Here is a 72,089-nt window from a genome sequence, read left to right on the forward strand (position 1 = left end):
CATGCATTGTGTTCAAATTCTGATGAAAACACATGTTAAATTTCCTCATTAAAATCCTTCCATCTACTGCAAAATTGAGCCCTTCTGCAAGGATGTAAAATATGTTTAAAAAGTAAAATACAATGAGGTAACAAGATAGGCTGCAAGCTGATAATGTATGTGAGTGTAGGTGTCCGTGACGTAGTTGTGTGGGTGTGAAAAATAGTGTGCTTAGGAGGATGTGGGAGAGATGTGACTTTTGTGAAAGAATGTCAGAGCTTCAGTATCCCATCTAGGATGGGATCTCTTAAATTTAGAATAAAGTGCAAGTCTACCTTTATATATTTGACTATTTCACAGTTTCCACAGGAGGATCATCTCTACTGGCAATTCACTGATAGTGTTGAAGGACACTAGAATGTGTAAATTGCTAGCAAGATGACACTTTCTCTAAGCAAACTGGAGCTGCAACATATGAGTGTTCTGTGTGGTAGTATACTGCTAAAAGGAGCAGGAACTCATGTATAAACTAGATGAGAGGTATACTGGAAATATTACAATTGTTTTTAGCAAATTCCAAACTCGCTCTTTAGCTTTTTTTAAGCTAAACAATATTATTTTGCTCAGCATTGGAGGGGACTTATGGATCAGATGAAGTGCCTGACCAGAACAAGTCAATCCAATTCAGTGAATGACAATGGACAAAGCAGGGGTTCATTTAGTGCATGTCTCTGATCAGATGGTACAGGTTTTAGAGAACCTGAAGATTTGCTTGTCTGATAGACAGAACCCTGCATTGAGGTGGTATGAAGCATCACTATGGCCCAGGGCATTTCTAAGAGGTATTTTGACAGATGGAGCTTCAAAACCACCCCCATCTGTCAGATATGCATGGGGATCCCAAAAGTTTTGCCATTCATTATATTTGTCTCTATGCCACTAGCCAGTAAGGCTGTGCGAAATTTCAATGGGTGTTTCATTTTGAAGCTGTTTCAACGTGTTTGGAGCTTGAAACAGTGAAATTGAAATGAAAGACTCTGGAACAGCTTCAAAATGAAATGAGGGCACTCAAAATGTTTCCACATTTTTTAAACATTTCGAGTTTCAAAGCTGGGCTTGCTTGCAGCTAAACAGAAACTAAGGGAGGGGGAAGAGAGGGGAAGGACTGCTCTGATATTGACATCTAGCTTCCGGTTCAATTCCCCAGCTCTCTGATCACTTCCCCAGCTCTTCCTGGGGGACACGGGCCCCCAATCTGTGCGTGGCGTTTCAGCAGGCTGCTGCTGCAGGCTGGGACCAGCAGCAGTTGCTTGGCACAGCCTGCAGTGAGTGCCGGGAAGACTGCAGTGCTGCCGCTAGCCCCAGCCTGCAGCAGCAGCCTGCTAAAACCTGGCATGCAGATCAGGGGCTGCACCCCCTGGAAGAGCTGTGGGAATGATCAGAGAGCTGGAGAATCGAACCGGGGGCTGCAGAATCGAACAGGGATCTGGGAGAATGTTCAGGTCCCTGAACATTCCCCCAGTTCCCAGTTTGATTCCCCATCTCCCTGATTGCTTCCTCCAGCTCTTCCCAGGGGGCGCAGGCCCCCAGATGATGTGGGATGACAGCAGGCTGCCACTGCCAGCTGGGGATGGTGATGGCTCTGGGCTATTTCCCCAGCCGGCAGCAGCAGCCTGCTGAAACCCTGCATGTGGAATCGGGACCTGTGCCCCTCGGGAAGAGCTGGGGGAATGATCAGAGCTGGGGATTAACTGGGAGCTCCGGCTGAATGCTGGAGCTGCCCTAGATCCCAAGCAGTGCACAGCACCCTGCTGAGCCACACTATAACTGTGCAGTGGTCTAGCTGCCGTGCAGGTGGCAGGTGGGGGGCGGAGATCCCCGCTGCCCCATGTTGCATGGGGGGGGTTCTGCCACGAGTGCCCAAAGGCCCCAGTCACCACTGCCAGAGACAGTGAATGCGGGACTTGTTTTTTTTAAACTCCACACTCACTGGCTGTGCAGCATGCAAATGACACCATGCCACTGCTGCTGGCTGGGGCCAGCCACCTGAGTCTGCTTGGCACAGCCCACACTGAGCACCGGGAAAAACCCAGTGCTGGTGCTGGCCCCAGCTGGCAGCAGCAGCCTGCTGTCATCCCGTGTGCAGATCCAGGGGTTGTGTCCCCCAGGAGGGCTGTGGAGTTGTGCCAGACTCCTCCTATGGGGGAGCAGGCCCCTGGATCTGCAAGCAAGATGACAGCAGGCTGCCACTGCCGGCAAGTGATAGTAGTTTTGCTTTGAACAGTTTGAGGTGTAGGTTTACAAAACCCCCTGCACCTATCTCCTTGAAACCTGGTGGGCTTCATGCCCCCAGAAGGGGCTACCATATCTGTGATTTTCAACCAGATCAGGCCAGAAATGACAAACTTACAGGCATTTTCATGATTCCCTATTACAGTCTATGGGCGAAACGTCAAAACGTGTCGAAACAGTGTTAAACAGCAAAACAGTTTCGATGAAACAAAATGGAACAATGCTTTGAAACAGTGAAATGAAGCATAGCCATACTAGCCAGCTCTGTTCATCAGCATATAGGTGATGAAGTTACAAGAACCATCCCTTGTATTTTGTAGAACTGCAAATTGGCCTGGTGATGCAAAAGATGTTCGGGATTCAAGATGGAGTAAAGCTTCTTCTGCATCATCCCCCCTTTCTTAGTCAACACAGAGGTAGACATGATGGTCCTAAACAAAAAACTAAAAACATAGTGAGAGCATCTACATGTGTGATTAATGTGCATGAATAAATTCCAGAACTTATGCCCCAGAATTTTTTCTCTCAAGCAACCCGTTTCAACCTGCACCTGGGAGTAAAAAACTCCATAGCATATTGCTCTGGAGCTTATTCATATGCAGCATGTGGAGACCAGTTAGAGCAGCCCTGGCTGGGAGGGGACTCAGAGGAAGGGGTCAGCTTGCCAGCCTGGGGCTGCTCTAACTGGGCTCCATGTACTATGGAGTGGTTGGCTGAGATACAAGGATGCTTTAGTGTGGGGGCTGTCTACCAGGACCGGGACTCCCCCACCTTGATTCAAGACGGACTCGAGGGGAACGCCTCCAGACCTAAGGTTGAGGAGGACTGGGTTAGAGTGCTTCTGGAGGGGCTGGACGTGTTCAAATCAGCAGGTCCAGATGCCCTCCACCCCAGGGTGTTGAGGGAGCTAGCAGGGGTTATTGCAGGGCCCTTGGCACAGCTTTACGAGCACTCGTGGTGTTCGGGCCAGGTGCCAGATGATTGGAAGATAGCCAATGTGGTCCCCATCTTTAAAAAAGGGAGGAGGGAGGACCTGGGCAACTATAGGCCCGTCAGTCTTACCTCAATCCTGGGGAAACTCTTTGAGAAGATCATCAAGGAGCATATCTGTGATGGGCTGGCATCGGGGATGATGCTCAAGGGCAACCAGCACGGTTTCATTAGGGGCAGGTCATGTCAGACCAACCTGATTGCCTTTTACGATCAGGTCACAAAAGCATTGGATGCAGGTGTCACCATGGATGTAGTCTTTCTGGACTTGAGGAAGGCCTTTGACACTGTTGACCACCCCGTCCTCATTAGAAAACTAGGCGATTGTGGCATTGATGCCTACACAGTCAGATGGATTGCAAATTGGCTGAAGGGTTGTACTTAGAAGGGTGGTGGTGGACGGGTCATATTCGACCTGGGGGGAAGTGGGCAGCAGAGTCCCCCAGGGCTTGGTCCTTGGACCTGCGCTGTTCAATTTCTTTATCAGCGATTTGGACGATGGGGTGAAAAGCAACCTGTTCAAATTTGCTGATGATACCAAAATTTGGGGTGAGGTGGGCACGCTAGTAGGGAGGGAAAGACTGCAGCAAGACCTGGATAGGTTGCAGGAGTGGGCTAACAAAAACAGGATGCATTTCAATATGGACAAGTGCAGGGTGCTGCACTTGGGCAGTAGTAACCAGCAGCACACTTAAAGGATTGGAAACTCCGTTCTTGAGAGCACGGAGGCAGAAACAGATCTTGGAGTCATTGTTGACTCCAAGATGAACATGGGCCGATAATGCAAGGCCAACCGGACCCTGTCGTGCATCCACAGGTGCATCTCATTTAAGGCCAAGGAGGTGATCCTCCCCCTTTATATGACACCGGTCAGGCCGCAGCTGGAGTACTGTGTCCAGTTCTGGGCACCCCGCTTCAAGAGGGATGTGGACAGCATTGAGAGGGTCCAGAGGAGGGCCACCCGCATGATCCGGGGACAGCAGGGCAGACCCTACAATGAGAGGCTACGGGACCTGAACCTGTTCAGCCTTCACAAGAGAAGGCTGAGGGGGGACCTGGTGACCTTCTATAAACTCACTAGGGGGGACCAGAAGGGTTTGGGGGAGACCTTGTTTCCCCTGGCGCCCCTAGGGATAACAAGGAATAACGGCCACAAGTTGTTGGAGAGTAGGTTTAGATTAGACATCCGTAAGAACTACTTCACAGTTAGGGCGGCTAGGATCTGGAACCAACTTCCAAGGGAAGTGGTGCTGGCTCCTGCCCTGGGGGTCTTTAAGAAGAGGCTTGATGCCTACCTGGCTGGGGTCATTTGAGCCCAGTTTTCCTCCTGCCCAGGCAGGGGATCACACTTGAAGATCTACAAGGTCCTTTCCGACCCGACTTCTATGGTTCTATGGTACCAGCTAGCCCCTTACTGAAGCACCCTGTGCCCTAGCCAGCTAGGACAGTGCCTACACATGTACTGCTGTGTATGAAAAAATTCAACAGCAGTACTTGTATTTTACCCTGCTGCAGAGTTTATTCATTTTGTGCACCCTAATAGGGGTGTATGTGTAGAAGCCAAGACATTTGCTACACAGTTAATTAGTCAACTGCACAGTAAACATTGCATGTAGATGTGTCTACTGAAATACACATGAGACTGAGCAACACATGCAGATAAAAGTGCTCTATGGTATACACTAGAATACTTTACCAAGTATCGCATAATGTGGTGTATACATAAATTTAATCCCACATGTTTCCCATGAACTCCATGGTATTTCTCATGGGGATACGTTTATGGCATGCTTGTCTCTCTTCAGGAATGGGGTCAAATTAGGGAATATGAAAAGATAGGTGGTGTTGCATGGGATGGGATTAAATTCCACTGATCTAGTCTAAGATTTATTGCCTTTCTATTTCCCTTTTCTATTTTCTTTCCTGGCTCTCTCTCTCTCTGTTTGTTTTATTCTTATTTCCTATACTACTGACCTTGCTTAATAGTTTTCATTCTAAATCCCTATTTTCAGTCACATATGACAGTCTGAAATGAACACTTTTCAGATTATAGTTCTCCTCCCCCTGAAGATATTTTTTTTTAGAATGGTGGAGCACAAAAAGACTTGATTATTTTTTAGAATAAATAAAGTGTGGGGGGGGGGAGTGATGGGGGGGAGTGGAAAGAAAACAACTGCATGAAGGATTGGTGATCAAAATTGAAGTTTAGCATAGAAATAGACTGTAATATAGACATTCCACTCATGATAGAGGAGCATCAATGAATACAAATGAAAGACATTGAAGAATTAGCTCTGCACCTTTTACAGCTTGTCGTTTAACTGAATATCCTCTTTTGAATATGCACAAGTAACTCCTATTAGTGTTAATGGTAGTGACGTGTTCACATTGTGAAGAAAATATACTCCATTGTTTGAGCTCATTTTCTCTTGCCTTTCTCAACTGCTATTAGATGCCTCTATCATACATGGCTCCTAGTTTCCCTTCACTGTTGGTCTGGTAGGCAGTCATTTAAAGCACTGCAGGCCTGCCCACAGTAATGACCATCTTAAGTGACTTTGTATGGTTTAGCTGTTCACAAATCAAGGCTGTCACATTAGTTTCCTTTCTGTTAAAAGGTTATAGGTCTCATCATTAGAGTGACCTCTCATTAAGCACATTGCGATCTAGTTTGCCTGCCATAATGGCGGTGACAGGATAAAATTATAGCTCTTCAGAGCAATCATCTTCGATATGATGTTAGCTCTATATTGTGCTAAGTTAATGCACTGTTATTATTTCCTTGGACACCAGTGAGACTTTTCTCATAAGCAAAGTGAGCAGGGCTATGGCCATGAGCAAAGTGGCTTCTATGATGCATTGTAAAACTTGATTAGCTTTCAAGGAAAAGAGCAGATTTTGTGTCTGTTTTATTGTCTTTATTTCAATAAGTGATAAAGTTATTTCCTGGAGGGCTTCCAGGTATATTGGAAAGGCTTCAGTTCAAAGAACATTTGAGCATGAGTTTTAAGTCCCAGGACTTCAGTGAGAGTTTTGCACCTAGATAAAGCTTAGCAGGTGTTTAACTCCCTAGCTGAATTGTGGTCCTTGGCTGAAGCAGGACCCAAATTTGTGACAATGCTGTGCACAGAAAACAAATCACCTAAAAGTTTTTTAATATGTTATAAAACATGTATGCTTGCATACACACACATACGCACATATTCCTTACTTACAAATGAAATTAAAAATAAGAAATTTGGGGCCAGATCTAAGTCTTGCTAAAATCAATGTGAGTCTTTCCATTCTCTGTAGCATATTTCAGTTGAGACCCTTAAGGCTCATAGAATTACATATTTAAAATAAACATTTGTCCATGCTTTGGAAAGTTTTAATTTTCTATTACAATAAAAGTATTCTAGATATATAAAGTAAGTAGGAATTAAACATCAATAGATAGTAAAATCTTTCTTAGGCTTTTATACTGATATCCTACTATATGACTAATTGACGTGGTTTTGTAGTGTTATGCCCCAGTTTTACAATGAGATGAACACTGTGGCCCATATAGAGCCCACTTGCAAATTTGAATATATTTCTTGTTGCCTATTCAAAATACTTTCTTCCCTCCACTGAGTGGAAAATTGTTACTTGGTAGGCTTAAACTTTGGAAACTCAGGGAGATTGGTAAGATTTTTTTTAAATGGAAAAAGAAAGTAGTTTAAGTGTAATAATTCTGCATTTTGAAATCATTGTATATGAAGGTGAGATACTGTTGCCTGTATAACTGCTTCTAACTCCACAAATCCCTGTAAATGACTTGTGGGTCTTGAAGGGATTGTTCTGGCCAAAGATAAAGTGAAATAAGAATAATCTTAATTTATCTTTGGGCAGTTTTGGATGTACAGCATTCAGTGCTTTGAACTGTCTAAACAAGTTTAATACATTGCGGAAACAGGGCTCCAAATAGATTTTTTTTTCAGTGCAATTATAATTCCATAGGTTCAAGTTCCATTTTTCTGCAAGTTAAAACAATAAAATGGAGCATATGTAAGTTTTTTAAATGGCATCTCCTGGAAATAAGATCAGCCCTTTAAGTCAATTTTATATATTTTTCATATGTTTTGAACTTTCTATAAAGGAACATCTTCCAAAATTATATTAACTGAAGCCCTGGATAGTGAAAAATGTCCCAGTGACTGCAGGTTTCATGTTACTGCTAAACTGCTTCCAGTATATTAGATTAGTTTCTTGCATAACGCTGCATTATTCTGTTCTTGTGCTTCTTCTCACACTGCCATTTCTAGCCCTAGATCTTCTTAATCCACTCACTGGGGACAGTAGAACAATCTGTCAGATATAGCCACTTGATGGGTTAATAACTCAGGAAACCAGCCTCCAGTCAGGTAGGTTACTGATATAACAATACCCCTGGTGTAGCTGTTTATAGGGACTAACTCAGGACCTCTAGATCAAAACTGTGAGTATCTATAGCTAACAAACCAAATTCATCAACTAAGAGACAGCAGCAGAGTCCTACCCCATCCTCTTTGGCCAAGAAACTATAGAAAGGCAAACTTTCATCAGGCTCATGGATTCATATTCTCTAAAACAGGGGTGTCAAACTTGCTTGACTTCCTGAGCCAGATCTAAATTGTGGGGCTCCTTGCAGGTTGGATCTGGATGATGGGGCTCCTCATAGGGTGGATCTGTACTGTGAGGAACCTCAAAAACCAGATCCAGACATACCTGTGGCAGCGCAGTGAGTTCCATCAGAGACTAGCAGGGATTTATGCAATCGTTGTTAGCCCTGCCAATGCCAAAACAGAATCCCGGTATGGATCTCTACTTCACATTTTGTCAGTGGGCCCTGACTCTACCGGACCTACCCCTGAATTGTCAGCTCCTCCAGGAGTCCTACAGGCCATATCTTTTGACATCCCTGTTCTAAAGCTATAAGGGGATTCACTATGATCATCTAGTCCAGGGGTTCCCAAACTTTGGTATGTGTACCCCTGGGATATGCAAGACATCTCTGGGGGATACATGGGAGAAATTGTGTAATGGCAAATTTAATTTTTGTTATAATAATAATTGGCATTTCAGAGGTTAAAATATAAAACTCATGCTGGTAGGGATACATGGGCAGCTGGTAAATCTGGAAGGGGATACACAATAAGAAAAAAATTGATTTTTTTTCTTCGATCCTGACTTTCACCCCATTCCCATTAAAAAAATTGGGGACTGTGGCATCTTCACCTACACAGTCAAATGGGTCGCTAACTGGCTGGAGGGCTGCACCCAGAGAGTGGTGGTGGATGGGTCATTTTCAACCTGGAGGGATGTGGGCAGTGGGGTCCACCAGGGCTCGGTCTTCATCTTCATCAGTGACTTGGACAAGGGGGTAAAAAGCACCCTGTTCAAATTTGCTGACGACATTAAGATGTGGGGGGATGTGAGCATGCTAGAAGGGAGGAATAAGCTGCAATTGGACCTAGACAGGTTACAGGGATGGGTGGATGAGAAGAGGATGGGTTTCAACACTGACAAGTGCAAGGTGCTGCACCTGGGGAGGAAGAACCAGCAGCATACCTACAGGCTGGGGAACTCCCCTCTCGTCAGTGCAGAGGCAGAAAAAGATCTTGGAGTCATTATTGATGCCAAAATGAACATGGGCCGGCAGTGTGGAGACACAGTCAGGAAGGCCAACCGCACCTTGTCATGCATCCACAGATGCATCTCCAGCAGGTCCAAGGAGGTGATCCTCTCCCTCTATGCGACACTGGTCAGGCCACAGTTGGAGTACTGCATCCAGTTCTGGGCACCGCACTTCAGGAGGGATGTGGACAACATGGAGAGGGTCCAGAGGAGGGCCAGTCGCATGATCAGGGCCAGCAGGGCAGGCACTACGAGGAGAGGCTAAGGGACCTGAACCTGTTCAGCCTCCACAAGAGAAGGCTGAGGGGGGACCTAGTGGCCTGTTACAAACTAGTCAGAGGGGACCAGCAGGCATTGGGGGAGTCCCTGTTCCCCCGAGCACTCCCAGGAGTGACTAGAAATAACGGTCACAAGCTGGCAGAGGGTAGATTCAGACTAGACATCAGGAGGCACTACTTCACTGTCAGGGTGGCTAGGATCTGGAACCAACTTCCAAGCGAAGTGGTGCTGGCTCCTAACCTGGGGGTCTTTAAGAGGAGGTTAGACGAACACCTTGCTGGGATCATTTGACCCCAGTACTTTTTCCTGCCATGGCAGGGGGTCGGAGTTGATGATCTGCTCAGGTCCCTTCCGACCCTACCTACTATGAAACTGCTGCCCTCTTGCATATGTCTGCCAGACTATTTTTCATGGAACCTGGTTTAAAGAATGTCTTATAAGAGCTAACCTTATTTGAAAGATTCCAAGAAATAATGAGACCTCCACCCCTCTGATAAGAAGTTCCAATGTTTAATTACCCTCACTTTTAGGAAATTGCTTCTTATTTCAAGGTTGAATTTGTCTTGATACAACTTCCAGCTATTGTATTTTGTTAAGCCTTTGTCAGCAAGCTCAAAAAGCTCCTTCCTCCCTTCTGAGTATAAGTAATTCTGTGGAGTAATCGAGTCACTTCTCAACCTTCTCTTCAATAGACTGTAGTTTGGAAGACCTTGGGTGTGTCTACACAAGATGCTTTACTGTGCAGTAGACTAATCTATGGCACAGTAAGGTGTCACCATATAACTGTGTGCTGCAGCTAATACACATCAAATTAGGCTAATGTATGCTTTTTTACTACCTGTAAATACAGATAGTAGATTAACTGTGCGTTAGCTACTGTCCAGTACCATACTTGAAGACAGTCCAGGTCAGCCCAGGCAGCAGGAGGTGAGAGAACTGTACCCTCCCCAGCAGCTGTTTCCCAGCCCCCTGCCCTGATCTGTCGATTGGGACAAGGGGACAGGGAGAGCGTCTCTTCCACCACAGCTGTTTTGCAGCCCCCTGCCCCAATCTGCTCACCAGGGAAGAGGACTAGGAAACAACTTTGCAGCACCCTGCCCTGATCAGCCTGACCTCAGTGCCCCCTGAGAGCCTGGGGCTGGCACCCAGGGGAGCCTAGAGCTCCCCCTGGCCTTAAGATAACAGAGCAAAGTAGGAGTAGCTCTGCTACCATCATTGCTCCCATCAAGAGCAAATTTGCTCCCAACGGGCATGCATGTAGATCTGCTCCTAGGGAAAACTTACCGTGCAATATTTCATTGTGCAGTAAGCTTACAATGCATTAAGAGTACATGTAGACATGCCCCGTGAGCATCATGTTGTAGGTCTTGTTTTCCTGCCCTTGTATTGTATCTGTGGCACTCCTTTCTCTTCCACATCCTTAATTGAAGTGAGGACTCCAGAACTGGGCCCAGTTTTCTAGTGATGGTGTATAAGATCGCTTTCCCTCGTACTATTAATCATTTTCTACATCCAACAATCTCACTAGACCTTTTAGCCACAGCAAGGCACTGAGAGCTTTCGCTGAGACAGTGGCTTCTAGCTCTTTTTCTAAGTCATTGTTTTCTAAGCCAGGCTCTCCATTTTTACAGCTTTTGCTTGGGTACTTTGTCCCCAGGTGCTCTGTATTTGGATTTGGAAATACTAAAATTCATTTTGTTGGTCTGTGAGTTTTAAACATGTTCAGATCCCTCTGTCATATTAAACTTGTCCTCATAACTTAACACCTAATTCATCTTTTTGTCACCTGCAAACTGTCTTAGCAGAGATGTTTTTATTTTCAAGTAGATCATTAATAAAATATCAATTGTCATTGGGCAAGTAACTGATTCTTCTAGGACTATGTTAGTAATGATCCCCCTTGTTGACATCTCCTAGTTAGCAACTACATGTCTGTGAGTTTTAAATGTATGTGCCCTGTTAGTTCTACATAAAGCAAGTATCTTAGCGTTATGTTGAACTATATCATCTATTTTGGAGAAATTGAAGTACACTATATATCAGCCCTCTTACCTTTATCAACTAGACCTGTAATCTTTTCAAGAAAAGTAACAGGATAGTTTGACAGATCTACAGTCTACTTTCCCTAAAACCATTTTAACTGCTGTTAATTATATTTTTATCCTGAAATGCCTGGTTAATATACCCCTGAATTAACTATCCCAATCTTTTACCTGGAAGGGCTAACTGGTCTTTAATTCCCTGGGTTATCCCTTTTATCTTTTGTAATTACTTAAATTTCTTTGACAGTACTCTAATCCTTCACAAATTCCCCATTTTTTCAAGTTTTACTGAAGGTTAGTATTGGTTCAGAGAGTTCCTACTTTAGTTCTTTTAATAGTCTTAGGTGTAAATTATCTGGGCTTTTTATCAGAAAATATTTACTTTTATCAGCTGTTGTATCTTTGTATTAGTGGCAGATGGTAAATTTTCTAAGAAATATCTATTGATTTTTTTTCTGCTTTTTCTATATCACTATATGTGATTTTATCATCTGCAATTATCAATGGGTATATTCCTAATCTATCATTCTTTTCCATCTCAATAGGCATGGGAGAAGGCAGCCGGCAGGTGCCTGATTAGGGTGGCCATTTTAGGCCCCAGACACACAGGCCAGTGTAGCAGTCTGTTGCTGGCAGCCAAAGAGGTAACATCTGGCTGAGCTGCTCTTGGAACATCTTGGAGGTAAGGGCAGAAGCTATAGGGACAGTAGGATGCTCCTGGTCCTGGGCATGACCTGAAACTACACCCTGCCAGGGATGGGTGGCCTGGTGGGGCTGTTCATGGCAGGACAGCCCCCAAGAAATGCTAGGCCAGTTACCATCCCGGTGACAGGTGAGGAGAGGTGCATTAAAATATTAACTTAAAACCCCAGTCCCCACAACGAGGTAGGTAACCCCATAGTAGGGCCTGAGAAGATGGATCCATATCAGAGAGTGGGCTAGCTGCTCAGAAGCATGACTCAGGGCACCCTCAACTGATCAATGTTGAGGCCAGGACCAGAGGGTCAAAAGGGCCAGAGTGCCCACCATGGGGGATGCCCAGAGCCAGGGGGCCTGGGATTCTTACTGGTCTAGAGGTGAGGCCAGGGCCTGTGTGGCCAAAGGTCCCAGAGAGGGGGCCACTGCTGAAAGGGAGAAGAGTGCAGAGAGCTTGGCAGCCCAGAATGAGGGCAGATTAGGCTGTTTGATTAGGTCGGGGATCTAGTTGGGGTCCAGACTAGAATGTTATGGGGCTCAGTGTGGAGCCAGAACCATTAAGAACTTACAATGTGATCTGCGAGGCATGGGCCATGGTATAGGGGAGGTATGGAGCCATGAATAGTGCCCCCTGGCATCAGGGCAATGAATGGCCAGTCTCCCGCTTAGTACATCATGGTAACATTCTAGTCATGGCAAACAAGTCAGGGCAGACTGTCCAAGGCAGGTGTGTGGGCTAACTCAAGATCTAGTCCCAGGAAGGCGCCCTGTCACAGCATGTCTACATGTTCATTTAGACATGCCTAAATTTAATGTGCATTAGTTGACTGCACATTAAGGCAATGTAGGCTCACATCTACACATGCTAAAGTGCATTAATATCATGTGCACGGACTGATGTGGGACTAAGTTAGTCCCAAGTCAGTCCATGCAGAGCGTTAATGCACTTTAACACATCTGTATGCACATTAATGCACTTTAGCTATTTATGCCTTAATTTGGCATCTGCTTTTGCAAGTATCAAATTTAGGCACAAATAGCCTAAAATTGCCATTTTTAAGGTGCATTAAGGGCATGTACCTATAGACATGTGCCCGTAATGCGCCTTAAATTGGGATAAAGCACCTTAAATTGGCATGTGTAGACACACCCAATATGTTTAAAAATGCCTTATTATTTGTCTCCCATTGGCTATAGATATTTCACTAATCCTTTTAGCTTCCCTTCTCAGTCATCTACCATTTTAGCTTCTGACATATTCACTGCTATGCTCCTTTTTTCCATTTATCATATATTGCTTTTTATGTTTTATTACTGCCTTCGTATCTCATTTTAATTAACATGATTTTTTTACCAACATAACTTTTTCTCCAACCATTTTGTGGAATCATGTATTTTTAGACATGTCCTCAAATAGTCCATACTTTAATGATAAGGATCTCTCAGCCCCATCCCTACAATCATGGAGTGGGAGCTGGATATGCCAAGGTAGGAAACATCGTCCTCACAGCCCAGCAGCGGGCAGCTCCCAGGGGCAGGAAGAAATCTCCTGCCCCCTGCTGCCCAGATGACACATTTGCTTCTGGTCAGGGGTTTATATGTGCAGTATCGCTTCTCAGCCTCTTGAAGGCTTAGATCAAGTGTAGTTACTAATTTCGAGTAAATTTGCTATTTGCTTTTGCAGGTAGCAAATTTACTCATGATTAGAGCTAATTAATGTACAGTAAACATTTTCATGTGTAGACACGGATGCTTACTGTGTAGTAATTAGTTCTACTGCACAGTAAAGTGTCTTGTGTAGATGCACCCAGTAAATGTAATTTAATCAAACTTCTATAGCAATCCCATTTCTCCCATAAGTACAGAGTATTTGTTATGGTAGAGCAGGTGTATTATTATACCTTTTATGATCTGGTTGTATCACATCAGGTCCTCTGAACTAGATCTTAAAATGTATTTAGGTGCCTTAAAGTGTAAATAGGTACATGGTGAGAGTTTTATAAGTACCTGAGTACCTAGTCCCCATTCATTTCAATAGAAGCTAAATGCTAAGTCCCTGATCTTTGAAGGTATTAGGCAGGCAACTCCCACTAATTTCAGGACAAAAATGTACTAACCAGATTCCAGGTGGATTCCCACTAATTTCCTACTTGTATCTTAAGATATTTTAATGCCTTCTTCCTAGAAGCATAGGATAAGATTCTTCCGAAGAATCCTTGACTTTGACTGACAAACCTGTCCTAATTGCAGCAAGATTCTTCCTCCTTGGCTGCATCTACACATGTGCTTTACTGCAGAGTAGACTATTTAACTCTGGAGTAAAGCATCACTGTCTGTACGTATGATGGAATTAGGCCACACTGTACCAATTTACACTTGCATAAGATAGTACTGTCGGGTGCAATGCTATTTTTGCTGCGGTAGTTTACTGAAATTAAATGCACATGGAGACTGCTAGCCTAAATTGTGCCTAGTCAGCCTAGCCAGATGGAGGGGCCAGGCTTCTGCCTGCAACAAACACAGCTCTGCACTTTCAGCAACCTCATGACCCAGCCAGCCCCTCTGCTGCCTGACACCACCACCTGGAGCCTAGGGCTGACCCCCCTGTGTCCCTGCCAATCCAGGCCTACTCTGCCCCATCTAAAATTGCTGCTATCCCAGACACATGTGTAGATGCTGCACCCAGGATCAGGATCATAAGACCATAGGAACAAATGTCATAAACGCTAATCTTGGTAGTAGGATAAAAATCCACAGTCCATGTTTAAATCATATTTAACACAATCTAGTCTGTGGATAATTTCTTGCCCTGCAATTTCCCATTTAAGTGGTTTTTAAATGTTTGCTGCCTCAGAATAGTCACTCTGAGCTCAGATGGAATGTATAGGGAGGTTCAAGTTCTGCCACAGGCCTTTATATTTTCTGGAGCTGATATCAGGTTGGTATTCATTCATGTAGAGATCACACTCTTTGTCCAATATAGACAGCAGATGCCACAGTAAGCAGGTGATAGTGGATGTGACATTGGTAGAGGTGCAGGCGAATTAACCTGTTTAGTCAAGTGATGATGTGGTGTGTATTCATCAAGGGGCACATCTGACACCTGGTTCCATTGCAAGGTTTGGTGCATAACTGAGAATAGGAATTAGGTAGCCTGTTGCTTGAGAGCAGTTTGAGGCTGGATGGCTGTCTGTAAGGCAAGACAGGTTTGTCCCCTGTGGCTAACTTGGGATGGTCATCTCTGTCAATACCTTTCTCAGCCTAGCCAGCACAGAGCATGACACTGATGGAATCGTTACCCCCTCTTCCCCAGTGGAAGTCTGGAGTGTATTATCTCTTTAATGAAACTGCCCTGTGCCTAATACTCAGAGGACCATCCCTGACTGACCTTTGAAGCAACTGCAAACTTACATTATCTGACTTCATACAGAAGCTTATTTAAAAATGACTTATACAGAACAAACAATTTTGCTAAAGCATTCAGAAATTAAGAAATCCAGATATTGATATATACACTCAGGTCCTTTTACACTGCTATATAAAAGGTATTTATAATAAATGTAGATTAAAATTATATTTACTTTAAGATCCCTTAAAGCTACCAGAGCAGTGTAAAGTGTCCTTTGGCCTTGTCTACACATAAATATTTTATGACTTTAGTTAAATTGGTATATCTTAGTTAACCCCCTGTAGGAAAGGATGCTTTTACTGGTATAGATTCTAACCATATGGGAAGTATAAATGAGAATCAGGCTTTAGTGTTTTTTTATTTTAATACATTTTACATCTGTGAGAAAAACAAATTCTTCCAGTTTTCTGAAGATTGGTTTTGTTTTGAGCAAGAGATTTCATGTTGTGGAAGAAGGGACGGTTTGCCAAATAAGAAGTGATACTTCCCATTTTTATCAGAGAAAACATGGATTTTTCCTTTTAGAAGAGAAACCTGCGGACTTTCCCCTTTTGCAAAGAGCTCTGCAGGCTGGCAGAGTTCCAGCCTACAAGAGCTGTTTGCAAAAGGGGTGGGGAAACCCTCAACCCTGCTGGGAGGAGAAGGGAAAGGGGGAAGGGTGGGGTCTGACAGTCACACTTACCAGAGGCTATTTCAGGCTCACTCTTCTTGCTGGAGGTAAGTGGGGCTTGGGGGTTGTGAGGTAGGGCGTGGGGGGAAGCTGGCTAGCAACTGAGGGAGCGGGGAGGTTTGCAGGCAGCCAGGCAGTCCAGCTGGGACGGGGTTTGCAGCTTCCCCGCTCCTGACCGGAGTGCTCAGCCAGCTGCAAACCCCCACTACTCCCATCCAACTGCCTGGCTGGCTGCAAGCCTCTCTGCTCCCTCAGCCCCCAGCCAGTTTGGGAACTCCCCAGCCAGGCACTCCAGCCGGGAGTGGGGGTTTGCAGCTGGCTGGGTGTGGCAGGGGTTTGAAGCTGGCTGAGCACTCTGGCCGGGAGCAGGCAGGCTGCAAACCCCCTCCCGGCCGGTGTGCCTGGCCAGCTGCAAACCCTGGGTTGCAAACTCTGTGCTCCTTGCCCTGCTGCCCTCCCCCAGGCTCTCCAGATCACAGTGTATGCAACTGGCATGCCTGCCCTGCCCCCACCTCCCATACACATCTCGGGGGTGTGGGTCCCCCCCGTCCTCCAGCAGTGCACACTGCCACTGGGAGCCAGCACTGTCCAAGCCTGCAGCAGGCAGCAGCAGGGGGCTAGCCGGTTCGTGCTCCCACTGTAGCAGCTGCTGCTTTCTGTTGAGGGTAGAGGGCTGTGGACCTGGGTCCCTGACCCCATAGCCTTGACACCTGGGGGCCCCCTCAAACAGGGCTGGGTGGCAGGGACTGTGGGTGGGGGCAAGGGGCACAAGCAGGGCTGGGAGGCTGTGGGGCGGGGGAGGGACACGAACATTTTTGTGGGGGGGTTGTGGGGGACATTTAACTTTAACCACAGATTTGGGGATTTTCATCAGAGAATTTGTGATTTTTTTTATCATGGAAAACCAGGATCCCTGGTGATCAGACTCAAGTGTTCTGTAGTTTTTCCTCTTCTTCCTTGCAGAGCTTCAATCTATGAGTAAGATTCTATAACTTCATCAGTGAATAGCTACTTCCCAACTGGTAAGGCTGTTATCAATAAAAATAATTAGTACTGCCCTAGCATTTCTATAACATTTTTACACAATGCAAAATTTAGACTGTAGGACAAAATTACTCTTGTGGAGCAGAACCAAATCCCCTTACATGTATACTGACAAGTATTTATTATGTTTGAGTCAGAAATTGAATCATTGGTCCAGATAATGTAATATGATTTTGAGAAACTAACAATTCTTTTGCTTGAAATATAGCTTTCTGGCTTCCAAAAAGCATGGTCAGATATACAGGTATTTGTGCTTCAATATCACTTCACTAAAAGTGGGAAAATCTTATTCTACAAAGGAGTTATTTATATATGGCAGTCTTGCCAAAAGACATGGAGGGGCATGTGCTTGCAGCAGCAAAAATAGTAACGACACAAATTTATACCACTACTTCTTTGCTGCAGTGCATGCCCCTGCACATGTGCTTTGGTATGGGGCAAATTGCCCCGCTTCAAGCAAACTGCCCTTTCCTCGTGCCTCCTGAGTCCCGGCATGCTGGAGGAACCATGGTGCAATTAAAGGAGTGGCGGTGCTCTGGCCAGCAGCCAGAGTGTCTCCCTGGAGGACCAAGCCCCTGTGTCTGCCAGTGTATACTTCTGTGGTATGTGCTGTATGGCTTTTTTTCTTGCTGTTTTTTTTAATACAGGATTTTCCAGTAGCAAAATTTGCCTACACACTGAAAATTTGGTGTCCAGTCTATGCAGGTGCCCAGTCAATAGAGAACTGTCTAGCAATATCCGACCTACACATCCTTCAAATTCTCTCAGTGTGGTCAATATTCAAGGACAGTGGACAGAACCATGTCACTTTCTGAGGGGTTTTGGTTTCAATAGTAAATTAATTTAGATTGCATGTATTGAGGCTGATTTTTGATATATTGGCTCCTCTGGATTACTGGTTCACTTTGCAAATCATCCCATTGATAGCAGTGTGAAAGCTAATAGATCAAGGTACTTTTTCCACAAGGGTTATAGATTTTGATCATGATTAACTACATTCTTATTCAGCCTCCAAGAAAATAAGGAGGAGAAAGGCTTGTTGAAGAGAGCAAGATTGTACTCTGCTGGGAGCCTCTATAGATTGAGCGTAGGAACATAGGAATCTTTGTATCTTGTTAATTCTTGATCTCAGTGATGCCCATGTGTTGTTTGCAGAAGTATTTCCTTTTGTTAGTCTTGAATTTCACACTTGTCAATTTCATTGATTGGCAGAATTTGTGTAAGTAACCAAACTTTTGGAAGGTTATAAAAGTGGAACCACAAGTCTTTGGAGGTATCACAATCTGTAGAATTTGGATGTAGCTTGCTTTGTTAGGGCTCTACCTGCATTCTGTGCATTTTTGCCAGTAGTGCATGGAGAAAACCAAGAGAAATGAAAGCATTGTTACAAATGCTGGGGGCTAGTTTCCTGCATGCTTCTATATGTATGTTGGCAATGATGAGTAACTTACTAACTGCATAATCCCATGTATGCTTTGGCAGCTCAGAGGCTAGTTTACTCCCTGCTCCTACTGTATGTGTATTTTGGCATGTTGATTTAGGGCCTACTCCTAAACAGTATGTAGATTTGTAATGCTGAGCCTGGGGTTTGCATGTTTTTGTTCCTTTCATAGCACTAGACAGGATAAGAACAATTTAAAGGGGAAAAGAGACATTATTTTATTAGCTTAATAATATCACAAGTCAGCAGGAAAACTGGGAAAGTATAGAGTGCTCTATATCACTATACATATCATCTGGGAATCCAAAACAGGTGTTGTTCTAAGTTGTGTCACTGAAAAAACAAAACACAACGTCTAAAGTTTTGCCAAAAACAAAAGTGAAACATATCTTCCTCAGTCCACTGTCTACGATGCACTGGCAGTCTGTACTAAAGGTAGCTGGTTGGCTAATGAAGACTCTCTTAAAAGACCACCCAAAGCACTCTCACACATGCCAACCTGATTCTGCTCTCAGCTACCCTCTGATAAGTTAGGGCTCAGTCCAAGTTGGTATGAGACAGTTTCTGGCTCACTAAGTATAATTTTAATCCTGCCATCTTCACTAAGAAACTAATCTTTTTTTCTTATTTTGGAGCTCACTTAAGCTTTACTTGATATTATTGAGATGATGATAGCTCTGTTGTAAGGGTATGTTGTATTTCTGTTCTGTAACTCATGCAAGTGCATTGGCTCTGATCATAATCCTTTATATCCATATGTGCAAGACTTTCCTAGAGGTAGCTGTCCCTTTCTTCACTGGGAAGAGGATCTTGGGTGTCTGTGTACCGCTCTCACTCTTCCTTGAACCATATGGAGGGCTTTTCTATGTCATAACATCAGGAAGGAAGAGTTAGAATTGGTTTTGACCAGCAAACCATACATGCTCCCCCTGCCAGAGCCGAGCAGCAAATACTTAAAAAAAATCCTTTCTTTCCTTTTCCTTTTTCCTTTTCCTTTCCTTTTTTATCATTAGCATATGAGTGTCTACATAAAACAACCTTATGCATTTAAAAACTGTTATATCAGCAAACTCCTCCCAATGACCATAGCCTTGACATGGTGGAGAAGCTTATATGCTATCAGTGACCTTGGAAGAAGTGCTGTCTGGAGTTCTGTAGTATGGGTAGGGTCACCCATAGCAGCAAGATTGAGAGTGAGGTTTTTCCAGACTAATGGCAGTCCAAAAGTAAAAATAAAAGTTCTCAGTGGTGGAGCAGGCAGATGAAGAAAGAATACTTCACACTGGCTGCAAAGGCAGATAAAGTTTCCAGCAGAATAGAAACCTCCAGTCATCTAGGTTTTCCTTGCCATCAGATTGTTTCCTTCCCATGAGGTATCAAATGGTTGCTACTACACTAAGGCATTTCCATCTTAAAAGAAGACACACGCAGGCATCTGATGATAGCCACAACATGTGTAGTATCTTCAGTGCAGACAAAGCTATCTGTGGGCCAGCATACCAAGTTTTTCCTTTAAGGTCCAAGGGTGGAATAACAGTCTTTAAGGACAGCTCCACCATCAGTGCATGGTAGAAGAAGCACTCAAGAGCTCCTGAACTGTGATTCTAATGTCAAAGACAATAACATTGAAGCTATTCCACAATACCTCATTAAGGACTGCCTTGCAAATCCAACAACTTATCAAGAGACCTTGAAAGCCATTAAGGAGAGGAAGAATAATAAAGCATGTGGCCCTGATGGAGTATCAGCTGAAATATATTAGCAAAGTGGTAAAAAGCTCTCTCATCCGTTACACATTATCTAGAAACGTGAATTTGAGAGGACTCACTTTCATTTCTGAGGAGATTCTTCTTGAGTCCAGTGTGATTTCAGACAACTCAGAGGTACAGTAGATATGATTAGGGTACTACTGAAATCATGGTTTTGCGGAAATTGTGAAATTGGCGTTACCCATGAAATCAGGCTATGCTTGTGAAATCCATGAGGGAAAAAAAACATACTGAAAATAAAACGCTGGCTCTCCAGAGGGAGCCAGCAGTCCTCATGGCCCTTGAAGCCTGGCTGCAGTTGGATTATGATTAGATGGATGACTCTGTGGATGCAGGGAGACCAGTGAATATGGTGTACCTTGACTTCAGCAAGGCTTTTCATATGGTCTCCCACAATATTCTCACAGGCAAGCTAAACAAGTATGGGTTGGACGAATAGACAGTAAAGTAGATAGAAAGCAGGCTAGATCATTGGGCTCAGAGGGTAGTAGCGTCCATGTGTCAATGTCTAGTTGACAGCTGGTATCAAGTAGAGTGCCCCAGGGGTTGTTCCTGAGGTCAGTTTTGTTCAATATCTTTATCAATGACCTGAAAGATGGCACAGAATGCACCCTCAGCAAGTCAGCATAGGCACCAAGCTGTGGGGAGTAGTAGATATGCTGGAGGGTAGGGCTAGGATTCAGAGAGACCTAGTCAAATTAGAGGATTGGGCCAAAAGGAGTTTCTTGAGGTTCAACAAGGACAAGTTCAGAGTCCTGCACTTAGGCCAGAAGAATCCCATCTATGACTACAGGCCAGGGGATGACCAGCTAGGCAGGAGCTCTGCAGAAAAGGACCTGGGGGTTACAGTGGACAATAAGCTGAATAGGAGTCAACAGAGTGCCCTTGTTGCCAAGAAAGCTAACAGCATACTAGGATGCATTGAGAGGTGTGCTGCCAGCAGGACAAAGGAAGTGATTATACCCCTGTATACAGCATTGGTGAGGCCACATCTGGAGTATTGTCTAGTTTTGGGGGGCCCACAACAGAACAGATGTGGACAAATTGGAGAGAGTCCAGCAGAGGACAATGAGAATGGTGAGGGGCCTGGGGCACATTACTTATGAGAGAGGCTGAGAGAACTGGGCTTATTTAGTTTAGAGAAGAGAAGACTGAGAGGGGATTTAATAGCAGCCTTCAACTACCTGAAGGGGGTTTCAAAAGAGGATTGTGTTAGACTGTTCTTAGCCGTGACAGATCACAGAACATGGAGCAACGGACTGAAGTTGCAGCAAGGGAAGTTTAGGTTAGATATTAAGAATAATTTTCTCACTAGGAGGGTAGTAAAATATTGGAACAGATTACCCAAAGAGGATGTGGACTTGCCATCCTTGGAAGTTTTAAAGACCTGGCTAGACAAAGCCCTGACTGAGATGATCTAGTTGGAGGCAGTTCTGCTTTGAACAGGGGATTGGACTAGATGACCTCCTGAGCTCCCTTCCAACCCTAATTTTCTATGACTCTAGACTGACATACTTGGAGAATGTTGAGTATTTCCCCAACCTTTCTCTAAAAGTAAGCATAAATAACTATATACAACACTGGATAAAATCTGCCATTGCTGCCTTTGGATATCTCTGAAATTGTGTCTTTGGTAATCATGACATCAGGACCCAAACCAAACTTTTTGTATACCAGGCTGTTGTCATCCCTTCCCTGTTGTATGGGGGTGAAGCTTCGATGGCATGTCAGAAACACCTGAATGCTCTGGAATGTTACCATCAGAGATGTCTTCAGAAAGTCCCCCATATCAATTGAATGGACAGAAGAATGGACAGCAGTGTTGTGGCTCAATGAAACCCCACGAGCATGGTAGCCATGTTTATATGACACTGGCTCCATTGGACAGGATGGGGAAATGCATTGATTTGAGACTTGCATTACTACAAAAACAAAATGTGTCAGCAAAAATAAGAAATACTTTGGTTTTAATATTCATCCCACCAGGAGAACTAATGTGTAAAAAAGGGAAAATCAATGCATGTCAGATGACTGCAAAGCAAACACAGAGTAAGAAAGCAGACATGGAACACCAAGGATTAAATTCTGTTGGTGCAAGTCTGAATTAACATCACTGATGTCAATGATCTTGATATTGATTAACACTTGCATCAATGAAAGCAGAATTTGTCCTTAGTTTTTCAGCAAGAATGAAGGGGAAATGCCCCATAGGTCCCAGTACCTTTTTAAAAACCTGTTGCAAAACTGCTTTTAAAATATACTTCCACATCAGTACTATATTTCTGGTTATTTATATGCAGTGGGAAACCTTCTGGAAAATAGCATGCTAAAATGTTTTGAACCTTCAGGCGCCTGCTTTTCAAAACTGTTCCAGTTGTCCTCTCTCAATACTGGGTTTTGTGGCTTAAATTTGTTTGAATGCCAAAGCTTACTACAGGGATACAAAATGAGTTATTTCAGGAATGTCCCTGAACTCAGAGATGCTTGAATGGATAACAAGGATGGTCAAGCTGGTTGGGATAGACTAGAATACCTTCCGTTTTGTCTCTAACCTATCTTAACACATTTCTTAGAAAGAATAAAACTCAAGCCAAGGATGATTCTAAGATTCTCAATTTGTAGGTATAAACTTTGCACCTACAAAAAAAGTAGAACATATTTGCCTTTTTCCTTATCTCCTAGGGCTCCTTAAGAAACTAGACAAGATTTTAAAAGGTAAGTAGTAGTGATTTTGGCTGAAGGTGATTTTTAAGTACCTCAAGTGACCAGCCGGAGATACTTAAAATGTTCCTGATTTCCATGTTCAGTTTTGAGCACTTCCTAACATAAGGACTCTTTAATGTGGGCAAATCATGGTAGTCTGAAAATAGAAACCTCCATAATTTCTAGTCATATTTGAAAAAATCTTGGCTGTCTAACAGCATGTCTTAAAAGAAGCTTCTAAGCTAGCATTTTAAGTAAACTTCAGTTTTGCATGTGAACTTTTGCTGCTTGCAAATTATAACTTGTAGCCTACTCAAAACTTAGGGCACAGGTTTCTGAAATATAGCTCACAAGCCAAATGCAGCCCACAAGACCCTTTGATGCATCTTGTCACATAGGAAATAGGTACAGGACTGAAAGGGTTAACACTATCAAAATTATTCTGATTACCAAAGGAACAGTATCCATGAATAATAAGTCTTTTATCCTTGACAAAAATGTCTATGTTTATTAACTTTTTGAGAAAGCTGTTGTTACTTTCACAATCTATTAACATGTACCAAAGCAAATAAGAGTTCAAGTCATAACAAGCTATTTACAATAATATCATCTAAGGCCCAAATGAGAAGGAAGCAGGACAGCAATAGTTTATATGCTACCTGAGAGCATTTGACAAATATTGCAGGCCCATGATGAATTTAAGAAATGTATCAGAAACAGATACCTCCTCCACCTGCCCACCAGACCAGCTTAGCGACTACTTTGTACTACTTTGTACTACTGTTAGAAGCATTAGAGCTTTTTTGTCCATTACTCAATAGAAGAGACCTCTGAACCGCTCATTAAGAAAAGCAAAGTCTCTATTGGCTTTAGCAAGCATCTCATTTGCTCTACTGTTCCTTCCCACTGAAATCTTGTAAGAGAGGGGTTCCATTTAATACAGGGGTAGGCAAAATGGTGGATCTGGATCTGGCTGATGGCCAGACTCCATCTCCCAGCAGCCCCTGCCCATGCAGCTCCTGGCCAGTCTCCATAGAGACTGGCTGGGCAGGAGCTGTGTGGGTAGGACACGCATCTGGGCAGGGAGCTCTGTGGGCCTGGGATTGTGGGGTGGGGACAGCATGGGGCCACAGCAGAGCCATGATCCACCTCCTGCATGGCCCTGTTTGCAGAACCCATGCTTGTCACAAGGGTGTGTAGGCAGCAGACCGAAGCTGTTCCCTGGACTTACCCCCCACAAGATCCTGGGGTCTCTCTTGCCCCACTCGTCCAGTTAGCTCCCAGCCACGGCCCCATCCCAGACACCCAGCTGTGTGTCGTACCTGCTTCGGTCCCACCCCAGCAGTGGGTGCAGGGCAGATGGCCCTGGGTGCCCAGGCACTGGGGCTTGGTCCAGTGGTGGCAAACAGAAGGAGCTGCCACCACAGGGGCTGCTGGGAAATGGAGTGTGTTGCAGGCCCGATCTGACCTGTGGGGTTGACTGTGTCCACCCCTGTCTTAATAGGACATGGAATTGGATTCAGGATCTATGGTTTTATTCTTTCCTGGAGCATTAAGCTGCTGGATAGCATTAGGCAAATCACTTAACATATCAGTCCCTCAGATTCCTCCAAACAAGGCAATACAAAAATTTAGATGGGATAAGAAATCACCAGCTTAGACTCTTATCCAGATTATTTAAATCTCCTGAGCCTACAACCTTAGGTTAGAAATCTCACAAGTAGAAGCTTTATTATAAGATTTCAACATGCCTGCTTCCACTTGCAACATGAAATTCCATGACAATATTCTTTGGTGTGGCATTTCAGCAGTGCTGATCCCAGACATGCCTGAAAACAGGACATGAAATCCTGTTGTTTCACTGAACATTGTAAAGTTCCTTAACATTTTTGGTTGACTTCTTCTCTAAATAGGATAAAAGCTGGTATCTTATATTTTTCCTACTTTGGCCAACCTGTATGCAGCTATTAACAAGATTCACACCATCCCTTTGAGACGGATAGATAGTATCACCCTTATTTTATAGCAAACAGAAAAGAGACTTAGCGGGTATGTCTACATAAGACTGTAGAGTTGCCTGATTAGTTATCCAGTAAATGTCTCAGCATCTACACATGCAGCCCTAGTAGACTGCAGTAAACTAATAAATTCTGCAACAGGATAGTACATGTATTTAGTAGGTAGTCCCAGGTATCTACCTAAGGTACTCCCAGATAGTATTTACAAGTACTACCTTGTTGTGGAATTTTTTAATGAGCAGCAACACATATGTAGATGCTGATGGGAGCATGAGGGTGCTTCAGTGAGGAGGCTGCCTGCTGGCTAGCCCCACACTGAAGCACCCTCATGCCCCAGCTAGCTCCTCCACAGCACATTGAGCTGGGCAGGAGAGCCCCAGGCAGGCAGGCTGACCCCTGTGGTCTCCTGCCAGTCAGGACTGCTTCAACCTAGCTAAATGTACTGTGGTCCTATGTGCACCTGGGAGCAATAAACACCAGAGTTTATTGCTTCAAAGTAATTGCATGTGTAGACACACCCAATGAGTTTTAAAGACTCATGAAATTAGCTCAGAAATTAGATTTGTAGCAGAGCTGGTAAAAGAACTAAGATCCACTTCCCCATCGTTCCTATTATACTCATGGAAACAGGAAGTACAAAACAGGTAAGTTTGGTTTGTTGATTGGTAGCAGCAGTGATGGTGGCAGTAGCAGTCCAGTCCAAGCCTATCTAGGTCAGGTGATGAAACCATAAGGTAAAAAAGATTCAGAACTGATACATTACTAGGGTACTTCAGCTTTATGTTAGATTACCACTGAAAGCAACAAAATTACACTGCAAAATTACAAATTGGAGTAGTGTTCTTCAATGTCTAGCTGGAGGCTGAACATATTATAGAGGTTAGAAGCTTCATAGGTATGTATTCTGGTGCTTGCAGTGAGGGTGGGCGGGAGGAATGTGGGTAGCCAGTGGGCTTTCACTGACTCTCTGGTGGCCATTGTTCATAGAACTTCCAAATCATCTACTGCCATGAAAAAAAAAAATCCCATCACGGCAAGGTTGAAATAGCAGGTGGTAAATTAAGATAAGGCAGCAAAGCCTGCATTTCAGAAAGGTCAAAGTTTTGCCCAAGCCTGCTGTACTTATACTAGTTTCTGGAGCTAGCAGCATACAAAGGAACAATGTGATTATCATTGCTTCTGGTCACCTATGACTCCCCAACCCAGATGACCAGAAGCCCATTTATAACTCTATCAACCAAAGCAGTGAAGCCTGCAGGCAAGATCTGGCTTGTGAGACCATGTCATCTATCTTGTGGGTCTCCTCCTGGGTCTGGAAATTTGACAGTGAGGGAGTAGCGGCAGTGTTAATTTATGTGCCTCTGCTGCCAAATTTCTGGGCTCATGGGGAGCCCCATGGGCTGGATGATATGACCCTGTGAACATGTTGTGGGGCTGGTGCACTGGGTCACTCCACAGCCAGATTCATTGCGTGGGGTCGGGCCAGTGTATAACTGGATCTGGTATATATGATCAGGCCTTATGCAAGATGGGGCTGGCATGGACAGCCAGGCTGGTGAGCTGGATCACACCATTGGACCAATGGCATATGCTGACCCTGTGCTGGATCAGACCTATGAATTGACCTCACACACAGGATCCAGCTCACATACTGACACCATGCCACTTATCTGGCCTGCTGGGCCAAAAGGCTGAGCACCACGAGGCTACAGCTATCTTTTAAGAAGGATGATTTTAGCCATACCAAGACACCTGGTTACTGCCCCCTTCAAAGCATGGACTTGCTATATGAATAAGAGAGAGAGACTTTCATCAATGCATATATTTAATTAGGGTTGATATGTAACATTGAAATCCAGCATGAATGAGAGGCTGACCTAGGGCCAAGACTGAACTGTGATTTCTGAAGGTTTTGATTCAGACTTTACTTCAATTTTGCACCACGAGGAAGTGTGCTGCATTAACTCTCTCTATAGCTCAGCTTAATATTCTTTCTGGACTGCCTGGTCACTGAGGAGAGAAGAGTGCATGAAGCAAGATGAGCTCCCCAGTCTCTATTTGTGTGGCCGGGTGTAGAGATAACAAGGTTGTAGCAATATTTTATTGCAATATTGCCCAGGCAGCAGAGTAAAGAGATCCCTACATCCTCATTCTTCTGCACCTGTGAATGGCCAAGCTCACAGCTGTGTCCTTAGAAGGAAACATATCAGAAGGGTTCTAGCTTATATTAGCTTTTGCCTTCCAGGAATTAAGAATTGTTTTTTGGGGGTTGTTAATAAGAAAATGAATGTGAATTACCCAAGCTCCATCCCACCATCAAATGCCCACAACAGAACACAAGCCAAATCTGAATGTCAAGATCTGTGCACATTCCTAATAACATTTCTACTTTATAAACAGACATTAGGGACATAAATGAGTGGAAAAAAGAAATGGAAGAGCTCCAGTATTGGCACAGAGGCCTCCATTTCAAACACCCATTATTTACTCATTAAATCAAGGTGTGAGTTTGCTACTCTGAGATCTTGGGGGATTATTTTGGCTGGGTGGCTTATCTAAGAGACATTTGACAAGATTCGGGAATAGATTGGACACAAATATGGGATGCAAGAAAATTCTAAGCTATTGTAATTAATGATATATGTTACATGTGAAAATACACCTTGTGCTTTAATCTCTAAGTATGACAGACCAGGTTAAGGCCCAGTGTTGAAGACGGATTATCTCACACCTGCCTACTGCAGGTTTATTACACCTTCCTTAGAAATCTAGTGCTGGTTACTGTCAATGAAGGGATACTGGAGGAGTAGGTAGACCTTGGGTCCAAACCAATGTGGCAATTCTTTTGTTCCTTGAAGTACTCTCTAAGCTTGTACTCTGTTAGCCAGTTGTTCAATTTCAGCCATTTAAACTAGGTTAAGTCTCTAGGTTGTCCATATTGTGGAAGAATAGAAAATGCTATAGAAAAAATACTGGAAGAGTTAAGTTGTGCAAAAAATGTTCTGGTATATGAAAAATGGTTAAAACATATCTTCTAATTTATTTTGAAATATAAAATAAAAACATATATTCTTTACCAGTAAAAACTGTTCCAAGTGCTTTTTTTTCCCTTATTGAATGATTATTCTGGCTGCCCAGAGAGAAATGTTAATGAAAATGACAGCAACATGCCAAAACTGTGTGTGAAATTGTACAAAAGCGAGAGTGAGATTCTCAAAATAATGTCACATTTGCAAAATAGGATGAAATTTTGCTTCACACAAGCCTTTCTGCTGGCTATGTTATTTTAATATTTTAGCTCTACAGGAATAGAAAACTAAATTTCACCTACTCCTCATAAATCTTATCCTTCAAAGAACTGAATAGAGGGGCATAGAGCTTTGTAGAATTGGCTTCATGACTGCTTGGTATGGCATAGTATGATTGCACATATTTTTTATGCTCTGGACCAGATTTTGCTATTATTTGTATCAAATGGGCTTAACCAAGGATAGATCTGAAAGCAGAATTTAGCCCCCTGTTTGTAAGCAAGTCCCAGTGGAACGACACAGGTTGCCTTATTTGGTAGAACAAAAGGAAAGTGTACTGCTTAGCGGTCTTCACTTATTCCAGCCTCTGGAGTCTGTAGTTCTTCAACCTCCTTACGTAGGCCTGTACTTTTTCATTGTAAAACAACAAGCCCTTGAAAAGACAGTGCTGGCTTGGCAACTGACCACTGCCAGATAACAATTGACACTAGGACTAATTTGGTAATGTGCAGCATTAAAGAGTGACATTTACTGTATCTCCTGGTACAATTGATGCAAAGCATGCAGCTGAGGCAGACCTTGCATGGTATTTGCAAAGTGTCAACTTGAAAGAGTCAGGCTGCTCTTATGTCAGCTCTCAGAGGCAATTGCTGCAGCCCATCAAATCAACCTTCATGTAGTATAAACAGGGAGATACTCTCCCCTCCATTAAGTGTTACTATTCTGTGTGGTTGCTAGTTATATCATGTGTCAACACATTGTACAGATAATGAAAATGGGGAGTCTGAACTTGTACAGGAGATAAAGGTTTCCCTGGAGAAGCAAAATTACAGTGAACCTGTCAGGAAAAGATTAAGGATTTTGCAGAATAATGAAAGACAGGAAAGTTTGCCCTTTTGATATGCCTGTTAGCCTTAGAATGACTTACTGAATGGAAGAATTCTATCAAATTAGGTCATTAACATGTAAGTTATAATGGTGTCAAGGAAAGGTACTTGAGCTACAAAATGTTGGGAGCCCAGGTAGGTGATCTGTTGCTATTCTGATGATGATCTCAAAATTAGAAATCTTGCATACAAAATATTGATCTAGGTTTGTGCAGTAGATGGATGTTTCTGAGTTTTTTCTTAAAATGGTGAAGATTATCACATCTTCAAATAGGGCTACTGTTTTCATCATTTTCCCCCTCTTGTAGAAAAATGTTCTTAAGCAGTGGAAGATTTCCAAGCAGAACAATAGAAGGGTGTGTATGTGCAATTTTACTTTCATTCACTGACTTATTGCCAAAACAAACAAAGTGCTTAGCACTCAGTAACTCTCTGTTAAAACATTCAACTGGAATCATTCACCATGTTCAGAACAGAATACCTAGTTTTAGCCTTTAACCATTTCCCTAATCAATCTCTGAGACTGGCATGGGAATACCAGTCAAACCCACTGACAGCAGAGAGTTAACAGAACAACGGTTTCCACTGTACAGGCCTGCAAATGGCATGCAGACAAACAAATATCATCACACCTTCTTGGTAACTTCCCTTGCCAGGGTAATTCTACCTTTTAAGATGCTGCCTAGGCTGCAGCCTAAAGTCTTTTGGATCTTAAACTGATTGTCTTGTTTTTCATGCAGAACTTTTAGCAGTATTTTCATTACAGCTAATCACAAACTAGGAAAACTATTATGAAGAGATATTTCACAGTTATTGCTATTTTATACAGCTAGAAAAAGATCCATTTTCTATGTTTCTTTAAAATGTTTCCCACAATGTTTTAAACTTGTTTCTATCAAAATCATTATCGTTATCACTTTTGAAACTTGTCATTTATTGAAAAGTAAAAGATAACTCTTTTACACAGTGAGAAATATTTCAGTAAAAATACTGCAGCAAACTATTGTGAAAAAGGGAAAATTTGGATAATGCTGCTAAATGTTAATGAAATGCCTAGTTAATGGAATAAAAGGCAATTTGCAACAAAAAGGTTTAATCTGAAAATTTTATTCAGCTCAAATATTCGTAAAGTAAATTGCTGCCCATGCTGGATTGTCACTGTCACATTTATCAAAGGGATATTTCTGTAACACTAAAACTTGTTCTGCTGGCATAATTGTGATTCCACAGTATTTGTCCATCTCCTATAGTAACGTACGAGAGGAGTGATGAAAAGGATGACACAGTAAACACTTTAATGGCTATAACTCACTGTGGGCTTGTATATCAGTATTTGTTGTAGAAAATCTGCATGGCTCCATGTTTAGTAAGTCTTAGCTTTGTGATATCTTAGTCATATGTCTTTCTTTTCTTGTACTAGTTCCATAATATTTGTCCTAAGGCAACTTTCCACATCCAGGTGTTGAAAATTAGGCCCCTAAATCTATGTCTTGCTGCATAAATTTAAGTTGGCCTGATTTTTAGGATTGCTGAGCCTCACAGCTCACTGAAGCCAGTAGGAACTGCAGGTGCTTGGTATCCTCAATAGTGGGGGCCTAGCAACAGCTACCAGAATTTAAAAATTTTCCTATCAATATGACTGTGTGAACTCATTACAAGGATAACATGTGGGCTTTGAGGGAACAGAAGAGCCCTGCAGTGTTGTACCTGTGGAACGTTTTCCCCTCTGCCTGTTTGATTGGACTGCAGACAGTGAGTGAGCGGCCTATGAAACACAAAGAAAACATGGAAAGAGAAAACTGAACAGAACTTTGCAGGGAGCAATTCAAGATATTTGTTCTTATTTTATTTTCTGTTCCTGTTACTTATACAAACACTGTTTTATATTCCAAGACTGTGATAATGAATGAGTTTAAATAGGAGGCAATGGAGGGAACACTAGATATTTGATGGGAAAAGTACTTTAATTTCAGTGCTTCCTGCACATGACGGGACTACACTGCTCACAGTGGTATTGAAACTAACTTATTTTGGTAGCTTGTGATTTATAACTTTTTAGCTGTCAGTAGAAGTAATTTTATGTCTTCCAGATGCAAAAAAGCAACTGTATACTCTCTAAAAGTCTTACTGAAAAATGACAAAATAAGAAACAGTAAAAGAGAAGTCCCTAAGAAAGAGCCTACTGGTTGTCTCCTCTGGAAAAGGCTGCACTGAAAATGAACATGACATAGCAGCAGCATCCAACAGATGGAATTGTAAGGTCCATTTCCTATAAAACAAAATCATGCTGGTTATATGACACCATAGTTATATGACAATGCAAATTCACAGCAGTCTGGTAGAGGTTTTTGTGTAGATGATTAAAAAGATTCAGGAGTCTCTTCAAAGTTAAGGTTATGGTATAGTTCCATTATAAAAATTCATATTATCCCCACACCCCTCATCTGGACTTGGAAAATGTGTTTAATCTTACAGTAGCCAGGTTTCCTCTGCAGGAAAAGGTGAACATTTTTGCAAAGTTTGAAAGAAATTCAGCAAACTGTTCTTGTGTTACAGATAATTAAAAATGACTTTGACTTGAAATTTTGGGTAAAATCCATGTGAGTTTTTCCATTAAGATCAACAAGGCCTGGTTTCATGCTTTGATCATTTTTTCTAATCCAAAATTTTTGTTCTCTGAGCGCCAGCCAAGGCATTGATTGTTATTGGCACTGCAGACTTTCCACATAGACCAAATCTCCTTGAAAACTCAGGCACCTACTGCATTTAAGGAAAATAGGATGTTTCTGTTGTGGCTCATTTAGAACCTAATTGGGTTGTCACTGAGAGTGTGGCTGACACTCAGTGAAAACAGAATTAAGCATTAGAGGTGAAATTCCAACACCATTAAAATCAGCTTAAAAACTCCCATTGAGTTCAAAAGGACCAGAATGTCATCCTTTACATGGGAGCATATTGTCCTCTGTTGCCTTGTTGAAGCTTAGATATAACCTAATAGCATCTGATGAAGATGCCGTTGCCTACACCTTTCTAAACCAGTTATTTTCTAGGAGCCTGCCTTGACTTCTGCCTAACTTCAGACTAACATGGCTAACTGCCTTCTGTAATGACCACCTTAGAGGTGACAACTCTCCAGTCCTTCTCTACAGAGTAGGAAGGGATATGTTTTAGTATCAAAACACTGCATTTCTAATATTGATTTAAGTGGCCCAGCTGTTATAGGGGCGGGGGTAGGAAACACGCTACATAGTCAAGATTGCAAGCATATTCTCTAACTACAAGGGTGATCATAATCCCTCTTATTACTGAAAAGCAAACAATTTTCTTTTCTTTCAAACTTTTTTTATTGTCTAATTAACAACTATCTTATGCAGAATTGTTCTCAAGAAACATCCATTAACAGTCTTCCTTAAAAGGAAATATTATATACTGAAACAGAAATAATAAGTAAAACTATTTATCACCAATCCCCAGGTTTGAATCAAGTTTCTGATGAACTGTAGATTCTTTACCTTAGATGATGATGATTTATTTGCATAGTATAACATGTATAAGGCATGCAACTCTTAACATTTATAAATTATCTGAAAGGCAAATACTGTATAGTGCTATTTCTTTTCAAACTCATGTAGTGTTGGTATTTTTAAACAAGGTACTTGGAATTTTAATTTATTTTTAAGAAAATTAATAGGTTGTTTAGACATGTATTATGACTATCAGGGCTGGTCAGAAACTTTCTGTCAAAATAGCTTTTATCAGAGAATTTGTTTTTTTGACTAAGCAATTTTTAAGTGCCTGTTTTCAGTTTATCATTGAAAAGACAAATATCTCCAAACTAATTTTTTTTTCACTGTCTTTGACATTTTCTACAGAAAATATTCCCATTTACTGACAAATTCTAATGAATAGAAATGCCCTGAGATCTGTTGTTCTTTGATTCTCAGGTGTCCAGCTTGTTTTTTAGGCCTATTGTCAAAAGCATTTTGTGTGTGTGTTGGCTTTTCTCTTTTCTCAAGGTGTAGAGATAAGAATATGAAATAAATTACAATAAATAAATTCAAATAATTTACTGACAAAATGTAAGTAACTTAAAGGAGGAAATGTTGACACTAGTTAGTAATGGAGGCTCAACCATTGTATTCAATACAGACAAGTTCTCACCTTTGTTAAACTGCCCAGTGTCAGTGATGCTGCAGTCAAAATATATGGTCCTGAGGTTGGAATTTGGGTCTTATTCTGGTATCATGCCAAAGGCCTTCCCCAATTCATCCAGATGTAAATTACTTAGCATCTGGGCATTCAGGCTGAGGCATCAAAGGCAGTCAATGTGTGATGCTAGCCACATCACTTCCTTGTGTGCCTCACTCAGCTGTTTGGTTCAGGTGGACTTTTGACTTTGATACAGCTTGTTTGTGAGCTGGTTGTCATGAGTATTTGGAATTCATGTTGTTTTTATTAGACCCATATGCCCCATCATTTGTAAAGAGATGTGGTGCCCAAATATTTGTGCATTGCTATCACTTCCAACCTCTTTGTCCTACTTTATGTAATAAATACTTTTCAGCTGGAGAATGTATTTTCCAGATACTGAGACTGTATACCGGTATTTAGTGTAATGATTTGATTTTGTGGGGAATACAGGAACATACGAGACTTAAATCCGGTGGTATATTCAGGTCAACATCATAACAACATGGCAGAGCACTTAGGGCATCACAGGGCCAACAGTGACTGTGGCAAAAACGTTTTTTTTCCACCCCTGTTGTCCCACCCTAGTTATGCAACTGGTTCAATTTTTGTAAGAATCATTTTAAAAAGTGGTAGAAATTTGCTTCTAGAAGATGCAGATAAATTTAAATTTGGCATTTGACCTTTATGAAACTCTTCAGCTGGGCACCAGTCAACAGCAACAGGGTCAGGTTCTATTTTGGGATACTAAAGATATTTTGCCTTGGCTCAAGCCCCTGCCCAGACTACCAGGAAAACACTAAGGGAATTATTAGGGTGTCCCACATAAACAAAACCCTCCTTTTCGCAAGCAGTGTAAACACAAAACAGAATACAGAAAACAGAGAAAAACACCAAATGCAATTTAAAACACTACTAACTGCAAGACATAGTCTGTTGGTTACGCTGTACGGGGGGAAGCTGCAAGAGAGTATGAGTCCTTCTGCAGTGCCCCTTGTTGCTTGTGGCGGAATGGTAGTGTGCCAAACTTTGCTCCCCTGGAGAGGCTGTCTGTGTGTGGGGGGAGGGAGGGTGACTGTGACTCCATACAGCAGGCATGCACCCCCAAAACTTCTGGGCTGGGTTATATGGCCTGCTAAAACAAAACTACAGGAAAAACTCTCAAAAAAGGAGCCAGGTTGATTAATGGCTATAGCCGACCTAATCACACAGCTTGACTAGAGCAAAGGACCATGAAAAGAAAAAAGAGGAAAGACCAGACCTACCCTCTAGGCCTGGGCTGCAGGTTGTTTGGGTCTCATCTCCACTGGGAGTAGGAAACTGGAAACCTCAACCCTGGCCCAAACTGGCAGGATTAGGAACTCCCAGGTTTCAACCCTGTTTAAAACTGCCAGGCCTAACTTCTGGCCAGCAAAACCAAGAACCAATACTCTTTCCCCAGTATTAATTCCTTAAAACCTCAAAAGAAAAAAGGGGAAGAAAAAGAGGAGAGAAGAGTTTCCAACACTGGAACAATTCTTCCTCTCTCTCCCCTCTACCTGTGCTTCCCTTTTCACTATCTGCAACTCCTTCTGCCTTGGAGGAAATGTTACTCTTCAGCAGCCCCTAGCAGCTTCTCCTCCCCCAAACCAACCTAGCTCCCCTTATATCCTCCTGCATGACATTACCCTGGTCTTGTCCAGTCAAAGGGGCGCCACACTCCAGTTCTTCTCCCAACCAATTGGCCTGAAGAATCCTCTGCTTCCCCTGGCCAACAAGACCAGAGGGTTTTATATATTTTCCCAGATAAAGGCCCCAGCTTGCCATGTGCTGAGCACATGGCCAAAACACAGGGGCCATCTTACCCACATAACACCCCCCGCCACACACACACACACACTATACAACCCAAGTATATGTGAGGGTGTTATGCTTATAGCTGGGATTTAGGTGTACAGTGTGTGCTCCTTGCTTACTTCTAAATAAAATCTATGTGAGAGATCATGAGATAATAAACTAGGAATTATTTACCTTTTTGATCAAGAGTTAAATCTGTGAAAGTCTTGAAATTATCTGAAAGTTTTTAACAACTAGTTAAAATGCTCTGGCTAGAAAAGAAGTCAGTCTTTTGTTCTATTATGGGAAATTCCCAACACATTTCCATCGAATCTTAATCTGTGGATTGGGGCCTTTTCCTGTTATTTTGCTGAAATATTAGAGTTTCATATATATGGCAATACTAGCCTCATTGTTTTAATGTCATTTTAGTGTTCAGAGTGTGCTTATTTAGGAGACATGGTAGTATATGAGGCCACGTTTTCTCTTCATACCCACAGAACAAACTTTGGAATAAAATGTCACATTTTTAGCTAGTGTGTTGGCCCATCTTTAGACTTTACATCATACATGGTAGAACACATATTAATACAGAACCACAATAATATGTATTAGACAAGTCATTAATGTAAACATCTCTTGAAATAAACTTTGGCTGTAACTATCAGAATGAAAGCTTTTACGATTCTAAAAAAATCACATTACTTCCTACGTTCTGTGAAAGAATTATCCACTCTAAATATTTTCCTAATGTTTGCAGAAAGCTTAAATATGCTGCCATATGATTAAAAGCAAACAAAACCTTTTGTTTCAAGGAAGCTTTTCATACCTTAAATCACTAAAACAAAGTGGAGTGATGATCTTCTGCATGAGAACAGGACTGAGATCCAAGAAATTTGGGTTGAAATCCCAGCTCCGCCAGAAGCATTCTTTATGAACTTGGAACAGTGAACTGACCTTTCTTTGATTCACTTTTAGTTACTGAGGATAATAATTCTTGGTTTATCTTCCATAGGTAACATTTTCAAAAATGCTTTAGAGATTCATAAGCCTAAGACTCAATGGCTTCTTATATCAATTAAGGGGTGGTAAGGAGGTTTTATGGATGTCTGACTACCTGAGTTCCTATTGAATCAATCATTTTACTGCTGTTGAGATTTAATTTTACTGCTAACAATGTGTTTAAAAGTCTAAAGTTATTTAGTTATTTAAATAAAATTAAAATGCCAAATAAGGCCATATTTGAAGATGGGATTCAGGTCCCTAAGTTACTTAGGTGCCTATGAAAATGTTGCCCCTTGTCTACTTAGAGTGTAAGATTTTTGGGACAGGTACCATGTATCCTTATATGCATAGACGTTGTTTTGCAGGGAAGCTGATTTTAGCTGAGATACCTACATTTCATCATAATACAACTAACGCTGCCCAGAAAAATACATATAATGTTATGGTATTTGATATTGATTTCCCAAGCCGTTGCTGCTCATGAAAGTAATTTTAACTCACTGAGCTGTGTCAAAGGAGCTACACTCATATCAGTAAGGTTTTGCATGTCAAGTCTTTAAAGGACAATTGTTTAATGTCCAATCCTGGGCCTCATCACAGTCCAGAGAACCTTACCGGATCTAAATCTGCCAGGGGACCTTCTGGGAGGTGAAGGACAGGAAGCTGGGCAGGGCAAGTGAAGATGGCAACATCTGGGACAGACAGAGCAGCCTCCGCATCTGCTGCCTGGAGGAACAGGGTCATGGGACCCTGGAGACAGCTCCTATTGCTGGAAGGGGACGTGGCTGGAAGATAAGGCTGTGCTGGCTCTAGGAAAGTTTACCTGGAGAGGGGAACATGAGTGAGAGAGCTATTTGGAGGTGTAGAACTAATGTTAGAAGCTGGGCTGGTAGGTTGTACTGAGGTAGAAGGGCCGGAGATTTCCCACAGGAGGGATTACTATAAAGGTATGATGAAAAGGAAGGATCTCCAGAAATTGATAAGAGGAATTGTAAACGGTTCCTTTAGAGGGATATTGTGACTGGTTAGGTGGAAGGAAGCTGACAAGAAATGGGGGTTTTCCCCCAGTGCACTTAAACCAGATATTGGTTCAGCTGGGCTTAACTAATTTTAGGGGATTGAGAAGACTAAATTAATTGAATAAAGCTAGGACTGTCAATGAATTGGTCAATTTAAAAATGGATTAATTGGACCTCAATAGTCTTGGTATCTGTCCATCAAAAAAAAAAAAAAAAAAAGACATTTGATGAAGTACCTAGAGTGGATGGAATAAATGAGGGGCAGATTATTTCATGTGATGTGAGTGAGAAAATGATCACTTGGGTAATCATAAGATATATAAATTACTGAAGTAACAAAATAAGGATGAGACAGTTCAATTGATAAGGGACTTGGGACAGTTAGCTATATTGTTGAAAATTGATTGGACAGTATTAAAGGTTATCCTGGACCCACTGGCAAAAGATTGCTGATAGAGGACTCCTGAGAGGTGGTCAAAGGCCCGTGCCTATACAGGCGTGGTAAGAACAGGTTGTAGGGGAGGCAGAGTTTTGTGTAGGAAGTTTATGAACCACCTTACTCAGTCGTAGTGGTAAACATCTCACCTCTTTTTATCCTCCTCCTCAGAATCATAGAATCGTAGAAAATGAGGGTTGGAAGGTACCTGAGGAGGTCATCTAGTCCAACCCCCTGCTCAAAACAGGACCATCCCCAAATAAATCATCCCAGCCAAAGCTTTGTCTAGCTGGGTCTTAAAAATCTCCAAGGATGGAGATTCCGCCACATCTCTGGGTAACCTGTTCCAGTGTTTGACTACCCTTCTAGTGAGAAAGTTCTAACCTAAACTTCCCTTGCTGCAACTTGAGACTGGTACTCCTTTTTTGAACATCAAGGTATGCCAGGTGAGCAACAGGAGAGGTGATCTAGAGTGAGGGGGAGTGGTGGTGGATTGAGCACCATCAAGCCTGAAAGTCTTACAGTACCCATCAAAACTCCCTTGTAGAATAGTAAGTCAGCTAGTGTGTTCCTTCTCTATGTTTTCTAAACATAAAAGGAGAAAACCCACAGGAACAAATATTTGTTAAAATTTGTTTTACTTGTAACTTTGAAAAGACATCAGCAATTATTCATGGTTTGATCATATGCCTGAAATTGATAATTTGTTGATGTTGCAAGTCCAGTGTGGTTCTTTTTCAGAGATCATCCCAAAGCTAGATGTTCTGATCAAGACCCAAATCTTGTTATAGTGGCAAATGTCTCTGTGGACCAACTTTTATCACCACTTGTTTTGGGAGTGATTTACAGTAAATACTGTAGAGCCAATTTTAGCATGCAGAGGATTTTCAGAGGTTTTAAGATACATATTGATAAAGCATAAAAGCAATCTTGGTGCATGAAAATAAATTTATTCTGGCTACTTATCACTTTACAAAGGATAAATACAACATAGATATTTTAAAAGCTGTAGAGATGCTAAGAAATGGGAAAGACAGTATTTTAAATTGACTTCTTGGGCACATCTACACAAAAAGTTTAGAGTAGACTAATTATCTCCAGAGTAAACACTGAGCATCTACATGTGCACTCTTATTAGGCTGTAGTAAAACAATTAACTCTGTAAGAGGATGCTATATGTAAATACAGGTACTGTCCTGCTGCAGAGTTTTTTACTCTGCAGCAGTGCATGTATAGATGTTGCCATGGCTGGGTGAGGCATGAGGGTGCTTCAGTGTGGGGGGCTACCTGCTGCCTGGCCCCACAATGGAGCACTCTAATGCCCCGGCCAGCCCCTCTGCAGCATGCTGAGCCAGGTCAGAGCAGCCCCAGGCTGGCAGGCTAATCCCCTAGGCCCCCTCCCAGCTGGGGCTGCTCAGACCCAACTCAATGTGTTGTGGTCCTGGGCGCACATTCAAACGGTGCACCTGGGAACAATAAACTCTGGAGCAATAAGTGCTGGAGCTTATTGCTTCACATTAATTGCATGTGTAGACACCCCCCTTGTTAACTTTTTAAAAGTTACTCTGAGTATCGATTCAAGTGCTTAGGGTCTAGAACAGACTCCCCCCTAGAGGTGGTAAAATCACCTACCCTGGAGATCTTTAAAAAAGTCTTGATGATAAAAAAAAGTCTTGGGGTCATCTGGCCCCAGCAGTCTTTCCTGCCCAAGGGCAGGGCGCCTGGACTCGATGATCTTGTGAGGTCCCTTCCAGCCCCTAACATCTATGAATCATTTAGTCTACACATAGTTATTATTGGAGCAGTTATATAAGGTATCTTTAAAGGTAATATATTTCCAAACAGGAAATGTCTGTCAAATTCTGAAAGTAATTTTTTTTCTGAAAGACAAATTGTCTAAAAGATAGAATTAGCTTAGGATCCATCAGAAACTGCTCTGAAATCTTTGAATTAATAATAGAGAATGTCTTCATGACAATCAGGCCACCAGTTTCTTCCAGAGTCATTTCAGATGTGTGTCACACTTCCCCCTCTATTCTTTTCAATTTAGGGTATGTCAGCAGAAGTTAACATTTAGCCTTGAGAAATTAATTCTGTCATTGTTAAAGGCAAAAACCCCAAATATTCATGTAACTGAACTACTGCAATACTTCATTTTGGAAATACTGAAAGCTCATATTTCTTAAAGAAAAAATGAAATATGTGCCTCATGATCTTATATTGTTGCCCACCTAGCAGCTGCAGAGGAGCCTAGACCCTGGCAGCAGCGGCAGCTGCTGACTGAAATGGGCCTGATTTTTGTCAATTTAACTCCTGCCGATCTTTCTTTATAGCTCCTTATACTATGCTCATGACTGTTGTATCTGAGTGCTTTTCTATAGTGCATTAAACATTGTGACTAACTTCTATCCTATATAAAATTAACAAGCATAGTCAGTTTTACAGTTACAACAAGTCAGTGGCAGGTAACTGATAAAAACTATGTCATCTTCAGCTGCTGGGACTACAGGGTCTCAGGCTTCACTGTAGGCCAGCAGACAAGCTGCCAGCAATCCTGGGAGCCAGGAAACCCAGGAAGACCTGAATTTTTGATAGATCATTTTGCTCAACTGATGGGGAACTGGGAAACCTGGGAGTGTTGACACCTTTCTCGCCTGCCTTGCAGGGTACTGAGGAGCTGGGCACTTGGGAGCCTGAACTCTTCTCAACTCCATGATTTCTGAACCAGCTATTTCACTGAACTGGGTGACTCCCAAGAGCTAGAAGACCTTAGGAACAGTAATGCCAATTGTCACGAAACCATTGTGAGACTCAGGATTTCAAAGTCAAACTAATTCCAACTCATGATCTCCCAATTCAACCCTCAGCTCTCTGGATTTTCCCAGCTGGTAAGTGGAGGGAAAGGGGTGGGGGGAGAGGAAAGGGGCAGGGGGGAGATTGAGGCTCTGTGGTGAGGGAGGGTGTGGGGCAGGAATAGGGGCTGGGTTGAATGGGGCCCCGGGGCTAGGATGTGTCATCCAGAGGTTCAGGGTAGGGGGTAGAGGTGGGCTTCCCACTGTGGGCTGGGGCTCTGAACCCTGTTGCCTTGCCGCAGGGTAAAAAGCTCAGCAGCACGACCCCAGTGTGCCTCCTGCCACTGGGCAGGCAGTGGATGTGCTGTGCAGCTAGCACATCCCCTGCCCGCCTGGCAGACGGCAATGACATCACACTTTGGCAATCACTTACCAGCTAGGTGCTCTCTGTGTGTCTGTCAGTGTCTCCATGTGACTGTGTCTGTCTGCCCCCAACTCCGATGCCACAGCCTGCCCAAGTCTGCTGCTGTTTCTCACTCTTGACCCACAGTATCCCGCATCCTGCCAAGGTGTGTAGGGACCCCTCTCTCTGGGCTCCAAACCCCACACACACATCCATAGCCCCCAACACCTTCACAAATAATGCCCCCTCCCACACACAAACACTTCAAAAATATCATCTTATGATTTATGTGCTAATCTGATTTTTAAGAGCTTGTCTCATGATTTTTGTCACAGTGGGGTTGGCAATACTACAGGAGTCAGACAGGTAACTAGCTAACTTAGGAGTCTGGAAGCTCTGGGCAAATCTGAGGCAGTCTGACTAGCTTCTTGCCTTGGAGCTGCAGGCTGTGGAGAATCTGCAGTCCTAACAGTGGTAGAAATCTACATTCCTGGGGATGTAAGGCCTTGTTACAAGTTGTACTTTGAGCTGCTCAAATGTTGATCAGTGTTAGTGCTAGCTCAGGTTTGGAGCAGGCACATCTTAAGGCTAAAAACCTTCTCATACTGTGTCCCATCTGCACAGCTGTGATGCTGCTAGAGGGCTGGAGAGTCAGAGCCTAACTAGGATCTATAGCTGTGAGTTACCACTATAGGGCTGGTGATCCAGGACAGGCTTTTATCCCTACTTTAGGTTGGGGTGTATGAGACATGGGTTATGGGGGGGTGGAGAGGGGAAGGGAGGGTAATATGAAGCTGGGAGGCAGAGAGTTAATGGGATGGGGTGGGTAATGAAATGGGAGGTGGAAAGGAAATGGGGGTGGGGGAAAGGTGGTGAAAGGAAGTCAGCCAGCCACTGGAGGATAAAATAAAAAGAAGTTAAAAAAATAATTAAAAAAAAGAAATAAGTAGCACATTTCATAGATTTTACAGACATTAGAGCTGGAAGGGACCTCAGAAGATCATCAAGGCCAGCCCCCTACCCCAGGGGCAGGAAGTAAGCTGGGGTCCTAGGATCCCAGCAAGATAAACATCCACATTTCTCTTAAAGGTGCTCAAAGTAGGTGCTTGAACCATCTCCAATGGCAGGCTATTCCAAACCTCGGGGGCTTGGACAGTAAAGAAGTTCTTCCTTATGTCCAGCCTGAAACGGTCCTGGAGGAGTTTATAACCATTTGATCTTGTCATCCCTTGGGGAACTCTGATGAACAAACATTCCACCAGAACCTGGTGAACACCCCTGATAAATTTTTAGGTGGCTATCAGATCACCCCTGAGCCTGCGCTTTTCCAGGCTGAAGAGTCCCATAGCTCTCAGCCTCCCATCATAAGGTCTGCTTTCCTGACCTCTGACCATGCACGTGGCTCTCCTCTGCACTCTCAAGCTTCTCCACATCCTTTTTGAATTGTGGAGCCCAAAACTGGATGCAGTATCCAGCTGCGGCCTCACCAAGGCCGAGTACAATGGAAGAATGATATCCTGGGATTTGCTTGAGAAGCATCTATGGATGCAAGCCAGCATTTTGCTCGCTTTACTAGTAGCAGCATCACACTGAAGACCCATGTTCATCTTGTGGTTAAATATGACCCCTAAGTCCCTTTCATCCACAGTGCTAGCCAGTGTAGCACAGCCCAGCCTAAAAGCATGCTGCAAGGTGGAGAACCTTGCTTTTTTCAGTGGTAAACACCATCAAGTTTTCATCAGCCCATTTCATGAGCCTGTCAAGGTCAGCCTGGATCACCCTCCTGTCCTCAGGTGTGGATGCTTTACCCCAAAGTTTGGTATCATCGGTGAACTTGGTCAGTCTGCTACTGATACCAGTGTCTACATCGTTAATGAAGATGTTGAACAGAATAGGTCCAAGGACAGAGCTTTGAGGGATCCCACTGGTCACAGGGCACCACGACGATTGACTTCCATCAACCAACACCCTCTGGGTCTGACCACAGAGCCAATTCCCCAGCCAGTGGATTGTGGTGGACCCAAGGTCGTAGTTAGCCAGTTTTGCCAAGAGATGATCATGGGATACCAGATCGAAGGCTTTTTTAAAGTCAAGATATAGGACATCAATCTCTTCCCCCTTGTCAAGGTGATAGGTCACCTGGTCATAAAAGGAAGTAAGATTTGTCAAGCAAGACCTACCCACAACAAACCCATGCTGGCTATCCCTCAGGATGTTGCCATCAGCCAGTCTCTTAAGGATGGCCTCTTTGATAATCTTTTCCAAGACCTTCCCCGGGATAGAGGTCAGGCTGATGGGCCTGTAGTTTGCCGGATCCACTATCCTCCCTTTCTTGAAGATAGGCACCACATTGGCCTTCTTCCAATCTTTGGGCACTTCACCAGAGCACCAGGAGTTCTTGATGATCCGTGCCAGGAGCTGAGCTATGATGCTAGCCAGCTCCTTGTGTACTCTGGGGTGTAGACTATCAGGGCCAGCTGACTTAAAGGTGTCCAGCCTCTCAAGGTGTTCCTTCACGAGGTCAGCATTCATGGAGGGCAAGGAATCTCCCTCACCTGGGCCTCCGTGTCCCATAATGAGCAGGGGTGTCCCATGGGACTGGTGAAATTAAAGAAGGTCTCAAATTTTAATAATTTGGGATTTGGAGTGGGATGTGGGGGATGCTGGTCTTGCTTCCTGGGGTGGCTGGGAGGTGGGAGTAGTGAGGGAAGGCGCATTTGGAGGAGCTAGTGCCCTTGCCTCAGGAAGGAAACCCCAGCTCATGGGGACCCAATCTGGCCCCCTACTGTGTTCCCTCCCCTTACCCCTTAACCCCAGTCCTGGACCTGTCTGCACCCTGTGACCTGGCTAGCTGGCATATGCTCTGCAAATTGTTGTATGGGGTTCCACCACTGAGGGGTGGGAAGGTCACATCCCCGAGGGCAGGAGGGGGAGTTGGCTTGGTGCTAGAGCCACCCCCTGGGCAGTAGAGTTCAGAGAGTAGAAAGTTTGTCCACACAGAACAGTAGGGTGGAGGAGGAGACACTTCATCCTGGGATACTGGAGGACTGCAAGTTGGGCAGTTCATCTGTGGGGAGGGGCCACACACTGATTGAACACAATCTGGGTAAAACAGATCGAGATAAACCTGCCTTGGAATGGTGTAACTTTAAACAGCCTCAGGTGTGCTTAAAACTAATTTCAGGCTTGAATGTATGAACAATCTGGGGGTTAAGATCTCCAGGAGCCACCTAAAATTAATGTGTAACAAGCCCCATCATCTATGGAAGCCTGGGCTCCTCAACACCTCACCAGATGGTCTGTGGAAGATCTGGGCCTGCAATTTGGCAGGAAACCAGAAAGGTTTCAGGTAGATTTTGAAACCTGCCTGGCAAGTAGATTCATATTGAATCATTTCCATGAAACATTTCAATTTTGGCAAACTAGTAAATTGTGATGAAAAAACCTTTGTCAGATTTTTTTTCTGTCCAGGTGTAGTTTACAATAAAATTGGAATCACCTTTTTTTATTAGCCTGAAAAAAATACCAGTGTTTACCTAGTATGCAGAATAAGTTTATCATACTTGATTATGGATATATTTTCTCATGTGCTTGTCAACATACCAGGTAGGTCATTATATCTCTGTGATTGTTATGCCACATCTGCTCAGAAATATAAAGTGTCAGATAAGACAGCAGCATACCAAAAAAATCCAACACTCAACAGAGAGCAACAACAATGCTAAAAACTCCCCAGTGTATCTTAATATTCATCATATACGTTCCAGGTTGTATGTGACTGGTAAAGATCTCAAGGAGAGGCCTGGGCATGAGCAAAACAATATGTTAGCAATACTAGAAGTGAAAAGCAAGTCTATTTTTGCTGTGAGTGCTTGTGATTCTTACAATCACGGGTTTCTTTTGTAAGTTAACGGCTGTCACCCTACAACATTGCATTCTACCTGTCAGAGAAATGTGTGGAATATATTAAGTTGAGCTAAACAAAAGGAAGATATACTCTCATTACCTTAAATTAGCTTATTCTAGAATAAATAAATGAACATTTGTTATACTGTGATTGACCAGACGCCATTATCCCCAAAGGTATACATTAGACTACTATAATCTGAATGCCTATGTGCTTTTGCTACTTGGTATAGAGCAGGGTGGCCAGCCTACAGCATGCCTGCCACAAGTGGAGCAAGCAGCTTCTGTGGGTGGTGTCCGAGCCCTGTGTGCTCAGTAAACAGAGGTTCAGAAATGTAGGCGGAAGGAAGGGAGGAGTAGGGCTCAAGCCTCCAGCTACATGGCACGGAGCTGGGACATAATACTACAGGGAGAAGAAGGTTCAGGTGTCTGCCACTGCCAAAAGCCAGGTTCAACCCTCCCAGGTCCCACAGCCATGGTTGAATTCAGGACTTTGGATTCTACTTCCTCCTACAAAACTACAGCAGTCGTGGGGCCAGAGGAGGATTAACCTGACTCTTGGTGATGATACCTCCTTCAGTGGCATGTACTCTATGCAACCAGCCTCCCCACCACCATTCTGGCACACCGGGGTACAAACTTCATCAGCTTCTGGAGGGTGGGGATCACTTGGGAAAGCAGTAGGGCTTAACCTGTGGCACCTACCAAAAAGTTGGCCACCACTGGTATTGAGCTTATTACCATGCATGGATACATTGAAGGTAGTAATATTCCCTGAAGTAAAAGACGTGATGGTGTTCAGCTGTAGGTGCTTGCTGAATCAAGCCCTGAAAGTGCAGTTTTGGAAAATGTTCTTTTTTCTTATAAGCTAAAAGTGACCATGCACTTTCCCTCTCAATTACTTTTATTTTTGATTAAGAGAAACTAAAAACTGAGAAGCAAGATCCTAGACCTTAAATGCTGAAGTCTGCACATCAGAGAGGAACAGGAAACCCCCCTGTTCATACCCTGTTCACTCTCCCATTCAGCATCCACCCTCTGCCAGTATGTGACACAGGATACTGTGCAAGATGAACCCATGGTCTGATCCAATTAATGGCAATGCTTATGTTCTTAATGAACTAACATAACATTTCCCCGAGACAGGGGGATGCATACTGTGTTCACTTCTGCCTCACAAAATGGCAGCTGCTTTTGCTAATAGCAGAATGTAAAGCTTTAGCTCACTAAAAGCAAGATTCTGGTCATTAAATACCTACATAAACCACAAAGAGTATAAAATATCATCCCAATTACAGAACCAGAAAATTGACCGCATAGGAAAGGGAACATACTTAACTATCAGAAACCACATGATGTTGAAGAATCTATTTCAGTATTAGTACTTACTTACTTGGCCCAGTGCTCCACAGTGGAAATGAATTACCATATCTAAAATACTTGCGTTCTCTAGTTTTATATTTCTTAGGAGCTTGAAGGTGTTTGGGAGGGAAATGAACAAAATCTCTCTTAACGTATGGACCTGCACTGCTCGTTCCTCATAAAGATTCAGCCAGTGAGCACTTAGCTTCAAACTTTCTTTTCTGTAAACTCCCCCCCCCCAAAAAAACCCCCCAAACAAACCAACAATCAGCTCCCAACCCAACAAACAACCCTCCCCAACCTTTAAAATTGGCATTCTCAATTTTCTGATATAATGGTTAATACATTTCCCAGCTGCCTTTTTACATTATAATATATTCAGTCCGCTTCTGAAAGACCTGTGGTGTTATAATGCTTCATGTTTTCCTCTGCTTTACAGTTGCTGCCAGTGACAATGGGATTTCTACATCCTGGAAAGTAAGTCAGAGTGAATTTCAAGCTTGAACCTCTCACCCCCATAAGCTCACCATGGTATGGGAACCTATAACACATCCTGATTCTACCTGACGCCGTGAGACGCAGGACAAAAGGTAATCTTGAGAATGAAGGGATTACAGATCTTTTCCCCTTAACTGTGTTGAAGCAGCATGCCAGTCCCATTGCTTTTATGTACATATTTTTGGCAGTAAAAGAAACGGAATATGTTGCTTTCTGCTACCATAGAGAGTCATTCAGCACTTCAGTTAGTGAGTGCATTTTTTCATTCTGGGGTTTTACTATTGCCTTTCCAGATTCTAGTCTGTGTATACTGTCTGTGAGGAGGGATTGTGAACATGACTGTTTTAATCCCACACTTCACTGAAGAAAATAAGTGGGTTTTTGTCACAGTGAGGTCACTTAAAATTTTAAATGTGAAGATTCCAACAAACTAACTTTCTCAAGGACATTTCCCATTTCCCTTATTGGAAACTCAGAGTGGGGAAAAATCCTTGCTTTACTTTTCCGTAATATTTCCTTGAATGTAGAGCTGCTCTAAGGAAATTTCACTTAGGGCATTTAGCTTGAACTTTAATTAGGCAACAGACACAACAACCTGCGCAATTTGGGTGGAAGCTGTTTCCACCTATCAGAGGATGAAAGGACTCAGGGTGTTGCGGGGCATGAAGCCAGGAGCCGATTGACTTTAGCTGCTCAAGAAGTTCATTAATTCCCTTAGAAATGCAAGGCCTGGAGATTCTATTGGCTATTATATAATGGAAATTATAAAGGAATAAGGATAAAAGTCAGACCTTGTGTATTTACTGGGCACTATTGACGTAGCTATGACATCACTGACAGGCAGTCATAAGACACATTTTGTGTATGTAGTTCTAATGCCAGCTGGCAATTAAAGCAATGCCACCCAAGCAGTTGGAAATGTTGGTACAGTACCTGAGAATGATTTTGGAGGTATTGCCAGTTGCCTTTAAAACTCTTGTGTACAAAAGTTATTTTATGACTGCTTTTCAGGGCTGTTACAGCCATGTCAGCATTGCCTGGTGTATGTTCAAGGGCTTGCTTTTCCACTTACCTCTTCCAGGTCACTGAGTTTGAATCATAAATATAATAGAGAGAGGTACTATGCTCCCACTAGGGAGGATCTCAACATGAAAATGAACTAGTATGCTTCTTCAATAACCAGTCCCTTGGAGCCTCAATGACCTACCTGTAGGTTAAGGGATGGCTTGGGATGGTGACTAGACAGGAGAAGAAGAGGGATGGGAATAGGCATAGGCAAGCATCATTCCTGCTCTGGACCTATGTAGAATATAAAGAAAAGAAAATATGCCTGAGACATATAGAGCCATTTCCAGGTTAGTGTTTCATTTATATGGGAAGATCCCCAAGACCATGGCAGTTCATCTCAGGGGACAGATCCAAGGAGCAGAAGGAGGCTGCCAGGGGCACAGAGCTGTGGCAGAGGTATCGGTTCTTTATAATCTCCTGGGATCTGTGTCAAGAACTGGAGATCTATAAGGTTTTCTAGGTAGGCCTCATGGCCTTTTCTTTGAGTAGGCAAATCCCATCTATCGTATAATGAAAGTGGGGAAACTTTGAACCTGTTTGTGAAAGTTTTACCACAGGAGGAGGGAATAAAGGCCATAGGAATTTTGGGCAATTACTCTTACCTGATTGTACTAATAGCTGAGAGGTAAGTAATTAAAACAGAACATGGTAATTTTCCTGCTAACTTGGAGTTCAGGTCAGGTATTAAGGCTTTGTGCAATTCTGATAATTTAATTGAAAATCTACAGCTGCCTTTTTGCCAGAATTCACGAGTCTGGTAAACAAGTCCTATAAAGCTTGTGGGTTTTAGCTAGCAAGCTTACTGCTGTTCAGCTGATGGCCTCACTCTGATATAATTGTAAGAGCCACAGAACCTAAATGGGAAAAAAAGAAAACAGTACAAAATGCTACTGAAAAATCTTCATATCAAGAAATAAATATACAGTCAGAGAGACTTAAATACTACAGACAGTTTACATATTTTTATCACACGAACAATAATACGATGATAAAAGATGATATGATTTATATTTAACCCCAGTGGATTTATTCTTGAGTAAGAACTTGAGAATTGCACTGTGGATCAGATGTCCAGATAGTGATCCATCTACCATTTTACTTTCTTTCTCTCTGCAGCTCACCAGTACCAAATGTGTCAGAAGGAAGTAATGACTATGGAATGGCCTAACACCCATCAGTGAGATGGATGAGATGCTCAGCTTCTTAAAGGGCTCTGTATTCCTTGTATTTACCTGTCTTGTCTGGTGGTGAGAAGGATGCAAGCCTGATGTTGGCAGAAGGACTGCAGCTGCAAAGGACTTCAAAGCTTCCAAGAAAGAAATAGAGATTCTTCCAGGCATAACCCTCTACCTCTTCATCTGCTGCTTTCTAATCTGGAATTTCAGAGAGCCAGTGTCAAGACCGAATCCTTTAAGGATCTTTTCCTTTTTACATACCGCTTCTTTGGAGCTTACCTCTTTTATTTTTGAGAAGATGGACTGAGATTGCCTCATACCAGAGGAGCTTCTGAACAAAGCTTCAGGACATTTTTCTCATTTCTTTCCCTCATTTTTCCTTTCTGGGGACCATTCTTATGAAATACTTTTAAAGCAAGAAGTAGATTCCATTCCACAACTAGAATCAGGAATAGAGATGCCATTAATGGGACTTAAAACCTAGATGTTCCTGGCTAGCACACCTTAGGGTTAGACTGATCACACATTTGAGATCAGGACAGAGTTGTACCCCACAATCAGATTAGTATGGGCTGTAGGTTTTTTGGGGTGTTTTTTGATTGTGGTTTGGGAGAGGAGGAGCAAGGAAGAGGAAGCTGGAGACAGCATGGTCCTCTTCCTTCAATCGCTTGAGTGTATATTGACAAATTACTGTGTGTTCCTGCAGGGGCAGGACATAGATAATTTTCTCAATCTATCTCAATCTATGGCAACTAAAAGGATAGTTTGATGTTTCAGACATTTTACCTCATAGTTGTATGTGTGGGTTGTTCCCAGTTTTTTAAGATTTGGTTAGGCAAGCACTTGTATAGGATGGGTTAGATAGGGATGATCCTGCCTTCGAGCAGTGGATTAACTAGATGGTTTGTTGAGGTCCCTCCCAACCCAACTTTTCTATTTCTTTGAGAATAGGAGCAGGGGGAGTTTTTCCTATTAGTTTCTTCTTAATTTTATTCTCCCAAAAAGGAAAGAGTTTTGGACCTTCTACTATTCTGAAGTCAGATTAGTGACTCTATCCTCCATAATTTCCTTATCAGATATTCAAGAGTGGTTTGTGAATCTTGACTTGCAAAACATACATTTCCACATATCTCTCCTTGCAGCCCACATCAGATATCTCAGATTCCTGTAGGAACACCTCATTACTAGTATGGGATAACAGCCTTTCTAAGCCTCAAGAATATTCATCAAGGGCTTAGCAATTATAACAGCACATCTATGGTGACACATGATCTGCCTGTTTAACAGAACTCCTAATACCAGAAATGAGTTCCAAAAGTGGAATATGTGTGGACAATCATTCAAAGACAAAGGAATAATTACTTATAGTAACTGTGGTTCTCCAAAATGTGTTATCCACATGGTTTCTACAGCCCACTCATCTTTCCCACTACCAGTGAATCCTTCTCCTCTAGGAGCTTGTTTTGGTGAAGTAATTGAATGACAGTTGATTGGTTCTGCCCTTCATGACCTTTGTTACTGAGGCACAAGGACACCTAGCATACTGGACTAATTTTTATGAACATTACTTGGCCAAAATAATCTCACCTTGTTCATGTGGGGAACACATACACCAGGAATGGGAACCATTTTGACCACACATCTCAAAGAGCCACAACTCGTGCAATGTAATAAACAATATTTGTATGCTTATTTTTGAAGTAGAACATTTTAAATAATTTAAACAGATAAACATGCACCTCCATTGGACCTCTAATAACAATATTAGACAATATTAAATAGAATACCCTAAATGCATATTAATTAAATTGAATAGCTTAAATACATGGATGTTAAAGACAACTGAATTAGCTCAAATTAGAATGGGAGGTAGGTCCAGTGATTTCTCTCCTAATTTGAGTAATTTCTTTACATTTGTCTAATTTACCCAACACCAACACTATGATATCTCTACCTTTCTTTAAAAAATCCAAATTACATTCCAAAGTATCAAATCTCTTAAATGCAGCAGTATTTTACAATACAAGCAGGAACTCCTGAAACTTGATGGCTTTTCCTATTTTGCATGGTCCTAATTCCTGAAAAACCCAATGACTCAGACTGGAGTCAAGAAGTAGTTGCATTAATTGTCTCTCCTAAAATCAACCCCCAGCCTAACCCTGGAAGTTCTGTTGAACTTAGGAGTTGAGGTTGACTTTCTACCTCTTCCATTTTTCAAACGTACCTAGAATTCACCCTCACATTGCAGGCCTGAAGCAGAAGTCCACTATCAGCAATCCCATAATTTTCTGTTGTTGACTTCTGGTGTTTCTTCACTCCACTTCTCTCTTTGCCTTAGTAGAGACAAGTCTTCAGGAGTGAGAGATTCATCCCTAGTAGGGCTCACAAGGTAACTTGAGATATTTCTTAGTGTCATACTCCAGAAATAAGAACTATAATATGGATGGCTTTGGTGTATATGAAAAGGCATAAATGGTACATTGGGTCTCATGGAGGGGTGTGCCAGGTTAAGAAGGATCCTATAGGCTTCCTTTAAATATCTCAGTAGGCATACCCTGAATAAGAAAATCCCACTGACTTCAGTAGAACCAAGCTTTCATCTACTTCAAAAAAAACCTGTAAATTGTATGGCTTTTAACAGATGGTTTAGAAACTTGGTGAGTATCAATACCACTTAAAGTGATACCTACTCTTTTCAACCATTGACTAGAAATTTGACCTATGGAAGAGCGAAGGGATATTTACAATAGTACCATGATGTGATGCTTGCTTCAGATTAACAGATTCTGCTGTCCATTAAGAATTATTTGGCACATGGAAGAGGGTAACAAAAAGAAAAACGTGGGGATTTGAGTCTGCATTTAGCAACAGGTACCATGTACTGGTATCTAATTTATCCACTTTACTCTTAGAACGAGAAATCAGATTGATTTTGGGCATCTTGAGCAAGAGACACATATGTGTACTATAGGAAATTGCTTGGTATATAATAGCTCCAATTTTGCCATATTTGTTGTAGTGAGAGTTTTGTGGGAAGCAGGGCTTGTGGAAATAATTTGTACTACCTCACTGGATACAGCCAGATGGTACAAAAGAATCCCAATGGCTGTAGCCCACCAAATATCTCCAGTTGCTGAAGTAACTGTTAGTTTTGTCAAATAAATTGCCATTTTATTTAGTATTCTATAAAACTGCAGATATTGTATTTCAACAGTACAGCAATGATCTTACCTGAAACATTTGGTACCATTTCATAAGGTATTTTTTACTGGAGTTACAAAATTTCTTTTTAGACTGCTCTACAGTTCAGCAAATGTTTGCCTAGGGAGGAGCAGAGTCATGACTGCTACATACACTTCCAGGGCAGACATGCACACAGGTGTGTGTGTGGGTGGGGAGTTTATAACCAAGGAAGAATAGAGAATGAACAGATAAACCACACAAAGGGAGTATGTTTGATCTTTGTTCTAGAATTCAACGAGAGCAAGAGCTGTGAAAAATTACTTTCTGTTCCATTTAAAAAGAATCGGTCCAACCTTTCACCTAATCCTAATTTCCCATTTTCTTAAACACTATTATGTAAATTTCACCTTTTTAACCACAAACAAGATTTCTCACATACAAAGATGCATGCAGCCTAACTTTCCTGGTGCTCCAATGAAGTAATCCTTTGCTACTTAATGTCTTTAGGGCAAGGACTTTAATCAGTGGTATACCTGATATTCTGCACGTGAGTTTAAATTCCTGCAGTTTCGATTAAATTGACTTAACTGTATGCATTCGCAAGGTTTTCACAAGCTCATTTGTGAGAATTTCATGATTAAAAATTCTGTATGTTTGCTTGTCAAGGCATAATCATTTTTCATGCTGTGTCTATGAGATAGCTTCAAATAGTCAGGTTTATGAGGAAGGCAGGAGTAGAAATGCCATAAAAAGCATTCACAGAGATGACTTTGTAGCTGTGAACTCTGATTTCCTTCTGCTTCACCTAAAATCTTAAAGCTATGGGTTACTGTGAGAGAAGTTTTTAGAAACAACTTAAATCTATCAGCTAACTAGCTCCCCCTCTTGAAACTTCAAAAAAGCTGACTTAAAACTGTATAATAAGTTGTAATGAGAGGTGAGAGGAAATAAAACTAAATGTAGTATTTTGTTCTGTGATTTTAAGTAATACTTGCATTTTTCATTGCATTTTACATTTGTGAAGCACACTGAGTGCTGGGGATTTAGCTTGTTGCTAATAATGATGTTGACTGTTGAACTATCTCCTTAAGAGGACATTTAAAAAGTATAAGGTTTTTTAATGTCTGATGAAGGCCACGCATGGCTATGCATTCACAGCAGAATTTCAGGGAGTTAGAGTGACCCATCAAAGCCCTCAGAATGTGTGACACTGGACAGGAAGAGAGCAGAGCAAGGGCGACAGGTAATGCTCTGGCCCAGTACTTCCCTATAGGACTATAGGCCTGTACTGATAGATTGATAGAGCCTTGTTAAAATGGTAAGAAGTTTTGAATGGAGTCCCACGGGGTTCTGTCCTGGGCCTAGTGCTATTCAGTTAATTATTTGGATGCTGGAAGAGCGAGCTTCTTGAGCAAATATCTGGATGACATAAAATGGAGAAGCATTGCAAACACACTGGAAGACAGGAGCACAATTCACAGGGATTTGTCAGACTGGAAAGCTGGGCTGGAGCTAACAGGATGAATTTAAGTGCTGATAAATAGAAGGTGCTGCACCTCAGAAAGAATAATCAAAATGGGGACAACTGGCTGGATGGCTAAAGGATCTAGGAATCTTGGCAGATCACAAACTCAGTGTGAGCTCGCAGTGGGATACAGATGCATAGAGCTTCATCAATAGGAGTATTAGGTACGAGACACAGGAGGTGATAGTGACCTTTTTCTTGGTCATAGGCCTCATCTAAAGTATTGTGTACCATTTGGGACTCTACATTTTAAAAAGAACATGGAGAAGTTAGACTCCAGAGGCAGGTGACAAAAGGGATAAAGGATTTGGAATACAAGTCATACGAAGGAAATAGGCATGTTCAGTTTGCAGAAAAGATGATTAAGAGGAGGACGTGATAGTAGTCTTCAAATATCTGAAGGGTTGCCATAAAGAAGAGGGAGAATGCCTTTTCTCTCCTTGCAGTCAGCATGATGTGGACCTGACTGAATTTTCAGCAAAGTAGGTTTAGACTGGATATCAGGAAAAATCTTTTTGATGGTGGTTGCTGACAGATGTGGAAAAAAACCCCACTTTACTTTCAGCTCAGCACACCCCCCTGGACTAGATCAGGGTGTCAAACTCATCTGGCCCCAAGAGCTGGATTGGTGGGCATGGGGCCAGTCCACAAGCTTAATTGGGTGCATTGACCCTCCTCCCCTTCCCCCAGAAGACTTGATCTGGTGACCACTAAAGCTGGTCTGGGTCCAGCATAGATCCTGGAGCAGCTGAAGTGTGTGCTACATATGCCGCAGTCTGCCTGTAGTGTGCTTCACATGGTGTCTTCCCTGACTGGACTATGCCACACATGACATCCACCCCAGCAACTGCAGGACTGCGCTTCAGGCAATGCCTACTCTAGCTGGTCTGGGTCCTGTGTCGCATGTGGTGTCTGCAAGCACCACATGCAGTGTAGGCCCTGGACCAGCTGGAGTGGGTGCCACATGTGTTGTGCATCCTAAAGCGGGTGCTGCATATGGTTCAGTCTAGTCAGGCAGCCAGTGCATGCAGCATGCTCTGACTAAAATATGCCACATGAAGCACCTGTTCTGGCCATTCTGTGATCTGTACCAGGCCCAGAACTGTCAAATCAGGTATGCTGGGGTAGAAGGAAGGAGAAGGAGCAGAGGAGGGGGTCCTTGGGTCAAATTTGGCCTGCAGACTAGTCACCATGTCATGGGCATATGCCATGCCCCACGTGGGCCTGATCAGACCCAGGGGCAGCACCAGAGGCTGGATGGTGGGGCTTTGTGGGCCAGATTCAGCCCATGCCTATGTTTGACACTCCTGGACTAGATGACCTTCAAAGTCTCCTTTTGAGTCCTATTTTTCTGTAATTGTATGACTCCATTGGACATCTGCCCAGCTGTAGAGAGGTAGAAACACCATCTGCACCTCCTGGGAATAAAATTTACCTGTGGGGCAATGAATTCAGCAATCATAGTCTCATTTACCTTTGAATTTTCTGGTAACTTTAAGTAACTTCATTAGGTGTATAACAGAGGGCAGAATTCTATTTGACCCAGTGGATGATCAAAGTGTGGCTTAAAACTAACTGAGTTACCAACTATTGTGTAGGAGTAGTTTTCTTTCCCTGTCTGAGTGAATATGTGCCCCCCCCATTATAGGAAAAGGATCACCCTCCAGATATACTCATTCTTATTACTATAATGAGGGCACTTACATGTCCAAGGAGGGTAACAGAATCACTTTCACACTTTTGTCAGGTAACTCAGTTACCTGCACTTTGGTTGTCTGGTAGGTCAAAGATAATTTTACCCTGACAGTCCACAATGTCAGTATAAGTATAAAATTCTTAATAGGACCACTAATGAGATATCTGAAGTTACACATATGTAGGTTGTTTGCAAGAATGGGGCCTATACAAGTGATGGATAGTTCTGGTCAGAAGTGTCTGGGTTGTGACAAAGCAGATATCAGGGGTTGAAGTAGATTGTATTCTCAGATGTACAGTGCCCTCCACTGGGTATGTTTAATTATTATTAGTCATACAAAACTTTGTTGATAAAATGTTGAAAATCATGGCTATTATGTGGCTTTACCAAGATGTTTTTCAGTTGAGAATAGGCACAGTCCCATTGCTGAAGAACTTCCACTGTAAATAGATAAGACAAAGAATGGGAGATGGTATTGGTTTAGCTGGGTAACTGAGGCACAGAGAGATTAGGGCCTCATTTTTTCAAGTTCTTAGGTACCTAGATCCCATTGGAATCAGTGAGTGATAGATGCCAGAAGCCTAGTCAGGGAACCTTTGCAGAGCTAGGAATAAAAAAACAGGTATCCTGCATCCCATTCCACTGTCTTAGCCACAGACCATGCCTGTTTTATGTTTGCTGAGCAAGGTTTTTAAAAATGGCAAGAGGGTGTAAATGCTGTCATTTTGGACATCCAAAGGAGGCACCTTGGAGGAAGTATGATTTTCAGGAACTGGTGCTTAGTACGTTTGGCAAATGACCCCAGCCCCTTACAATTTCTTTAATTGATCACATGAACATGGAATCAATCCAGATGGCTTGTCCTTTTGACAAATCTTGGGTACCCCATTTACAATTATAGATACAAACACATGCATGAGAAACATTCTGGGCATTCATATCTCCTGGGATAAAGGACATAAAAGATTGAAGACCTAATTACAGAACAGATAAAACTGTTTTATTCTGTACAATGGACTTGTACCTAAGGCAGTTATATCATATATAAATAGCATGAGTCAGGGGCAGGCAATTTTTTTGGGTGGAGGGTCGCTTACCAAGTTTTGGCAAGCTGTTGAGGGCCAAATGGGTATCCCCACTCCTTGACAGATGTCTAGCCTCCTAACCCCTGAACTTTGCTCCCAGAAGTACTCCTTTCAGTAAGGGCTTTTGCCATCTTGGAACCAGAAAAATAAAACATTATATTCTAAATAATGAAAATCTAAAACGGTGGCTCCCAACCTTTGGGTTGTGACCCAAATCAGGGTTACAGGGGGTCCACCCCTTGCTCTGCCCCTCCCACCTGCAGGGCTCTACTGGCACACAGTCCGTGTGGCTCTTGCCACTGCTGCCCCCCATGATCCCAGCCTGGCCCAGGCTCTGCTGGTGCTGCTGGAAATGAGTAAGTCAGTGGCAGGGGTAGGGGCAGGGGTGGGGGTTGGACCTGGATTTGGGGTTGCAGCAAAAAAAAGGTTGGGAGCACTGATCTAAAACATTCATTCATTTGATTTAAAAAAATATTTTTGTCCTGGTTTACATGTGTTTGTATAGTGTACACAGAGGTGATTGTAAATAATAGCTTAAATGAAGTCTTACTCTTGTATATTGTGGGGGGGTAGATGTGTGGGTGTTTCTGTGGGGGTGGATAGATGAGGGTGTGGGTGTGGAGTGAGGGAGCATGTGGGTATGTGGTGTGGTGTGGTGGGGGAGGGTGAGTGGAGTGTGAGAGGGAGTATGGTTTTGGGGGGGTCTGTGTGTATGGCAGTAAAAGGGGGTGTGTGGGTGCATGTGTATGGTAGGGTGTGCATGTGGGACTCACCTTACAAATGCACACACACACACACACATGCACAGAGTCCCTTCCTGCACACACACAGTCCCTTCACACACACACACACACACACACACACACACACACACACACACACACACACACACACCCTGTACTGGCACGGCCCCGTGCTCTGTAGTCCGGCAATGCATCCAGAAACCATGTGGTGCTGGAGCAGTACTGGGGCAGGAAGGCAGGGAAATGGCTGGTGGTGGGGCGAGGCGGGGCGGGGCTGGGCTGCTGACAGCTTCCCCTGGGTCCTTCTGCCCCTGGCTCCTGCCATCTTTGACAGGCGCCAGGAGCAGATAAATATTTTCTACATTTTTGGGGGCCCCCATTGGCCAGAAAGAATGGTCTGGTGGATCAGATCAAGCCCACAGGCCATATTTTGCCCACCCCTGGCATAAGTTCTTTGGCAAACTCAGGCATATTTGAATTCTGATTGGGGGAAAAAAAGAAAAACTTTTTAACAAAAAACTTCCCACAGGCACTTATAGCAAATGATAATTATCCAAAATCCAGGAAATATTTTGAGTTATATAATGCATATCCAACCTTGTAGTCTTTTTTTTTTTAAAGCTCACTGATATCTCCTTTATTTGCACCTTGTTTGGAAATAGAATGAAAAGATACAGATCCTAAACTGGTGATTTGATAACTTTTTTAAATTAGCTGGCTTAGTTATTGTATGGAAGTTATGTACATGAGGAATATGTCACACAGTAGATAATGATTCTATACAGCCTATGGCTGATATGTTTATTTAAACTGTGCACAAATGCAGGCACAAATTGAATGTCTGGGTCTGTATGCAGTAGCATTTTTTAATGCTCATCATGTTGAAAGCAGAAGTCCTTTGGTAAGAAGTGACTGTCTGGCTTGGAGGTGATGCAGAGAAGGTCATCTACATTAAATGAACTAAACTGGGCTCAGGAATAGTGAGCCATTCTCAAACTACTAATGACCATCTGGATTACAGATGCAGTAGCCAGATTGTCTGTTGTGTCCACCAAGTGAGTTGTCTTACCCTGGGAAAAAACTGTCATCTGTCTGTCTTGCCCTGTAGACACAAGCTTTCTTCCAACCTGTCCACATGGATTTACTGGTGGCAAGGTCATCCAGTTCTCTGGAACGTCGCTCACTTGCATTTTCTGGCTGTTTAACAGCTGCCAACATGTTTGGAACAGAACAGAATGGCAAGGGGCTGGGAATAAAACAGTGGCACTGAATATTTTAGATTTCTTTTTCGTGCACGTTTCCCAGCAGTTAAAGAAAACAATACCTATTTATTAGCTGAATAACAATTCTTTCCCCAGCTTGGTTTGTTAAATAGATGATGTGGGTTTTAGGGTGTTTCTCTTCTTTGCTCCCACGCTGTGAGAACTCCTTCTTTTTTGTCTAGGAGAATAAGCAAATCATTGCAAGACCTAAAATCTTGTTAAAAATGCAGCAGTTTGATCTGGCATTTAATTAGCGCACCCTTGTTTTGTTTTACTTTGGTAGTCATGACTTTACTTTTAGGATTACTTTTAGTTGTATTAATGTAATTGTGCTGTGCTCTGTAATGCTGGTCAGGAAGTGCATAATATATGTTTTTTAAGCATCATATTATTATTGGTGTGGCAGAGGAATATAAATATTTTCTAAGTAGAAAAGCAGCAGTTGATTGTTCCTGGGGATTTTACATTGCCGAATGTTATACCTATTCACAATCCATACATTTCAAAGGACACTTGGAAAATCATTACACAGAGGATGAATTCAATGCTAATTATATTCAGGACTAATTTATTTCCTTGAATGTGCCTACATAGAAAAAGAAAACCCTGAATGGAGATTGCACTTGAATTTACCAGGCTGCTTTGGGAAAAAATCCTTAAAAGGTTCAAGCCCAAAATCTGCAGGTAGATATCCTGCAGATTCATTTGTGATTGTCACAGGTGAAGTGTTTTTGCTAATTAATTTTGCTAATGAGGTGATAAACAAACTAGGGGAGCCATCTCCCTCTCTGACACTACTTCAGACTTCATTAGTGAAAGCTTGTCCCCAACAGTCAGAGGCAAATCCCAGACTGCTGTTCTTTACATATGCCAAGTGTATGGCATTCCTGAATTCTGATTCAAACTTCAGAATGAAACCTTGAGTGATTTCTATAGCTATCAGATTGGTGGAGGATCTTTGTGTGTGTGTGCATGCATATGTATGTTCATGTGCATCTGCATGTTTGTGAGTGCACTTGCAGGCACTTAACATGTGCATAATTTTAAGCATGGGTTGAATTGCAGCCAGACCAAACAGAGAGAAAGACAGAGGAAAAAAGAATATGAAAAAGGAATAAAGAAGAAAAGCGGACTAGAAAAGGAAAACTAGGAGGAAGGATGTGGAGCTGATTAACCATCTGTTCACAGCTGTTGATGTTTAAATAGTGTGTATGTCTGTGTGGGTATGCGAGTGCATGCAAGTTTACATGTTTACATATTACATATCACATCAGATCACTATATCAGATCATGAATGTCACTAAAATCCTTTCTAGGATCAACCAGTTCTTCCTGTATGATAATCCAGTCTTCCTCTGTGTTTCATTGCATACTCCTAATTTTTGTGTCATAGTCACTAATGAAGAAGCTCAGTCCCAAGACCAATCCTTAGGGACTCCAGCCCAAGGATGTCTCTTTCAGCCTTTCACTTATCTTCTCATCTTTACCTGATTCCATACCCTACTTGTAATTCTTATAGAAATTCCCATCTCCTCCATGTTAAGAAATAATTTCCCATGACGTCCTGTGTCAAATACTTACTTGAAGTCCAGCTACATTTTCTGAGTGTACAAATCAGAGATCAAAGAAAGATATAATATTAATCTGTGAAACTTTCCCTTTTGATAAACATGTTACATATTATCTTGTTTTCCATTTACTTCCAAGTCTTTTTTCCCCTCAAAATTTGTTACATAATTTTGCATACTCTTAATATCAGATTTATAGCCCTGTACTTGTTTAGTTATTTGTTTCTCTTTCTTAAATAGAAGTACTGTATAAGCTGTTCTTCAGTCATTTGATACCACTCCTATTTTGAGTTTGCTACTGGATTTGAAATTGCATATGACAATTTTTCTAGTATTATGGGATGGAGCTTAATATCTGCCTTCCTGATTTGAGCTCTTTCAGTTCTGCTTTATCTGGGATTTGCTTCATCTGGCATTTCTGTACCTTTATTCCTATTTGTCATGCTGCCTTTGCCTGCCTTCATTGTTATATTTATTGAGACTGAGGTAAATTATTCACTTAATTTTTGGACATACCTAGATTATCTTTAAGCTGTAACTCATCTGATTTTTGGTGATTCTAATTTTATCTTTACAGTTACATCCAAGATGTAACATTTTTTGCGGATCAAACTTTTTTTGACGTAGGAGCTCTGCTTCTTCTGAAAGCTTGTCTAAATCTATCTTAACCATGATATCCTTTTCAGCGTAGTTATTCATCCAGTCATGTCCAGTAGTTTCCCCCACTTTGTCCTTGTGATACAAGTTCCAAATAGTTTGACTTTTAAGTAACTCTAAGCCTTCTCCACATTCTCCAAATCCTCAAACTATTCAGTTCACTCAGCCTCATTAATCAGCTTCCTTAATTTCTTAGAGCCAGCCTTTGCAAAATCATGAGCTATTATTACGAGCCTACCATATTTGCTGTATTACAAGACAAGGTTTTTCTCCACACTTAACAATGAGGGGTAAACATTAGTGGGGCAGGCCCTCATTTTGAATAGGAGCTGGCAGTTACTGCAAGTGAGTGGAGTTATGATTTAGCAAACAGTAATAATTTGATGGAAGCGAATTAAGCTATAATGAAATATTGGAGATGTCAGGGGACCATTTTTTGAGGGATTTTAGCAAGAAATTCCTTTTAGATTGTAAATCTGTTAGGAAAAGAGACCTTATATGTTTTATTTTTTGGAAAAACGGCTTGTCAAAATTTCCCTGCTGCAGTTAGCTCAAAATTCTTTTAAAAAAGAGTTCCATTTTTCCATATTGGAATTAGAAATAGATTTGTTTTAATTGCCCATGGACTGGAAAATTCCTCTTAAAATTTCACCATGAACTGGGGTTTTCAGGGTGCTCTGGTACTCTGCTTCAGAAACAGAAGACTTTTAAGATGCCTGGGTAGCAACGGGTCTCACAGGGCTTCCAGGGCTGCTAAATTCTTTGCTGTGAAGGAGGGAGCTTAAAGACTTGGTGTGCGTGACACTAAGGCTTTCTGAAGGGTTGAACTGACAGGGTTTGTAAATCATGGAAGCCTTGGCGCCCAACCTCTAAGTCAGTCCACATGGACTTGAGCCCAAAATCTGAGGCTCCCCAGCAGCCTGCCAGATGAGCTGGCATGAAACCAGAAAGGACTCCCCTATGTTTTGGTGCAAATTTATTGAAACTAAGAAGAATCTATGAACCACTTCATTTTCAATCAGTAAATATTTTTCACTGAAAACTTCTTTCATTAAAAAATTCCTACAAGCATTACTTTTAAAGTGTCTAAATGATATTGCTTTAAATATCAGCAAGAGCCACAATTGCTGCTGCTGTTGTAGTGAGCTGTGTTCATTCATCAGGATACTATCCCTTCATTATCCTGCATTACAGAAAGCTGTCTGATCTTAAAACACACATCATCATCATCATCGTCATTATTATTATTATTATTAATTTCTTGCTGAGGGGATGCTCAGCAAATGATTATAGTAGTCGAGTGCAGCTGGTTCTTGGTCTTATATTTGATGGTTACTGTTCACATACAGTATAACAGCCACGCACGGGGGAGGAGTGTTAACATGATATTCAGTGAAGGCTGCATGGCGTGGGTGTATCACAGTTCCAGGAAGAGCCTGAGGTTATGGTTAACAGAGTTCACACCAACTCTTTATTTTAAAATGTAGTGGCACACTGTAAGTCTGTTGCTGACAGAACAAAGTTTTCTGATGCTTGACATGGTAAGTAAAGTACTAGGTCTATCCAAGCTCAAAATGTAAGGCTGTTTTCAGACAGCTTATCAGAAAATAACACTAACAGCTCTTCAGCTGAAATTTGCTAAATCTTTCCCATTTCACAACGTATATTCATTCCTTTGGCACCACTCTGAAAATCCCTTTATTGCACCTTGCAGGAACTGGGACCTGATTTCCACACTTATCAGTTAATAAGATTTGACATGTCCTATTATTTTTTTCTGACCTCTCAAACAATTTGCTATTAGCTTTAATTGTCTAGTATTACAAGCTGAGGTAACTTTAAGAACCACTGCTTGGAACATTAAAAACAGACTGGATGAAACCCATGAAAAATATAATGGCAGTAAAAATCCTACATTGTCAGGAAAATGGATTTAACCAGATAATTTAACAGATCTTTCATCTTTAGAATCAGTGATTCCTTAATATAGAGTATCTATACTCATTTTCACTATTCCCCATAGATCACAATCACAGGAGTCACTTTCTTGTAAGGGGACACTATCACAATTGAAAAACAGCATGATCTCTAAAGCTAGTTTTTCACTCTCTGGGTGTGTCTACATGTGGGCATTTAATGCACATTAACAGATTTAAGGCACATTAAGGATGTGAATCTACACGTGTGCACTCTTAATGCGCCTTAAAAATGGCGATTTTAGTTTAAATGTGCCTAAATTTGATACCTGCATAAAGCAAGTACCAAATTTAGGCATAATTAGTTAAAGCGCATTAACACACATATAGACACATTAATGTGCATTAAGGCAGGGCCTTCAGTGCTGGGTCTGCCCAGCCACTAAATGGCTGGCCAGAGCCCAGCCCCAGGGCTCCTGGCTGGCCACCTCTCCTCCCCCAGGACTGGGCTGTTCCCTGGTAGCCCCTAGCTGCAGGCTATATAAGCCTCCAGCTATTTTGTGCCTTGGGGCTCACACACGCCTGAGGGAGCCTGTTCCTGTGTGCAGGAGTCCACCAGGCCCCAAGTACCCCCTGGGCAGGACCTAGGCAGCCTCTGCTTGCCCTGTTCCCTAGGCAGAGCTGCCCCTTGGCCACAGGTGAGTGTTGCAAAAGCTACAACCTGCTGCATCCCTTGCCCAACCCTCAAATTCCTCCCAGAGCTGCTGGCTCTGCTCTCAATGGCAGCAGGGCCAGCACCTGCTCCCTGGTCCTGCTTACTCCCAGCTCTACCTTTTGCAGACATTGTGGTGAAGCACCTCTGCCATGCAGCTCCGTGTCTGGGCCTCTGTGCTAGGTGCTTCTGGAAGCCATCAAGGGCTGGCATCACAGGGACAACCATGTGGGGGCTCAGACAGCACACTCTGCCGGTGCAGGAAACATGTCCAGCACATCCTCCCCATCAAGCCCTGGCCCTGCCTATGTGCCGATGCCCACACAGAGTGTGTGGGTCCCCAACTGGACCCAGAAGGAGGTGCATGACCTTAAGGTGCTCTAGGGTGGGGATGATTTTGCTCTGGGTGGGTGCTTGAATGCCAATATTTATGAGGTCATTTCAGCTGGGATGCTTGCATGAAGCCACTCTCAGACAGCACAGCAGTGCTGCATGAAGGCCAGTGTCTTGCAGGCAGAGTGGGTGGCTGTGGCCACCTTCAGTTGTCAGTCTGGTCATGCCCAGAAGACCATGCCCTTCATGTGGGAGCTGACCCACATTTTGGTGCCCCAGGAGCCAAGCTGTACCCCTGAAAATGCCACCAGCAGGGGTGGCCTGCCCTTGCCCACACCCCTCCCTGATGCTTCTGGTAATGCATCAGCAGAGAAAGGGACCTGGGCTCTCAGTGATCTTCCCATTTCCCTGGCTGCTGCATCCACTGGCAGCTTGAGCAGCCTTGTCCAGTGGCTGCCTTACCTTCGGCCCAGCCCCACACCCTGCCCTGAAGAGCAGACACCCACACCACTACCAGTTGCCAGCAGTGCCAACTCCCCCCTGGAGGGAGCCCCTGACTGGGCACCAGTCTGCTGCTCACTGCAGGCTGTGGACACTGGGCACAGGTGGATGCTGTCACTGATGGGGAACCCTGTGCAGAGCTGTCAGCATTGCCAGACATGTAGTAAATCCTGCACCAGGGAGGGCCTTCTCAGCCCTGTCTTTGCCCCCAGACCCTGCCCCCTATCCCAGCCCAACCCACCTGCATTCCCCTGGCTCCAGGTTCCCCCCCACCACAGTACACAGAGAGGTGTAACACAGTTGAAAACTTTATTGAGCACCCCGTGTCCCCGAAGCTGGGCAGGCACAGGCCTCTCACATGCTAAGGAAGGCATTCATGGTGATGGTGATGTCCTCCTTGGTAGTAGGGGGCAGGGATGTGTAGTGCTGCAACAGGTAGCCAGCCAGGAAGTGGTGGAGGTTGTGGGGCAGTCCAGGATTGTCCCCCATGCTATCATAGTTCAGGGTCCAAAACCAGAAACATAGGTGTGCTTGGGACACCGGCAGGATCAGCAACAGCAGGGCATAGTGGCTTAGAGCATAGTGTGCAGGCTCCACCTGCACAAACAGTTCATTGCACACTGCCCAGGGCACACACAGCAGAGGCACGCTTGGGGTGCAGTGCTAGTGCTGGGTGGGCTGGCCCTGGGGCAGCTCCCCAGAGAGGCCTTCTGTGGGGAGGATGGGGGCAGGGCCATCCCCTCACCCCAGTTTTATGGGAGACCCATGTGCCCTGAGCCCAGATGCCATTGACTGGCCAGCAGTGCAGTAGAGAAGTTAGTCTACAGAGAGGTGGGTGGCAAGGTCTGGATCTGTGGCAGCAAGTGTTGCCAACAGCTTGGCCTGGCCCACCCTGGGAAGGGGGCAGGGGAGGCAGGCCAGGCAGCTTCGGGCATCTGTGCAGAGCATCTTATCTCTGCAATGTTCCAAACTCACACAAAAGCCGTCTGTCTCTTGCCTCTGCAGGGCCAACATCTGGACATGGGGTAGAGGCTGCAGGACCCTGCAGAAGTGCTGCCTCAAGGTTGCTGCCACCTACTGCTGAAGCTACCCAGACATGCCAGCTGTGCCAGCAGTGCACCAGGAACTGGATCCTCCTGGTCCAGTGGCTAGTGGCAGCAGTTGAGAACTGGGCAGTGCAAGAGCAGGTGTGGCATAAGGCATGAGAGCTTGCCTGGTGAGAAGAGAACATAACCCAGGAGACCACCCAGGAGGAGGCACAGGATCAGGCACAGCAGGTGCACTGGGCCTGGCTGGAGGCCCTGGAACAGCACCGTATGGAGTTGCTCCATTAGCACCTGTCTATCCAGGGCCCCTGGGTCCCACCCACCACCTACAATAGGCCCCCACATGAGCCTTGGAGGAGGGCCTCCACTGCCCTCTGTGTGCAGGAGCCCTTGGCATTTGCTGCAGCCCCCAGACCCATGGGGCATCTGTCTGCAGCCAGGGTGCTGCCTGCGTGCCACCGGGCTCTGCGCCCTAGGCACACCCACCCCACAGCCTCTGACCCCAGGACTCAGACAATGGATGTATATAATTTTCAGTTTTGGAGGAGAGTTTTTTAATTGTTGGCGGGTAGGGAGGGTGATGGAGGGTCTCTGAGTGTTGGGCATGAACACTGCATGCCCCCGGAGGCTGGGAGGGCACAGTGACCACCTGCAGGCAGCAGTGTCAGTGATGAAGGTATGGCAGTGGCTAGTGGGAAGCTCCTGCAGGCAGCCACGTTGGTGTAAGTAACAGGGGAGGGGAGGTGGTGGGGGTGGCATGTGCCAACCGGCGGGTGGTGATCTCTGATAGGCAGTCAGTGATCACCTGCAGATGCCACCAGCAGCATTGGTGGTGGCCAGCTGCAATCAGGGACCGCCCATAGATGCTGCCGGCATTGCAGACAAGGGGTGGTGAGTGCGAACTGCCCACAGGCAGTGTCAGCAGTGCTTTTTGCGGAGTTGCATCGCCAATCTCAGAGAGTGCACATGCACCTGTGTGCACTCCCTATGCATTGTCAATGGTGTTGGGGAGGGAGGAGGTGGGAGCTCTGTTACTTGAGTGGGGAGGGGGAAATGGGGGAAAAGTTTGAGGTGAATAAAGGTTTTCATTACAAACTTGTACGTCCTGGAGTGGTCCTGGGGGATGGGGAGGGAGTAGGGGGTTTGTAGGAGGCAAGGAATATGGGTATTGGTGGGGATGGCTGGGTGCTTCCCTATGTCAGTGCAGAGGCAGAAAAGGATCTTGGAGTCATTATTGATGCCAAAGTGAACATGGGCTGACAGTGTGGGGAAGCAGTCAGGAAGGCCAACCATACCTTGTCATGCATCCACAGATGCATCTCAAGCAGGTCCAAGGAGGTGATCTTCCCCCTCTATGCGACACTGATCAGGCTGCAGTTGGAGTTCTGCTTCCAGTTGTGGGTGCCATACTTCAGGAGGGATGTGGACAGCATGGAGAGGGTCCAGAGGAGGGCCATCTGCATGATCAGGGGGCAGCAGGGCAGGCCGTACAAAGAGAGGCTATGGGACCTAAACCTGTTCAGCCTCCACAAGAGAAGGCTCAGGGGGGATCTAGTGGCCATTTACAAACTACTTGGGGGGACCAGCAGGCATTGGGGGAGTCACTGTTCCCCCAAACACTATCAGGAGTGACAAGAAATAACGGTCACAAGCTGGCGGAGGGTAGATTCAGGCTAGATATCAGGAGCGCTACTTCACTGTCAGGGTCACTAGGATCTGGAACCAACTTCCAAACGAAGTGGTGCTGGCTCCTAACCTGGGGGTCTTTAAGAGGAGGCTGGATGAACACCTTGCTGGGGTCGTATGACCCCAGTACTCTTTCCTGCCATGGCAGGGGGTCGGACTTGATGATCTGCTCAGGTCCCCTCTGATCCTACCAACTATGAAACTATGTCCTGATGCTCCAGGTGGGGATGGAGCTGGTACAGCAGGTCTTCAAAGGTGGCCTGGGTCATCCAGAACATATTAACCCATTGGTTGTTGTCCCATTCTTGCAGCATAATGTGCTGCCACCAGTGCTGGCTGACATGGTGGGCCCAGAGGCACCAGTCCTGGTGGAGGTATGTTGGAGCTGTGGTTGCTGTGGCTGGTGGTAGCAGCAGCACAGCAGTGGGGGCCCTGAAAGGCCATTTACCATTTGTTCAGCAGGCAGCCAGAATGGGTGGGGGAGTTGGGCAGTGCAAGATCACTGAGTGGCAAGTGCTTGGAATGGCAGCAGGCAAGCAGGACCACTGCAGCAGTCTTGAGGAGCAAGGGACCCTGTACCTAGATGCCAGGGTCAAAAGCTAGGACTGGCAGGGCTGGGAAGCACAGCTGCAGCAGGAGCAGAGCAGGCATGTGCTACTTGTGTCTCTACCATGCTGCTGCTCTGACACAGGAAGCATCAGCCCAGAGATCACAGTGTGGAGGGTGTGCTTTCAAAATGGCTGCCATTTGTAGACACCATGTGTAGATGCCTCCCAAAAAACGCTTAATGTGCAAGCTTAATACATATTAAATTTAATCCATCTTAAATTCACATATAGATGTGCCCTCTGATTCACTGTACAGTATCTGCCTCAATCCTTTGTTAGGTATGTGCTGCCTAGTTTCTTACTCCTATGCATTAACTCAGAAAGCATCTTGGAGTTTCCTGTTATATCCATTATCTGCATTTATCATTGAACTAACATGTTCTTTAAAGACTAAAAAAGTAAAGACGTGATAAAGTGTGAATGTGATATATACGTATACAGTCAATATTCTATATTATGAGGTCTAAATCTTTTAATTGCTCACATAAATTGTGTTGGGAAAATATAAGCAATAAGCAGAATTCTTGGAAAGTGGGACATCATGACCTTTAAGTGTTGTGAATTGATTTCCATGTTCTCATACAACAATTCATCAGGCACCTGACTAGACCTTTTATGTATTTACCATAATCCAGAGGATTGATGGTTGTCTACTACATATTAGGGCTGTACAAAATTTCACTGTTTGGTTTCAAAGCTGTTTCAATGCATTTTGAGCTTGAAACAGCAAAATTGAAATGAAACAAAAATCTTCGAAACAGCTTCAAAACGAAATGAGGGCAATTGAGTTTCAAAATGTTTTGAGTTTCAAAGTAGCTCATTGGCAGGAGGCAGGGGAGAGCCAGGGCTGCACTCCAAGCAGCTCCCACGGAGCTCAGCCCAGCGGTGGGAGATGGAGTGCAGCCCTGGCCCTGTCCACTTCCCACCACTGGACTGAGGACTGTGGGGCTGGCAGAGCTGATCAGAGCGCAGCTCTGGCTCTCCCCACCTCCCATCACTGGGCTGCACTCCCAGCTGCTCTGCAGCCCCATGGAGCTCAGCCTGGTGGTAGGAGGAAGAGCGCAGCCCTGGCTCTGCCCACCTCCCACCACCAGGTTGTCCTTGTTGAGGCTGGTGGAGCCAATCAGGGTGCAGCTGAGTGGCAAGAGGTGGAGTGCAGCCCTGGCTCCACCCACCTCCCACAGCTGAGCTAAGCTCCGTGGGGCTGGTGGAGCCAATTAGAGCACAGCCCTGGCTCTCCCCATCTCCCACCACCAGGCTGTGCTTTGAGCAGCTCTGCAGCTCCATATAGTTCAGCTTGGTGGTGGGAGGCTGAGGTAGCTCTGGGTCTGCCCACCTCTCGCCACCAGACTGTGCTCCATGGGGCTGGCAGAGCCAATCAGTGTGCAGCTTGGTGGCGAGAGGTGGAGTGCAGCCCTGGCTCTGCCTGCCTCCCACTGCTGGGCTGTACTCCAAGTGGCTCTGCAGCTCCATGGAGCTCAGCCTGGTGGTGGGAGGAGGAGCGCAGCCCTAGCTCTGCTCATCTCCCATTGCTGGGCTATGCTCCATGGGGCTGGTGTGGCCAATTGGAGCACAGCCTGGTGGCAAGAGGTGGAGCACTGCCTTGGCTCTACCCACCTCTCACTGGGCTGCTGTCCATGGGGCTGTGGAGCCCCATGGAGCTCAGCCTGGTGGCAGGAGGTGGAGTGTAGCCCTGACTCTGCCTGCCTTCCTCCACCAGTTTATCACAGGGACACAGAAGGGAATTGGTGAGGTTTTATTCACCAAGGCGCCCCTGGGGGTTACAAGAAATAATGGCCACAAGCTAGCAGAGAGCAGATTTAGACTGGACATTAGGAAGAACTTCTTCACAGTTAGTGGCCAAGGTCTGGAATGGGCTCCCAAGGGAGGTGGTGCTCTCCCCTACCCTGGGGGTCTTCAAGAGGAGGTTGGATAGGCATCTAGCTGGGGTCATCTAGACCCAGCACTCTTTCCTGCCTACGCAGGGGGTCGGACTCGATGATCTATTGAGGTCCCTTCTGACTCTAACATCTATGAATCTATGAATCTATGAACCAGGCTGTGCTCCATGGGACTGGCAGAGCTGATAGGAGCACAGCCTGGTGGTGGGAGGTGAAGCGCAGCCCTGTCCATGCCCACCTCCTGCTGCTGGGCTGCGCTAAGATCATCTCCCCAGCCCCACAGAGTGCAGCCCAGTGGCAGGAGGCAGGCAGAGCCAGGGCAGCAGCATGTCTTCCCCAGCCAGGGCTGTGCTCCACCTCTTGCCACCGGGATGAGATCCATGGGGCTCCGTAGCCCCACAGAGCACATCCCAGTGGTGGGAGGTGGGCAGAGCCAGAGCAGCACTGCACCTCTTGCCGCCAATCAGCTCCACCAGCCCTATGGAGTGCAGCCCAGCAGTGGTTGGTGGGCAGTCTCAGGGCTGTGCTCCGATTGGCTCCATCAGCTCAGCCCAGCAGGCCAGCAGCAGCATGTCTTCCCCAGCACTGGGTGCAGGCTGTGCCTAGCGCCGGTTCTAGGTGTCAGGAGCAGTCTCCTATCATCTGACACAAAAATCCAGGGGGTCTGCACCCCCAGGAGGAGTCCAGCACAGCTTCACAGCCCTCCCACGGGTGCGGGCCCCTGAATCTGTGTGCCAGATGACTGTCAGTAAGTGTCACAAGTTTTGCTTCTTCCAGTTTGAGGTGCAGTTTCTGAGCAACCTCTATACCTATCTCCTTGAAACTAAGCAGACTTCACGTCCTCAGATGGGGCTCCCATCCCTGCAATTTGCATCTGAATCAGGCAAGAAATGACAATGTTTTAGGCATTTTCATGATCCCTCATTATAGCCTATGGGCGAAACATCAAAACAGAAAAACAGTTTCGATGAAACAAAATGGGACAGTGCTTCAAAACAAAATGAAATGACGAAATGAAATACTGACCCTTCAAAATGGAAAAACAGATGTCAAAATGGAACAATGGTGTTTCACACAGGCCTGCTACATATTGCATTTCATAGAGTTATTAGACCAGCATATTTCAGTTGTTCACAAATGTGGAAGATAAAAATTTATCCTTTTTCAAATTAGATAGAAATTTTATTTTATGGGACTTGAAATTAACTACTATACTACAGAGCCAAAACCATCATTGGTTTCGTGACACTAAGGACTATAAGACTGTGCCATTTGTGTGTCCATCCATATCTTGCTTTCATTTTAGGTGAATCTGGCTCCTTTGTCACTATTTAAACATAGACCTTTTTTGACCCTTTACTCAAGAGAGAGTTTCATAGAATTATAGAATAGAAGGACCGGAAGGGATCTATAAGATCATTGAGTACAGTCCCCTGCCAAGGGCAACAATGATCATGGGCTCAAATGAACTCAATGAGGTGCCTGTACAGCCTCCTCTTGAACACCTCTCCTCCGGCGGGCTTTAAACTAGGCTCGTCGGGGGGAAGATGAGGGTGGGGGAAGCTGTGGACCACCAAACCATGTGGCACCCACAAGGACAGCCCAGCCTGAAGAAAGAGAGCATTAGGAACCTAAAAGCCATGGAGAGGCCAGCACTACGGCACAGGTAAGAAACGAGAAGGTAAGAATCAAAGGGCCCCTTGGGACTCGGAGCAGGGGGGCAGCAAAGGCACCAGTCGCAGGGCTCAAGTGCCTATATACTAATGCTAGGAGCATGGGAAACAAGCAGGATGAACTAGCGCTCCTGCTTGCACTAAACACCTATGACTTAGTGGGGCTAACAGAGACCTGGTGGGATTCATCCCATGACTGGGCGGTACATATTGAGGACTATAGATTGTACAGAAAGGACAGGGTGGGGAAGAAAGGGGGAGGGGTTGCGCTCTATGTCAGCGACCAATATACATCAACCCTCATCAAGACGGAATCCAAGGATGAGGAAGTAGAGGGATTGTGGGTTAGGCTACATGGGGGGCAAGGAGAAAGGGATTTGGTGGTAGGGGTCTGCTACAGACCCCCACATCAAGGGGAAGAAAGAGATTCGGGTCTCCTGAGGCAAACCTCGGAGACCATAAAAGCTAAAGAGGCGGTAGTCATGGGGGACCTAAACTACCCGGACATCTGCTGGGAGTCACAGACAGCAAAGTCCCACCGCTCACGCAGGTTTCTAACCTGTGTACAGGACCTCCACCTGACTCAGGAGGTACACGGTCCCACTAGGGGGAATGCCATACTGGATCTGGTATTGGCAACGGGAGATGACATGGTAGGGGACCTCCAGATCGGTAGCCATCTGGGGGACAGTGATCACCTAAAAATAGAATTCACCATAAGAAGTCGAGTGGGTAAGGTAACTAGTAGGGTGAAAGTGCTAGACTTTAGGAAAGATGATGTCAATGAACTCAGGCGATTAGTCAAGGACACACTGCAGAGTAGGAGATTTGAAGAAATGGAAACCCAAGACGGGTGGCTGTGCCTTAAGGAAACGATCCTTCGGGAACAAAGCAAGACGATCTCCAAGCGAGGCAAAAGAGGGAAAGGGGCCAGGAGGCTTCCATGGCTGGCCAGGGAAATCCAGGGCAGCCTAAGGGCCAAAAGGGGAGCACATAAAAAGTGGAAACAGGGAGAGATCACCAAAGATGAATATACCTCCTCTGCTCATGCTTGTAGGGAGGAAGTTAGACAGGCCAAAGCTACCATGGAGCTGAGGATGGCAACCCAAGTAAAAGACAACAAGAAATTGTTTTTTAGATATATAGGGAGTAAAAGGAAGGCCCAGGGAGGAATAGGACCCCTGCTAAATGGGCAGAAACAATTGGTGACGGACAGGGGGGAC

The 72,089-nt window shown here is 43.8% G+C and overlaps 1 long non-coding RNA gene across 1 annotated transcript; it reads left to right on the plus strand.

Moving 5' to 3' along the window:
- Positions 1-40,239: 40,239 nt before the first annotated feature.
- On the plus strand, positions 40,240-52,925 carry LOC109284374 (uncharacterized). The gene is made up of 3 exons (XR_002091812.2): positions 40,240-40,455; positions 46,470-46,620; positions 48,713-52,925. It is a non-coding gene; the product is annotated as an uncharacterized LOC109284374 (long non-coding RNA).
- Positions 52,926-72,089: the final 19,164 nt, after the last annotated feature.

This window comes from Alligator mississippiensis, chromosome 1 (assembly GCF_030867095.1).
Source record: "Alligator mississippiensis isolate rAllMis1 chromosome 1, rAllMis1, whole genome shotgun sequence".
Lineage (NCBI taxonomy): Eukaryota > Metazoa > Chordata > Crocodylia > Alligatoridae > Alligator > Alligator mississippiensis.